We start from the raw sequence: 72,089 nt of genomic DNA on the forward strand, positions 1-72,089 counted from the left end.
CACAACTGATCGGATAATGGACACACATATCAAGAACACCCGAAAACAAAGGATCCAACTATATCAAGTTGTCAAAGCAGGCCAGCTCCTTCACCAGGGCAAGTGGCTCACCAGGGACCAAGTTGAGTAGAAGTTTCCTCATCTCATGGTGGAACTCAAGCAATGGGGACCATTTCTTCCTAAGGGGGAGGAATGATCCAGGTGGATATTGGTGGCCACCTGCCTATTCCACTTGGACCCCACCATTGTTTCTTTCAGTTTTTCAGTTTCCTTAATTGTAGCACAGTTTACTATTTTTGGTAGTTTTTCAGGTCCTGAACTTCCAAAGCCGTTTTGAGGCCCTAAACGACGTTTTTTGGGAAAACCACCCGTGGAAAGTATGGGTTTTTATCCTGGTATTCACTGTCAGTGATTGTAATCCTCCGATAGATCTCTCTAATGAGGTACCGTGTGCATCAAATGGAGATCGTATGCCAAAGTCACGACCCCAGGAATTCGATGTACCAACTTACCCCAACAGGGCCCATAGTTTTGGAGTTTCATCTCCTAGGGTTAGGTTTTTGGATGTTTAGGGTTTTCCATTGTTTCTCAATAATAAATAGGCCTTCACCCGGATGCGGGTGACACCTGGTCTCATCCGACTACACGTAATGGGGGGCAGCTGTGATCTTAGGATCGTCTGGCAGGACGGTCATTTAACTCGCCCCTGCCAAGTATTAACGCTGCTTAAGATGGAGCGGATGGCTCTGCAGAAGAAGGATGGCCTCGCGCGAGGCGAATTGATGTTCATGTACGCCGTTCTATGGAGTTTTGGCTCCATTGCCTCCGAAATGCTCAGCTCAGGGTCCTATAAAATGTTGCGCAGGTATCACAGTGGGGATATGAGGTATTGTGAAGTTAATTCGTTTGAGTGTGAGTTTGAGCAGATAGCGGGTGGTAGGGGCAGAAGCCACAGCTTAACTCCCGTTCCATCCGCGTGTTCTGAGAACTCTGTTACGACTGTGTGTTCTGGGCATTCGCTGGAAAAATGCTTGGTTATGCACCATAATTGGGTAATTGTAATTAGGGAGGAACTGATAGCAAGTTTCATTTCTGATTTGTCACTGTCCATTGTTTGCAAAGTGTGCTCTCCAGGGTTAATGGCGCCACGACAGAGGGGAGTCACAAGACGTGGAGGGGTATGGGGAATCCGCGGCAGGCAAGAGGCCCAGGCAATTCAGCCCGTTGCCATGTTGGAGCCTCCGTCGTCTCCCTCTGAAGAGTCTGACCAGATGGACAGTCAAGTCCACACTTCACGCTGCACTTTTCGCTGCCGGAGGAACCAGACCCGTCTCTCACTGCTCATAACAGTCATTGCTACAGAGGAAGAGGATGATTCGTCCAGCCAGGAAGAGCCTGATAGGGAGCTGGAGCCATTGAATCATGCTCGGGTACCAGCAGTAGGAGAAGATATTGACAAGGAAATTGCTGTTGATGTTACTCTGATGAAGCCTCTTCCGGGCTTGAGCTCGCCTCAGCAACCAATTCATGGTTTGCCTCAGCATCTGGCTCATGGCTCGCCTCAGAATACTGCCAACATAGACACTCAGCCTACCAACAGTCTGGAGATGAATGAGGAGGCTTACAAGCCAGGCACTGAACAAGGTAAGCCGCCAGAGGCTTAGTTCATGTTTTTCTTTGATGCTTAATGAAAGTGTTTTGCAATTTTGAAGGAACACCTTCGGGTTCAGAAGGGTCCAGCCACCGGTTTCATAGTAGGGAGTCCTCAAGAACTCTCAGCTCTTCCAGAACTCTGAAGAATTTGGACTCCCTACCACAGTTTGGTACTTTGTTTTCAGCAGCAAGCTACACTCTACAGGCAATCTCATATCAATCAAATGCTGCTCTTTTGCATAGTCCTCTTTTTGTAAGCCAGAAGGCCATTAGCTACAGCCACTGTTATGCTCTCTGTCATTTTCTCCATATATGTAATCCAGGTTGCCTTGAGCACCTGCAGTCTTCTCTGACAGAGGATGCTCCTTTGCATCTTCAGAGGCCTAGGCCTCTTTGTAAATAATTTTCTTTTTCTTATTTAATAGATTAGCCTTTATCCAGAAAAAAAAAAAATAATAAATAGGCCTTCAAGCTTCATTTTAACATAGTTCAGAGGCATGTAGCCGCCACATCTCTTCTCAGAGATAAGCTACCATCACCCGAGCTAGTCTTATTTCCATTCTATTTGTAATCATACTTCAGTGTTTGATGTTAATGAAATGAAGTGTTATTTCTTTTGCATCTCTGTATTTATGGCTATATCTGTAATTTTTTGCATTCCAGTTTAAAACTGGATTAGATCTCCAAATGGTAGACAAGATTGATAGGAATATTGATGATATCTCAACTTATAACTTAGGTTGCAGGAAGGTAGCAAACATTTCATCTTATGAACTTAGTAATGAAGAGTGGGATGTGTTATGTAAGGGTCTTAACTTTTCCATTTCCCCCAATCGCATTCCCAATGAAGACATCATCTGTTGCCTTGAGGATGGGATAAAAAGTCTTAAAGATGAAGATAAGGAGCAAATTAGGCAAGACTGTGTTATCATTCTAAGAAAGGACCTCCTAAGAGCAATTTAAACCAGGGGCAGAAAATTGCACTAAAAATCTTAAGAAGCAACGATAACATTGTCATCTTAGCAGACAAAGGAGGGGCGATAGTAGTGATGGACAAGGAAGAGTATATCAACAAAATGAGGGACCACTTGTATAATAGTGGCAGCTACAAGAGGCTTAAGGAAAACCCTATTTCGAAGCTTATTAAGGTGGTTAAAAAGGCCATTAAAGATTCTAACCTTGAAGATGCACCTTTCTCCAGACAGTGAAATCACTCGGATTTATGGAGCCCCCAAAATACATGAAGAAGGTGCCCCCCTCAGACCCATTGTCAACACTATAGGGGCTCTCACATATGAATTGGCCAAATATTTTGCAAGCATCTTAGCTCTGTTGGTTGGAAAAGCTTATACATTTAAGACTCTAATCATTATGTGGAGCTCATAAAGAAATAAAGACTATATATGGGGAATAAAATTGTAATTTTTGATGTTGTCCAACTCTTCATGAAAATTCCTTTAGAAGAATCCATCCTTGTTATAAAAGAGGTCAGTGACCCTCATACTGTGAAATTGGTAGAGATATGTCTTCGTTCCACCTTCTTTTCCTTCCAAGGTGATTTCTTTGAGAAAACTTCATGAGTGGCCATGGGGTCTATGTTATCCCCTATAGTAGCCAATCTCTTTATGGAAAAATTTGAAAAGAAAGCCCTTGAGACCTTCCCTCTGATACCAAAATATTGGATTAGGTTTGTTGATGACAGCCGTGTAAATTGGCCGCATGGAGATGATGAAATAAAGAACTTTATAGACCACCTCAACAACTTATCTAAATACATCCAGTTCACTATGGAGGTTGAAGAAAACAAGTGCATCCCCTTCATCGACATTCTCATCCTTAGGAATGAGGATGGATCATCAGGGCACAATATGTTTAGGAAGAAAGCACAAATGGACAACCACCTTCATGATGATGCACGCTATCGTCCAACACAAAAGATGGGGGTGCTCAAAACCCTCTTCACTAGAGGATTAAGGATTTCAGACTCAAAACATGCAGATGAGGAGATAAAATATTTGAATAAAGTCTTCACTAGCAATGGATATAAAAATAAGGAAATCATCAAAAGAGTTAAAGATGGAAATGAAGCTAAACCCTCTTTAACAAAACTCTCAACCTCTCAGAAATAGCTATCTACCATACATTCAAGGAGTCACCAATAAGCTGGCCAGGGTTCTCAGAAAGAAAAATATTGATACATCTTTCAAACCACTAACTACCATTAGACAGAGAAAGAGATCAGTAAAAGACAATCTTGATCACCTCCAGCACAAGGGAGTTTACAAGGTCGTGTGTTCATGTGGAGAATGTTATATTGGTGAGACAGAGAGACCCTTGAAGATCAGACTCAAGGAACATGGCACAGACATTAGAAATGGTAGATCCAAATCTTCGGCCCTTGCGGAACACTTGGAAAAAAACATGCCACCATGTTTGCCTTGGGTACACAAAAATTATCGCCAAAGAAAAGCATCAATATAAGCGAAAGATCCGTGAGGCCCTTGAAATTATAAATCATCCTCGCAATCTTAATAGAGATGGAGGCATGGATATCAGTAGAAGTTGGATTCTCTTACTTACTCACTCAAGTACCCATATCTCGCATCCTTAACTTGCACCTTTCTCCATCCTTCACTTTTAACCTCATTTTACCTTTCTTATGTTTCCTCTCCTCCTCATTCATTTCCATCTTATTCCTCTCTTCACTGCCCTCTTCCATATCCCAACCCTAACTATCATATCATAGCAACAATACTTAATTTATTACAATAAATATATAAGGTTAATTAAATAATGAATATTATATTTATTATTATTAATAATTAAATTTATTATTAGTTTTAATTTAGTAATTAACACTAATAATAATAATTATGATTACTATTATTACTTTTTATGATAATAAATAATAAACAATAACAATAAACCTATTATATAGTAAAATTTATAAAACCTTTATATAATAACAAATAAATAATAATAAGTTTAATAATAATAATAATTGTTGTTATTATCATTAATTAACTTTATTATTAGTAGTATTATTTAATCAATTAACAATAATAATAATAATTAATAATTAATAATAATTATAAATCTTCAATTATTCACCTTATTATTATATAATATATTTTACACTATTAAGATCTAGGATAATTTTTTTTAGGATTAATAATTTAATTTCCTAATATTAGAAATCATTAACAAGTCGGCTCCTTCATTTTCTCCCATTCTATATAAATCTCCTACCCTTTGCTCTCTTCTCTATAGGTATTATCCTAATGATGAGTCTTGTTATAGTCTTGAAATGCTAATTCTTAAATGGCTAGTGTGGAATCAGTGCTGATCACTAAAGTTCAAGCTCTCCCTTTATTTTGCAAGGAGATGATGGGGTAAGAAATTCGAGAGAATCCCTCAATGAAACGACGGTAGTACCCCACCATACCCATGAAAGATCGTATATCTGCTACATTTCTAGGTACAAACCACTCCATAATAGTTCTGATCTTTTCAGGATCAACAACTATACCTTCAGTTGAAATGACATGTCCCAGGTATTGGATTTGATTTTTATAAAAATCACATTTTCTAAATTTAGCATACAATTGATGCTCCTATAAGACTTGCAACACTATACACAGGTGTTCCTTATGTTCCTCTAAAGTTCTGGAATAAATTAGAATGTCATCTATAAATATCAAGACAAATTTATCCAGAAAAGGATGGAAAATACCATGCATTAAACTCATGAATGTTGCTGGCGCATTGGTCAATCCAAAAGGTAAGACCACAAACTCATAATGACCATAATGAGTTCTAAATGTTGTCTTACAAATGTCCTCCCCTTTTCCCGAATTTGATGATACCCCGACTATAAATCAATCTTAGAGGAAACTGTCACGCCTTTGACCTGATCAAATATATCGTCAATTCATGGCAGAGGGTACTCACTCTTGACCATTAGCTTATTAAGATGCCTATAATCAATGTAAAGTATCAGGGTGTCATTGTTTTTCCTTACAAATAGTACTGAAGCTCCCCATGGTAACACGCTCGGATGGATGTATCCTTTATCGAGCAATTCCTTTAACTACATCTTGAGCTTTGTTAACTAAGTACACTCACGCGGTATGGGGCCTTGGACACTGGTGCTACTCCAGGAATTAACTCAATTTTAAAGTGAATGTCCCGTTTTGGGGGCAGTCCTAGTATATCCTCAGGGAACACATCAACGAAATCTTGGATTATTGGTATGTTCTCTAAGGTGGAAGTCTTATCCTTAGTATTGGAATTCAAAACTTGAACAACATATATCATACAAGCTTTCCTAATAAATTTACCTAATTGAGAAGCAATAATGGGGCGTAACCTCACTGGCTTTTTAACCCCTCAAATTTCTTGCCTGGAACCATTTCCAGCAAGGTAACTAATGGACTTTTCCTTACAATTCACCAGAGGCCAACACCCTTCTAACCAGTCCATCCCAATCAACATATCATAAGATCCTAATGGAAATATATTCAAATTGGCCTTAATCTATTGACTCCCTATTTCAATAGAGAAATTTGGTACCCTAGAATTCACTCTTCTCTTGGCTCCAGTAGCTAATTGTACCAACCAAGGGTTCTTAAATTTATGAACTTGCAAATGAAATTTTTCCACTACTTTGGGGATGACATAACTTAAACTTGCTCCCGGATCTACTAAAATAGACATAGTCTGGTTAAATAGCTTACCTTCCAGCTCTATCATGGTAGGTTGATAATCTGCTTGATGATCCTCTAACGCAACGTTGATCCTTGGCATACTTCTCACCACTTCACCGACTGTACAAGCTTCCTTTACATTAGCAACTTATTCAGGACTAGCACGATGGGGGTGGTTTTTGTAGTAGTGAGGTTCCCCGCAGCCCCAACACTACAAGGGTGGTTTTGGAGCTTGACCAGGTTCTGGTTTGGTTGATGCCTTGGTTTTCCTTAATTCCCCTTGGTTTTTGGCCCTCTATTGATTTTTTTCTGAGAGTCTACTATTGTTGTCCTTTATATGCAACCTTAACATTACCGGATTCCGTACTTTGGGTACTTTGAAAAACTTTCTTCCCCTTTTTACTGGGCCAAGTCTTACTACCTTCACCGTTTTGTTTCACCTGCTGGTCGTAAATTCGAGCCTTTAGGATTTCCTCGTCCATAATCTGGGATTTTCTGAATTTTAATTTCTCCTTCATAAATGCAGGTAGGATGTTAATAAAATGTTGAACCTTAGCCTTCTCCTCATGTATATATGGAACATATCGCAACAAAGATGTAAATTTGGTCATGAACTCGTCCATAGTCAGTTGTCCCAACTTTATATCGTGAAACTCCTTGGCCTTCTCATCATAAAACCATTCAATCAGATATTTATTTTTAAAATTCTTCTAAAACTCCTCCCAAGTGAGCTCCTATTCCTCGATCTCCTGCACGAGTTTCACTTCTTCCCACCATAAGGTGGCATTTTCTTGAGGTTGGTAGATAACCAATTTGGCTTTTAGGTTATTGGCATATTCGTAAATTTGAAAGTATTTGTTCATGTTAATGATCCAGGCTTCCATAACTTCTTCAACTTCCCCATCAAATGTTGGGGGATTGATTTTTTTAAATTCCCCCTGCAGTTCAAGTTTCTGATTCTTCATTCTCCTTTGATCAGAAACATTGTCAGATTCTTCTTCATTATTATCTCTATCTCCCTCAATTCTCTGAGTTTGACTTTCTTCTGAGGTATTATCATTTTTGTGGCGATGTTATTCATCCCTAGTTCCATTTTCAGGGCTAGGCCGAGAAGTCCTATGGTTCTACCTATCAAACAAACACTTTAGGATTCGTTCTTGATCACACTTTAATCTTTGATTGTCATTTCTTAGTCGAATCATTTCAGGATTCAGTTGTTGGATAGTTTCTAGCAACATAGCTATTTGATTCTGATGTTCTTCACCCAGCTGTACCCACATCTCTGGATTCACGTCAGTAATTGGTATGGAACTAGATTCCATCGTTGGCCTTAGTGGGGGTAAACTTCCAGCTCCCCTCCTCATTATGTTTTCCCTTCTATGCACATCAACACACGCATTATCACTACAATTTCCCAATCAGGTCACAGTGTTGGAAATTACGCTTTGATACCACTTGTAACATCCATAACCTAGAAAATTAAGTTTACCTACTAAATATCTTTAACTAAGTTCCTGTATAACATGTGCGATGAAAATAAAATTTAACTTCTCCTTGGAAATCAATGAAGGTACATTAAAAATGCACATATAGTACAGTCACAATTTGCCTTTTTTTAATAAAATTTTTAATGTTAAATGCATACATTAGGTAGGTTAATTCTATGCCTCCTAGGCACGCAATGTTATCAACCTTGTTTGGGTGGTGATATGAACCTATAACATGTGTTCCATTATGGTAAAACTTATTTGGTTATGCAACATGTTGTAGGGATTAAACCCTGCCCCCCTACGAAGACTCTAGAGGTTGACATGTGCTCTTCCCACAACACCTTGATTGATGTGACGCAATACATCTGGCATGATCATCACTGTCCATACCCAGGGTTGTCATCGAACGGTTTAGATGTGGGAATAACGGTTAAGGGTAACCACTCCCACTTGGGATCCTCTAGCAGCATTACTACTCTGTCCATCTACTGAAGTGGCTCTGCAAATCACTACGCCAAGGTTTCTTGCCCAATCTATGGGATTTCTCAGGCAAGTTAAAGGCATGCTGCTAAATTTTATCTTTCTGAGCACATCTATTAGAATTCCAAGTTCTCACAAGGGTTTTTGGGTATTACTGCTGAAATGTCTAGGTCACCTAGAGGGTTTTTAGACTTATATTCGCGGTTACTTGCACTGGCATGCCACAATCTCACCCTTACATGTAATTGTTTTTCCATGCAAATTTTTCTACTCAAGTAAATTACTCAGAATTATATGTCATACGCTCGGATCTAATTTTGTTTGTTATCAGGCATTTCAATCTTGTGCATCACGTACCTTCAAAGTTATTCCGTAGGTATTTCTTCCCTTCCAACGCTAGGGTTTTAAAAAAAATCTTTGGTACTGGTAATTTACCCCTCAGTTCATTAAACACTACATGCTCTCAATTTTTCTGTTTTATGTACAGGTGATAGGGTTTACTCTTGGCCAGAGTTCCCCTTACAGTTGCCTTGTTTTTTTATTAGGCATCAGGCTTAACTTATTTGGGAATTTGTTGTTGTTTCAGGTTCTAGGTTTCTTTACCCTTACTGAGAAGTGTTCAAATTATTACGGCTAGGCGTCAGAGTCGAGAATTTAATCATCGTTTTAGATAGTCATCTTAGGGATAGAATGTACATAATCTATAGGATTTCTGCACTTTCCTAGAAGGGTTATGCATATTTTTCTTTAAGGGCAGTTTTGTAGACTGACCCCTACGTTATCTAGAGGAAACTATGTGATGGAAATGAGAAGATACCTTTTGATAAAACTATAGATGTTATTTGGGAACTTTCATTGGGGTTTTGTGTGTAATCCTATCGATGAATATTAATAACATCCACAATGTTTAACAAATCTCTTTCTTTTTATTTCCGGTTACAAATTCGAGTTGATTGATGTTTACAATTGACTTTAAATGTTGTATTTCTTAGTTAAATGTCCATAAATTATTATGTTGTTGGCATTCCATTATTGTTCTTGGAATACTCCTGCATTTTTTGTATTTACTTGTGTGTCTCCAGTTATACATCGCTTTCTCCACTGTAAATTATTTGTTTTGAGTTCTGAACATGGTTATTTATTTAGTAGTTCCTTTTATAGTAATAGTCGATTACTTCAGAGGGATGAAGAAAGGCCATTGAAATTCGTCCTTCAATCCTCGACCTTTTTAGTTTGACACAAAAAAAGAGGATTGTCTTTGGAGGAACCCCTGGTTCCTTGCTAGGGACTAACTTACTTCCTCCCTTAATCGGCTCACCCTATTATGTTGTTCGAACCATCAAAGCTTTTCTTTCCTAACATAGTTACCGATCAAACGAGAAAGTGAACTAGTACCCGTTTTTTTTGAGGTAGCAAAAAATCACCCGATTTTGAAAAGTGGTGATGCCAGAATACACTTTTTTTTAGCATATTTTTGGCACTTTAAATTTTCTTATGTATCAAGTATGAACATTTTTTTTCGATGTTAGTGATTTTCATGCTGATTTTGAAAAGTGTTGATGCAACATCAACACATTTTTTTAAATGTTAGTGATTTTCATGCTGATTTTGAAAAGTGTTGATGCAGCATCAACACATTTTTTTAAATGTTAGTGATTTTCATGCTGATTTTGAAAAGTGTTGATGCAGCATCAACACATTTTTTTAGAGGGTTTTTTTTGACACTTAATTTTTATTTTTATTTTTTTATTTTTTATTTATTTTTTTATTTTTTATTTTTTATGTATCAAGTGTGAACATTTTTATTTTTTGTTAGTGATTTTCATCTTGATTTTGAAAAGTGCTGATGAGCATCAACCCTTTTTGTTGAGAGGGCTTAGTTTTTACACTTTAAATTTTCTAATGAATTAAGTGTGGATAATTTTTTTTAAATGTTGGTGATTTTCATGTTAGTAATAAAACATAAAATAATAATAATAATAATAAAAACATGACAAAAAAAATCTATAAAAATGTAAAAAAAACATAAAACATAAAGGATGACAAAAACAAAAACAATAAAAACATGTTAGTTCAAAAAAAAAAAAACATGTTAGTAATAAAACATAAAAATATAAATATAAAAAATTGACAAAAAATTCAAATACAAAAAATATATAAAAATGACCCAAAAAAAAATTTGAAAAAAAATGGAAAAAAATATTAACAAAAAAAGAATAAAAAATGTTTTTTTTTTCAAAAATATATATATATCAAAAAAAAAAAACAAATAAACAAACAAATTGATGCACACAAAAAAATCTAAAAACATTTTTTAAGTTCAAAAAAATAAAATAAAATAAAAAACCTCATTACAAAAAAAAAATTTAAGAAAAAAAATAATTAAAAAAAAAATATTAAAAATATATAAATTAAATAATTTAAATAAACAAAATAAAAATTTAAGAAATATTTTTTTAATTAAAATTATTTAAAAAAAAACCAATTAAAAGATAAAAACAACTTAAAAAAACAATTTAAAAAAATAATTAAAAAAAAACAATATAAAATAAATAAATAAATTTAAAAACACAATTTAAAACATAAAAACAACTAAAAAAACAATTAAACAAAAAAAAACAATATAAAAAAATAAATTAAACAAACACATCAAGTAAAATTCCCCCTCCCGACCCCTCCTGTAACGCCCTACGATTGATAGGCAACCGGGCATGTGCTCCACCTACTCCGTAAAATTGACTAAGTTATAAAACATGTGACGGGCAACCAAGGGCGTAACATATCTATGAGGACGAGTTGGTGCTCCGTCGTTTATATGGCGAGTTGGAGGGCTTGCCGAGTTGGCCGACCGTGGGCAAACGCAAACTATGGATGCGTTGGTTGGGTGGTTTCGTGCCATGGGCGGGCCGACCACACATGAAGTGATGGAGTGTTGCAAACGCGCTGGTTGGGTGAAGTATGGAGATTCGGCTGAGGGCACGACCTCCGCGATAGTTGGCATATAAACTATGCGACAAGGATGTCATTTTGGACATCGAACTTGGCATCAGTCGAACAAGGAAGAAGTGCAGAGATAGGGGTATAGCCGCAGTAAGGTGCAGCACTAATGTGCTCGCCCGCCAGGCAGGATACACGGGACTTGCGCAGATTTGAAGTTCGGTCGAGGTGTGGGCGGAAGGCGTGTAGAGCGCCCGCCCGCCAAGTCTTAAACGAAGGTTGAGGTTGTAAGTTGGGCGCGGGTCGTGCACGGGTGCGCCCACCCGGCTTGACAATAAGACCCAGTTGCATTGTATGTTGGGTGAGTTGTGGTGAGACCACCGTGCGCTCTTGCACGAGTGGGCGCCCAAGTCGGGTGTAACGCTGGTTGAGTTATACTCCCGGTCATTGTACAAAATTCTTCATATATAATAAAAGAATTCTCTTGCATATGGATGTGTTTATGCTGTTGTTCTATAATGTTGCTATATTAATGGTTTCCGCACATTAATATGTTATTCATGTTTTATGATGAATGTTAAGGCATAGTTCGTAAAGTAAGCTAACAATGGAAGATGTTAACTAGTTAGGCGGTGTCGCACCCGGCCAATTTAAGGAAAAAAGAATTGGGGGCGTGACACCTCCTCACCCCCCTCCCGTCCCCTCTCCCCCATTCCCTCACCCCCTCGCCTCCCCACCCTTGTTCCTCCCCTCTGGCTTCCCTCACCGACGTCCCCTCCCTCTCCTCCCTCACCCAACCCCCACTCCACCTCCCTCCCTCACCACACCCTCCTCCCTCACTCTCGGCTCTCCCCTTCCGCCTCCCCTCTCCTCCCCCACTCGGCCCCCACACCACCCATCTCCCCTTCCCCCACCCGGCCCCCACATCACCCCTCTCCCCCTCCCTCCCCTTTCTCCCCTCCCCCACACCACCCCCCTCCCTCCCCTTTCTCCCCTCCCCCACACCACCCCCCTCCCTCACCGCACCCCCCTTCCCTCACTCCCGGCCCTCCCCCTCCCCTCTGCCCGTCCCTCCCCTCCCCCACCCGACCCCCACACCACCCCTGTAAAGCCCCCGAGTCATCAACGCAAAGTTGGCCGGTCAGGCGCATTAAGCGAACGCGTTTAATCGACGAGTTGGTGAGCGTGCGACGAGCGAGATGAGTTGGTCGCACATAACTGACAAGTTGAGGGGCGCATCCGAACGACGAGTTGGGCCAACCAAATGACCCAAGGAGCGTCGCACGTAGTCATGTGCGAAAATGACTAAGTGTTGGGTGGGCGGTCTCACACATGGGTTCCCCACACCATGGCCGACATTAGAAGTATGGCGAGTTAGCAAAATGGAGGGTCGGATGGGCGGTGGTCGAAGCCCCCACCATGGGCGGAGGGCCATATATATTAGCGAATGTTTGGTGGAGAAACACATAAACGAAAAAGTTCAAGGGAACGGGCTAGCAAAGAGTGCGAGCAATAGACTTGACAAAATTGGGTGAAGGGCGAATTGCAGGCAGTGGTTGGGCCGAAGCACGGAGTCGAGGTGAGGACGTAGTCGTGTAGAATCGCAGACCGGATGGGCAGTGTGATTGTAGGTCGGGCAACAGTGTAACCGAAGGTCGGAAGTGCGACGAGTTGGCCGTAGTGGGCGGGCATGCATAGAGGTGCAACGCGCTGGCCGCAATGGGCGGGCGCACATGGAGGTGACGAGTTGGTTGACACAGCGGTTCGGCGAGCGGGCAGGAGCGCCTGAGGTGACGAGTTAGGCGACCCGCAAGCTGGGCGACACGGTAGTTCAGGTTAGTGGGTAGGAGCGCACCAGGTGGAACGAGTGGGCAACCCACGAGTCGGTGAAACGGAGGTTGAAGCGCGGTGTGTTGGGTGGCATGGTGTATGCAACTTGTGGGGTTTGCATGAGATAGCCGAACGACGGGCACGTCCGAACGAAGTTTGTGAATGGTGAACGGTGGAGGTGGCTCGTGGGCACCTCTGCCTGGTGAAAGGCAAGGCTGCACGGTGGTGCAGGCCGAGGTTGTAAGTTTGCTGGTTTTGAGAGTTGGAACCTGGGGTTCCTCTACGGTTGTAAATTTATGAGAATTCTGATATTGTCATTATTATTGGGCAGACTCATATTACAAGGAGTTGCCCCTCTCGTTTATTATCCACTATGCACTTGTGTTAAAATGATAATGATGATGAATGTTTCCACTGTGCTAAACGAAGATAATACTTGGAAAATTGAAAAATAAACTAAGTATGAATGTTAGGCATAGTCGACACTTGTGAGTATTGTTAAAAATAAAATGGGTGGTGATGCCGCACCCCTCTTCGTGTGGTTGGAAGAGTACCGCTAGTCGAGGGGCATGAAAACCCCCCTCCCTCACTCTCGGCACTCCCCCTCCTCCCCTTACCCCCCTCCCCTCCCTGCCCGGTTCGCCAGCTAGCGGGCAAGAGGCTGCAGGCCGATTTCGGGAATCGGCCTGTGGCCTCTTGGCCGCTGGCTAGGGGCCCGGGCGGGGGAGAGGGAGGGGAGGGCGGTGAGGAAGGCCGGTGCAGTGAGGGAGGGGAATGGGGTGAGGGCCGGGTGGGGGACGGTAGGGAAGAGGAGGGGAGAACAGAGGGGGGCAGGGTTATTTATTTTTTTAATTGTTTTTTTTTTTACTTTTTTTTTTTTAAATTGTTTTTTTATATGGTTTTATTTTTTATTTCTTTTTAATTGTTTATTTTTAATTTTTAATTAATTAATTAATTTATTTATTTTAATTTAAATATTTATTATTATTATTTTTTAAAATTTAAATTTTAATGATGATGATGATGATGATGATGGTTAACGTCCACTGAGACCAAATAATGGTCTATCGGACCTAAAGAAACAAGTTATCTATTTTGATTTAAGATTTTACTCCTATGCTCAAAAAGCTTGGAGAGAAGCCTCTCGAGCTCACTATAATTTTGACATTGTAAAAGGCTAGGAAGGTCAGTATTGTAACAAAGATTGTGAAACTGAGATCTAATGTGGTTATACGCGGGGCACTCTAAGAGGAAGCGGTTTTCATCCTCGATGTTCCTATTCTGACATATATGGCAGATCCTTTCCATCCATGGCGTTTTAGGAACTGCCCAACGACCTGTTTCACTATGGAGCTCATGAGAATTCGTTCTAAGCTTTGCTATATTAGTTTTCTTCTTTGAGCTAGTTAAAACAGAGAGATACTTTTGATCTTCTAGGGTGGGGTTGATGAATTTCTTATAATAACTTAATTTTCTTTTAGCCGCTAAGTCTTTCTCACACCACATTTTTTCTTTGAACTTAGAAGTAACAATATCTTTAATGTTATTTATGTTTTGCAATGCATCATTTTCGTTGATCTCCCAGTAGTTTAACCAAGCCCTTGTGTCTTTATGCCACCCTCGATTGAGCCTTAGGTGGTTTTGGCTAGAATTTAAAGCTAGCTTAGGAAGTCTATGATCGTCTATGTTACTGATTTTGTGCTTGTACAACAGAAACCTAAGCATAGCTAGGCTCTCAATAGGGGAAAGACCTGCTTCTATAAGGAGAATAGGATAGGGTGTATTACTTTTAATTTTCAGGTTATAAGTTATAAAACGTTTTTGGATTTGCTCAATCTTTCTCCATGATTCTCTGGAGATGCTGCAACCCCAAACCTCACAGCCATATAAGATAACAGGAGTGACTAAAGTTTCAAAGAGGAACTTCTTTTTATCCCACATTACAAGGTTTGCTATTTTACAATTATTTTCAAGACCAAAGTAAGCTTTCCACGCCCCATTAATCCTTTTCTCAATATATATATATATATATATATATATATATATAATTTAAATATTTTTAATTTATTTATTTTTATTGTTTTGTTTTTATTTTTATTTTTAATTTTATTTTATTTTATAATTATTTAACATTTTTTTAAATGATGTTTTTATTTATTTTTATTTTTTTTAACTTAAAAAATGGACTCTCTCTCTCTCTCTCTCTATATATATATATATTTCATTATTTCGAATTTTTTTAGTTTTTTTTGTTCATATATTTTATGAAATTTAATTTGTTTTTCATAATGAATTGTCCCCTTGTCACCCTTGGCTAGTTTGGCCATGGGGTCGCTGGGGGATTTTTTTTTTTTTAAATGTTGTATTTTATTTTTTAAATTTTTAATTTTTTATTTGGTTTTTATTTTATTTTACTCCTTTTTTTTTAATTTTTTTTTTTTATTTTATATGGTATGGTTAATTTTTTTTACATTTTATAGTTTTGTTTTATGTCATTACTATATATTTTTTATATTTGATTCTTTTTGTCATGTTTTTTTTTTTTACTTATTATTATTATTATTATTATTTGATTTTTGTTTTCTTTTGATTTTTTGTGTTTTTTTTATTGTTGTTGTTGTTGTTTTCAATATTTGAATTTCTATATATTTTTTATCTTTAATTTTTTTTTTGTCATGTTTTTTTATGTTTTATTACTTTAATTTATTTATTTTTTTCAATATTTGAATTTTTGTTTTCTTATGTATTTTTGTATATTTTTTAATTGTTTTTTTTAAATAGTTTCATTTTTTATTTCTTTTTAATTGTTTAATTTTTATTTTTAAATTTATTTATTTTTTTTAAATTTTAATTTAAGTTTTGGTTTGTTTGTTTGTTTGTTTTTAATATATATATTTTTTTTAATTTTATTTTTAATATATATATATATATATATATATATATATATATATATAATTTATTTTTTATTGTTTTGTTTTTGTTGAATTGAGGCTTCTGTGATATATATCAAGTTTATGAGAGATTTTCAGCGTAAATCACATGATATTTCATTTGTCGACGCATTTCGAACCAACTAGTGTGGTTCATCGTTAGAACAAGTTGAAGAATCAGATCAAGTTTGCATGTTAAATAGTCAAAGTAGAACATCCAACGGCTATAATTTTTGACCAGGCAATGGCTATATTGACTAACGGCTAAATTTAACTGGGAAACAACTAGCTAGACAGGACCTCGTACATAACTATATTTAATTAAAAAATTAAAAAAGTTAATTTAGATTAATAGTTAATTATACTATTATTAAATTAAAAGTTAAAGGGACATATGAATTTACATAAAAGTTTTAACTATTTTATAATTATTTTAATATATATATATATATATATATATATATATATATATAATTTAAATTATTATTAAATTTAATAGTTAGTTATACATAAAAAGGTATTAACTATTTTATATTTATTTTTATTTTTATTTTAACTATATATATAATTTAAGTATTATATAGAAAGAATAAAACTATAATATCTAAAAAATTTAGATATTATAGTTTTATTCTTTTTATATAATACTTAAATTAATTATATATATATATATAATTAAAAGAAATATAAAATAGTTAATACTTTTTATGTATAACTAACTATTAATTTAATAATCATATATATATATATATAATAAAAATTAAAATAATTATAAAATAGTTAAAACTTTTATGTAAATTCATATGTCCCTTTAACTTTTAATTTAATAATAGTATAACTAACTATTAATTTAAATTAACTTATTTTAATTTTTTAATTAAATATAGTTATGCCCCAGGTCCTGTCCAACTAGCCGTTTCCCAGTCAAATTTAGCTGTTAGTCAATATAGCTGTTGCCTGGTAAAAAATTATAGCCGTTGGATGTTCTGCTCTGACTATTTAACATGCAAATTGGATCTGATTCTTCAACTTGTCCTGACGATGAACCACACTGGTTGGTTCAAAACGCGTCGACAAATGAAATATCATGTGATTTATGTCGAAAAATCTCTTATAAACTTGTTTTGTTTTTATTTTTATTTTTTGATAATTATTTAACATTTTTTAAAATGATGTTTTTTATTTTTTATTTTTTTTAACTTAAAAAATGGACTTTTTAATATATATATATATATATATATATATATATATATATATATATATTCATTATTTATTTATTTTTTATTTTTAAATGAAATTCAATTCGTTTTTTTATAATGAATTGTCCCCTTGCCATCCTTGGCTAGTTGGGCCTCGAGGTCGCCGGGGATTTTTTTTTTCAAGTTTTTTTATTTTTAATTTTTTTTAATGTTGTATTTTATTTTTGTAATTTTATTTTTTTTAATTTTTTATTTTATTTTTTTTTTTGTTTTTATTTTATTTTACTTTTTTTTTTAATTTTACATGGTATGGTTGATATTTTATCGTTAATGTCATGCTTGAAAATCATTGGAAGTTTAAAGTTTTCAGAGTCACGATATTTTGTTTTTAAAGTCATTATTAAAAAGTGTTGAAAATGTACCCTTATATATATATATATATATATATATATATATATATATATATATATATATATTCCGGCATCAACACTTTTCGATTTCAGGGTGTTTTTTGCACCAAACAAAATGGCTTTTATTGTTTTTTCATGTTTTTTTGGGATTTTTGGTCTCGAGTACCCGTTTTGAGGTAATAGTTCCCGTTTTATCGATAACTATGTTTCCTCCTAAATGTTACTGCCCCTCTTAATTCTACAGTCAATTATCATAACTTACTTAAAAGTGCAAGCAAACAATGTAATAATTCGCACTGCGATATAGTTTCACCTCATGTACCAGTGTTAATTTAAAAAGAGGGAAAATAATAGTCATGCATTTATTTGATTCATACATAGGAACCCTTCTTAGTTCTTTCCATAACATTACGTTCCACATGCATTTTCAGAACATTGAAAGAAATATAAATTACACCAACCTTTCCTTTAGCAATACATCATTATTTAAATTAAACTTTCATGTTGTATATGTCTATTTAGGCTTTCAAGAATTAGTATTTAACTAAAATAACCCCTTCATGTTCAACACGAATAACAATTCTTTTTACTAGTAAAACAAACATAATTTTAAAATCTCAGATTAGTTTTTTTTCTTAAATTAAGAAATCACTTATCTGTCTCAGTCGACACTGCCAAAGAAATACCCAAGATAAGACTCCTTTATCCACCCAACCTTTGAGAAAGGAAATTATGTCATTTTCTCTCCCCCCAGCACTTTTATACCAAAACAGTCTTAATCAAGAACCCCAATAGGGTTAATCCTCAGGCAACAAAACCCTCCCCTGAGTTCAACCTGGAATGTACAGTAGTCTTGAGGCTTCCACTAGCTCTTTGTCTAGCTCAAGAAGACCTCTGGGCAGTGTCCTGCCTTCCCTCATAGTGCTCTATGGGGTTTCTACAATACCTTCCCTCACAAAGCTCAGTGGGGTTTCTACAATACCATCTCTCTTCTTTGTGATGCCTCCAACTTCCTCTCTTGGTTGCTTTCCTTGGATTTTTTTTGAGATCATCTTTTATCTCAAAGGAAGAGAAAGTAACGGATTCTTAACTGTCTGGTAAAAAAGTTTTGTCTTTAGGTTTCCCTTTAGTGAATTCCACTATCTCCCTTAATTATCATTTGTTTCTTTTTAAATAAATATGGCAATAAATTTTTAACCAACCAAGGTTCTTAGTTAGGATTTTCCATGCGACCTTTATATACATTCTTAAGTCTTAAAAACATCAAGGTAAATAGAAACAATTCTCCCGATGATGTAACCAAGAGCGTTACATTACTATAATATCCATGTTAATTAATATATTTTAATATCAACTTCATATATATCCATTTAAAAAAATACAGAAAAACAAATAAACATATATTACTAGAACTAATATATTTCACTATTCATCTTATCTAAAGCAATTTTATTTCAATTATTTTTTACTTTTAAATTTAACTTAATTTAAAAGAGTTGATATGTGACATTTACAAAACATTAATTAAAAAAACAATATAAAATAGAAATAAAATATTTCAAAATGTATGTTGAGTAAAATATTTTAATATAATATAGAGAGATAGAAGTGGATGCATTATGAAAGTGATGTATAATGTCTCTTGAGTGGGCCTAATGGTTCAAATAAGGGAGTCTCATACACCATAGGTGCGTCCCTTATCCCACAAATAAAGGAGTCGCATACACCAAAGGTGGGTCCCTTGTCCCACAAACAAGGGGGTCTCATACACCAATTATTTGGTGTGTGGCTTGGCCGTGACCTAAAAATTAGATAATAATAATATTATTATTTAATATGAAGTTGACATGTAAAATTAAAAAAAAAATAACAAGAAAAAAAAATTCAATAGAGATATCACAATCATGTATGGTCACGTTCATGTATGGGGTAGCTCTACAACCTAGTAATAATAATATTTAATATGAAGTTGACATGTAAAAGTAAAAAAAAATAACAAGAAAAAAAATTCAATAGAGATATCACAATCATGTATGGGGTAGCTCTACAACCCGGAATGGGGTAGATGTCAAGCTCAAATGTTTAGCATTTAACAAATTTAATTTAATGTCAATGTCAGCTAGTATAGGGGTACATTGTTTAGCATTTAACAAAACTAATTTAATGTCAATGTCAGTCAGTATAGGGGTATATGTGTACGAGTAAATTCAAATGTTTACCATTTAACAAATTTAATTTAATGTCAATGTCAACTAGTATAGGGGTACATTGTTTAGCATTTAACAAATTTAATTTAATGTCAATGTCAATCAGTATAGGGGTATATGTGTACGAGTAAATTTTTAAAATTTAACATTTATACATCAGCTAAACTGAAAAAAATAAAACATTAAAAGTAATTAAAAAAAAAGCTAAAAGTAATAAATAAAAATTTAAAAGCAATATAAAACCCAATGTCTGTCATCATTTAAATGTTTGCTCAATCAATAATAAAAAGTTAAAGTTAAAGTCAATTTGTTATATTTTGTTTTTGTTATCAACATGTTAATAAGCTTTGTTACGATGGGCCAATAACATGGCTTCTCAATACCACATGCCTAAAAACCATAGCTTCTTTCATAATCAAAATATTTTACAACCATATGACACGATTCTTAACCATGGATATTCACCCCCACTTTACCATGGATATTATTAACATGTAAACAGGCATGGGCCAAAACCATGGCTTATCAATACCACATGCCCAAAAAACATAACTTATTTCACAATCAAAATATTTTATAAATATTTTTATTTTAGTTTAATTTTATAGCATTCTTTTAAATTAAATCTAAAAGGAAAAAGATTATCATTACTTCTGAGATATATCTAAACCCTCTATCATCAATACTACTAAAATGGTTCCCATAGAAATTAAATCAATGTTTCAATAAAATTAAAAATGAGAATACTTTTATATATAAAGATGTGAAATATATATAATATAAATAATATTACTAAGAACCAACATAGATTCATCTTAACTAAGGATCCAAGCGATGAGAGCAAACAAATTGACTAACAATAATAGAGGAAAGATAGTGCATGATTGTTTTAAGTTTTTCATTATTGTATTTTCTTTAACATGGTTGATCCAAAATATAGGTTTAATATTTTACAACCAATTGAGTTTTTTTAATTTAGATACTTTCTTAAACACAATATCATGGAATCAAATTTAAGAGAGGGAGGGGGAGGGAGACAGTGACAAAGCGGGAGGGCGAAGAGAGAGAGAGGGAGTGATGGGGGGGGGAGAGAGAGGGAGAGAGAGGAAGGAAGACAGAGAGAGGGGGGAGGGAGAGAGAGAGAGATGGAGTTGGAGGGAGAGAGAGAGGGAGGAAAGAACAAAGACATAGAGAGATAGAGGTGGAGAAAGAGAGGAGTGACAAGAGAGAAAAGGGGAGAGAGTGGGGGATGGAGATAGTGACAGATTTAGAGGAAAGAGAAAGAGAGAGAGAGTGATGGGGGGGGGGGATAGAGGGAGGTAGGAGAGAATGACAAAGAGAGGAAGGAAGAGATATAGGACTCAATAGAGAGAGAGGGGGAGAGAGATGAAGTTGGAGGGGGAGAGAGGCGGAGGGAAGAAGAAAGACACGGAGGGAGAAAGGTGGAGAGAGAGGGAGGGAAGAAGAAAGACATGGAGGGAGAAAGGTGGAGAGAGAGGGAGGGACGAAGAAAGACATGGAGGGAGAAAGGTGGAGAGAGAGAGAGGGAGTGATAAGGGAGAGATGGAGAGAGAGTGAGAGAGAGAGGAGAGTGGGAGGGAAGATGGAGAGGAGAGTGAGAGGGAGAGAAGGGAAAGAGAGGGGGAAGTTGGGAGGCGGGGGTTGGGAGAGAGAGTGATAGATATGGAGAGAGTGTGTATGTTTAGGCGGTATGGAGAGAGTGTGTATGTTTGGGGGGTGAGATAGAGAGAGGGAATAAGAAAGAAATGCATAGATACAAATATAGATATTTTATTTTATTATATAACCATCCTAGATCCATCTTAACCCTGAATCTATCAAGCATCGAGAGGGATCAAATCTCTTATGATGCAAACCTCTTTTAAAATGAAAAGAGATTTGATTCCTCTAGATGCGTGATAGATCTGGGGTTAAGATGGATCTATGATAGTTACTTAAAATGAAAGAGATATATAATTGTTCCAATGTTTAACATGGAATTAAACACACACACATAAAATTCGTGTAAATCTATCTTAACCTTGTATTTATTATATTAATTAAACATTGAGAGGAATTATATATTTAGAGATTCAGAACTTTATTCAATTTGCACTTTAAAATATGTTTGCACTTCATGAAATTTAATTCTTTTCTGTGATTAATAAATCTAGGGTTTAGATAGATTTTTTATTAAATAATATAATGAAATATATTAAATTAATTATATATATATATATATATACACGCGTAGTCTAACGAGGCGGAGGAGTTGTCCGGAAAGTTATGGAAATTTCGGTCATATTTAAAGAAAATCCGGCAAGGATTTTTGTAAATCCAAATTATAGTTGTTAAACTTCAAAATTTTAGGTGCCCTAGACATTTTTGATGGTGTCGAATCCATTTCCACCATCAAAAACATGATTCAAACACTGCCTCTACAAGATTTTTTGAAATTTTTTTGCCCGAATTCTGGCCACTTTTGGCCGTCCGGGCAATTCCTCCGCCTCGTTAGACGACTCCATACATATATATATTGATTCAATTTTTTTATTATTATGAATTATAATTTCACTAAGCCTTCAGGTTTGTTCAATTGGCCAATACATCACCAATGGGAGGCCATGGGGTCAATTCTCCTTGATTCCCTCAGTGTTAGGCTCTGCTAATAAGCCAGTGGGATGTGATTCAACATTTTTCTATTAATTAAATAAAATGATACATTGTGAGGAGTTCACAACATAGAAAGACGGGGCCATACTCCGACCAGATTTGTTGGCTATTAGATACATATAGAAGAGAACTGAAAGAAGTTGGTCAAAACTATCTCGCTTCATGTCACGAGCCCACCATGGACAAAATTGGTCAAAAATCAAAAGATACCCAACTTGCCTCATTATTGATGTCCTTCAATCAGGGCATTGACATCATTACCTCGATTAGTTGAGAGATGGAATGCATCATGGATATGGGATTCCATGTGTGCCATTCGGCCTTTTAAACTGTCCATGTGCTCTTGTAGCCTCTATTGATTCCATTGAGAGATGCTTGATGGTCCAGGATATGCCCATGATTGTGCAATATGTTAGCAAAAGAGCTAACCAAATCATCATGGTCTGTTCGCGAAGCTTGAACAAGTTGCTTCGCTGAGTGCTATAGAAGACGAGTTTGTGCCTCTTGAGAGTCGAATGGGGGCGACAAGTCCACTCACCCCAGAGAGTCACGACGAGGAACTTTGAGCTCACCCTCCTTGTAACGTCCCAAGGGTCTCCACCCGATGTGCGATGCATTTGGGCGACGGGCGACCATGGGTGAGCGCATGTTTTAGACAAAGTGTGAATGTTCGGTAGAAGTGCACGAGCTATGGTTATGAGAAATGCGAGTTCCTTGATTGTGCGATGGAGTAATGCGCATAAGAGAAAGGAGCTGGGCATGTTTATATGCGTGATGGCATGAGAGAAGATTGTGGAGGCCGACCTACACTTATGAAGGAGCCGACATGTATAATGGAGAATTTGCGATGGCGTTGGGTGAGTCGGTTGGGCAGCCAGACTTCACCCACGCTTGTGTATATATTATGGAGCGGTTGCTCTCATTTGCAACCAACTCAATGCTCATACATCTTCGCTCACAAGGAGAGGTGCAGATCTGCAGTGCGCAAGTCTAAGGGGGAAAAGGCGCAGGTTTAAGGATGCGCCCGTTCTTGGGCGGTCGTGCACGGTGAAGCGCAGTTGTGGGTGAAGGTGCGGGCAGGAGCGCCCGGTGGTTGGGTGAGGGCGTGCACGGGTGTGTGGCGCCCGCATTGTGCGACGACTTGGCGTGGGTGTCTTGGCGACTCGGGTGAGCGCCCGCCCATCGTGCAAGTGTGCACGGAGACTTGTTGGTGTGTTGGGTTGTGAACGGAAGCGTGTCTCGGGTTGAGGCGCCCGTGTGTGGCGACTTGGAGGCGCACCCAAGTTGGGCAAACGACACGATCGTGAGACGAAGGTTGGAACCGGAGGTCGTAGAGTTGGGCAGGTGGTACTACGTGCTGTTCATACGATTTGGGCATTTGTCAAGAGTTGGCAAGCGGGACTGCGTGTGGGCAGGGATACACGGTTTGAGCGTTTGCGACCAAACGAAGAGCGAACCGACGAAGACGTGTGATGAGGTGAACGACGGGTTGGAGAGTCGTGTGGCGACCGTGCGGAGGTGCCGATGAGCTGGGCAACCGAGTTTGCCGAAGTTGGAAATTTGGCTAAGTATAAATTTGGGGTTTCCCAAGGACTTAGCCTATACTTTGTAAAAGTGGAAAATTATACATATATTGATATTCGGGCAGACTCATATTGCAGGGAGTTTCCCCTCCCTTTATACTGTTGTGCATTTCTCTTGTTTAATGTTGTTGATAATGAATGTGTATGGGTGTTCATTGGTATAAAGGCACATTAATAATACTTGGTAACAAAAGTAAAACTAAGTATGGAATATTAAGGCGTAGTCCACGAACATAAGTATTGGTGAAAAGGAAGTGTTCGGTGGTGCTGCACCTCGCTATAAGCGGTTGAAAGACTACCGCAGGTGTAGGGGCGTGACAGTTGGTATCAGAGCTGATATCCTGGTTGAAGCTGCTACACAACTTCACCGAAGTGAAGTTGGTATCAGAGCTCGGTTGGAGCTGGTAAGAAAGGTTGCTCGTGACAAAGTGACAGCGGAAGCAGGTACTTGCAGGTGAAGGAAGTTGGTTTCACATACAAGTGGAACAAGGGCTGGTTCATGGTTGCAGGGAACTTAGTGAAGCTGGTGAATGATGAAACAGGTTTAGCATAGGTGAAGCATCGTGCTTGGACCAAGCTGAAAGACAAGGCATGGCAAGTTTGGAAGAATGCGAAGGGAAGCTCTTGCTTACCTTATACAGGTTGAAGCGGTTGAAAGAAGAGAATCCCCAGATTCGAAAGGAACTTGAAGTCTTGGAAAAGAATGTTGAAGACGAACTTCTTCAACTTGGTTGGACAATGGAGCAAGATGAAGCTGCAGATTGTGCTATCAAGGAAGAGGAAGCCGTGATGATTGAGAATGTTGCAGATGTGACAACGATGGAGGATGAACTTGAGATTGATCAAGTTGGACCAGGATCGTGCAGTTTGCAGACATGGATGAATGAGGATACTCATTTGGAGGAACCTCATGATGATGATGAAGAGCAAGGATTGTTGATTGTTGCAGGACTTGTTGGGGTTGTTTGTGGCCTTATGATGAAAGGTGCAAAGGCCCGTGACAAGGGAGGAACACGATGATCGTTGTGGAGGATTGGGTCATGTTTTAGCCACTTTGGCTAAGTGCCCGGCATGACTCATGGACAAATTGAAGGGCACACACTTGAGTTGCTTGGGTGGACTTCTCATGGCCGAGACCAAGAGATAGTCTTGGTGGAACCTTCAGTGGAGGAGCTATGATGGAGAGACTCATGTGATGATGATATGGTTGGGTGACCGAGTTCACTAGACCGAAAATTGTAGACTTGGGTGAGGATGACCGATTGTTGTGATGGGTCTACTTGGTTGGACTACATTGGCAACTTAGTCATAGACATCAGGTTGGAGACATGGAGCATGGCAGTCTTATGTAGGGACATTATGTGGAGCACTTGTAGAGGTGTCACTTATGGGCATCCAATGAGGAGTGCCAAAGCAGGGATGTTGTGCAGGTAGATTTGCTGGTGTGACATGGAGATGTTCTACTTATGAGATGATGGAAAGGTTGTGCACTCTTGTACAACAAGACCATGGACTTGGATGGAGTCGTGAGCAGACTATGGAACATTCCTACTACATGGAGAGTTGAGGCATCTTGCAGAGACCTTTGGGCCGAGACTTGTATGCTTGCTGAGATGTTTGTTGGAGATGAATCATGGAGCTCATGATGACATGAGGTTGTGACTTTTAGGGACTTCATGCATGGTGGAATTAGAGGATCTGATGCATTGAGGAGCTGAGGTCAGAGACTTTGATGCAGGATGGGGTGCATACTTTCAAGTACATGTATGGGAATGGCTTGAAAGAGTGACTTGATGTGGAGGATCGATATGAGACACTTTGGAGTGATGGAGTTACAACAATGATGATGCCTTGGTGGCAACACTTGGGCATGGGTTGAGCCGAGACTCAACTACTTTTGACACATGGGAGCTGATTGATCTATGATCATGGGCAGCACATGGATAGATGAGACAAGTAGATACTTGTTTCTATGGCAGACTTGAGGGATGACACATTGCAGATATGATGGAGGTTGCTTCATGGACCTGGATGTGGCACACTAAGAGTTGGAGATTGATGAGATGGTCTCTTCATATGGAGGAGATACACATATGGATGATGTTGGGATAGATGTGGCTGATTTCATGCAGCACATTGACACTAAACATCATGGACAACATGTTGCAGATGAGATGAGGGCTACTTCATGGACCTGAGCATGGATTATACTTATATGGGGATGGATTCTTGATCGAGTTGAGGATGTGACGGGATGTTTTGAGAAACAACTGATGGTGGCATGAGGATGTTCACTCTCATGATTTGAGCGTGGTAGTTGGACTGATCACCCGACTAGTTCAAACATGGGGTCCGGAAGTGTACAGAGATGTGTTAGCATTATGTTGGAGTATCATGGCAGCAGTTCACATGATGACACATGACGGGGTCGACACGAGATGTTGCAATGGGCATGTAGCTTGGATGGAGGGACCAACCTTCTATGATGGGGAGCAGCATCTGGAGATTGTGACAGGATGATCGATGATCATGGATTGAGATGATCTTTGATGTATGACATACTGATGAGGTGTATACCTTGGTATGGTGATCTTGGTGACAGATGGTTGCCGAGGCGAGACATGGTGGAGACGGTGGTTCTACATATGATGCAGAGGTATTTGCACTATGTGGAGGAGTTGACATCATGGATATTGATGATCTTGGTGGATGGCTACCAGGATGATATGTTGTCGAGGACGACAACGATTTCAGGTGGAGGAGGATGTAACGTCCCGAGGTCTCCACCCGATGTGCGACGCGTTCGGGCGACGGGCGACCGTGGGTGAGCGCGTGTTTTAGACGAAGTGCGAACGTTCGGTCGAAGTGCACGAGCTGCGGTTATGTGAAATGCGAGTTCCTTGATTGTGCGATGGAGTAATGCGCATAAGAGAAAGGAGTTGGGCATGTTTATATGCGTGATGGCATGAGAGAAGATTGTGGAGGCCGACCTACACTTATGAAGGAGCCGACATGTATAATGGAGTATTTGCGATGGCGTTGGGGCGTTGGGTGAGTCGGCTGGGCAGCCAGACTTCACCCACGCTTGTGTATATATTATGGAGCGGTTGCTCTCATTTGCAACCAACTCAATGCTCATACATCTTCGCTCACAAGGAGAGGCGCAGATCTGCAGTGCGCAAGTCTAAGGGGGAAAAAGCGCAAGTTTAAGGATGCGCCCGTTCTTGGGCGGTCGTGCACGGTGAAGCGCGGTTGTGGGTGAAGGTGCGGGCAGGAGCACCCGGTGGTTAGGTGAGGGCGTGCACGGGTGTGTGGCGCCCGCATTGTGCGACGACTTGGCGTGGGTGTCTTGGCGACTCGGGTGAGCGCCCACCCATCGTGCAAGTGTGCACAGAGACTTGTTGGTGTGTTGGGTTGTGAAAGGAAGCGTGTCTCGGGTTGAGGCGCCCGTGTGTGGCGATTTGGAGGCGCGCCCAAGTTGGGCAAACAACATGATCGTGAGACGAAGGTTGGAACCGGAGGTCGTAGAGTTGGGCAGGCGGTACTACGTGCTGTTCATACGATTTGGGCGTTTGTCAAGAGTTGGCAAGCGGGACTGCGTGTGGGCAGGGATACACGGTTTGGGCGTTTGCGACCAAACAAAGAGCGAACCGGCGAAGACGTGTGACAAGGTGAACGACGGGTTGGAGAGTCATGCGGCGACCGTGTGGAGGTGCTGACGAGCTGGGCAACCGAGTTTGCCGAAGTTGGAAATTTGGCTAAGTATAAATTTGGGGTTTCCCAAGGACTTAGCCTATACTTTGTAAAAGTGGAAAATTATACATATATTGATATTCGGGCAGACTCATATTGCAGGGAGTTGCCCCTCCCTTTATACTGTTGTGCATTTCTCTTGTTTAATGCTGTTGATAATGAATGTGTATGGGTGTTCATTGGTATAAAGGCACATTAATAATACTTGGTAACAAAAATAAAACTAAGTATGGAATGTTAAGGCGTAGTCCACGAACATAAGTATTGGTGAAAAGAAAGTGTTCAATGGTGCCGCACCTTGCTATAAGCGGTTGAAAGACTACCGCAGGTGTAGGGGCGTGACACTCCTCCTCCTGACCCCCCGCATGCCTGTCTCCTCTCCCCTGATGGCCATCCCCGCAACAAGGTCTATCGCATTGTCTCTGCATCCTCGGCTCACCAAAAGTCCAACAAGTGGTATGCCCTAGATATGCTACCCGCAACCCACACACATAAAATATTTGTTGACCCCACCTAAGACAACGATAGTTATGCAAATTGCCCACTCCAAACTGAGAAAGGATTCTAGCATGCCCCCGACCTTGGTCACCTTTCCCAGACACCACCACAGATAGAATTAAGAAGAGGAACACTACAAAGATGAAGCCATAACACCTCGCATGATGCTTCTTCCTAGACATCTAGAGCATCTCTAGATTAAAACACAAGAGAACAACCAATCCAAACCCCACCCCTCTCGAGCAAAGAATGTGAGCTAGACCGAGGACGCTCTCTAGGCATAAGGTAGATTTCTCTATGAAATTTACATTCAAGCCACTTCACTGACTGAAATAGAGAAAAAGAAAGTAGAGTACTTGTTCTTTAGGCACTAGGATCCCAACGGACTCCTAGAATTAATTGTTAATAATGTAATTTAATTATTTTACTTATTCTTTAGAATTAAGTGATATAATTTATTTTTTATAGCTGTTCGAAAATAACCAAACATGTTTGGATGTCTTCAAACTGTAACTCTAAACCATTTGTCTATACGAATGTCAACGGTGAAATTATGAGTTAGCGTCGAGCACATGAAAAACTACCAGATCAGGGAGTGATGATGACTCAACATTTTTATTTTTTTTAAGTATACTTTTCTTATTATAGAAAAATTGAATTCATTCAACTTTTTAAGTCAGTGCTGAATTATGAAAAATTGAAATCATTTAACTTTTCGCTCAATGCTGAATTATTAAAAATAACTTCTCGTTATTGGCCACACAAATCCATACATAATCGGGATTTGTGGGAAGCAAACCCCAACACGCAGCCGTTGAACGACAGCCTTATAAAAACCCTAAATTTCGTGACTTCGAACATTTTTTTGGGCAACTTTGAACATTTTTCTCGACATTCGGTGAATCTTGCTCCCTGTGACATGGTTATACGGCCTGAAACACTGTGGTGAACCCATTGCAGGTTGGATTTATATAATTCTCGAATTCTTTTTCTTTTAATAAAGGCCAACTACTCTGGATTTCGAGATTCGTTTTTTTCACAGCCACTCAATAGTTCCCCTACCTTATTCAAACTCCTCCGCTACCGGCAACGATGAGACTTGTTTTGGTCCTTTACTGACCCCTCAACCTTATTGCTGGCGCCAGCTCCAGGCTAAGAATGGATTCCTGGGGGCATCTCCATGGCAAGCCCACTCTCAGGAGAGTTGCAGTGAAAAGTGATAACAGAATCAGGGAGCAGGAGCAGGAACCGGAAAACTGGGAGGAATTGGAACCCGTAACCCCTGCAGGTCGCCTCTTTAACAAACCCTCTCTAAATTGTTACATTCTTGTCATTTTTGGATTCAAGACGCAGATGGATGTGGAGACCTTAAAGGCGGGTCTGGAGGCCACTTTGATCAAACACAAGCGCTTCTCCAGTATTGTGGTCAGTACTAGCAGCTACCTGTCATTCATTTTACCAGTTATTTATGGCTTATTTTCACCCCCGCCTGTTCTTTCTAGTCTAACAGGGAGCTGCTTACTCATGTAATATATTTTTGCAGAAGGAAGACAAGCGTGGGGTTTTGAAATGGATGCCGGTTGATGTGAATATAGATGATCATGTCTTAATCCCTTTTATTGACCCTGCCGACAATTGCAATCGGAATTTCGTCAAGCAATATACAGCCAAACTGGCCACGGCACCTCCTCTGCATCCGTCCAGGCCACTGTGGCAGATTCATCTTCTGCGCGTTAGGTCGGAGGAGGCAGCCTCCAGCTTGGTGATACGAGTACATCATTCTTTAGGGGATGGCGTGTCTTTAATGTCGCTCGTATTGGCCTGTACCAGAAAAGCCTCTGACTCTCAATCCCTTCCCACAATTCCACGCCACACTTCAACAAGGCCGAGTAATGGCCGAGGAAGACTGCGTGTTCTGTTTTTTATCATGGCTCTCTACAATCTTTTCCTTGTAATCTGGTACACTATTGTGGACATAACGCTTTTTTTAGCCACAATTGTCTGGATTAAGGACAGCAAGACGCCAATTAAGGGCTATCCAGGCGTAGAATCAAGCCCTAAGCAGATCGAATACGCGACCTTCAGTCTGGAAGATTTCAAGATTGTCAGGACGGCTGTAAACGGGGTAAGTATGGCACCTTGTTCTCTTTTCCAGCCTTGATTTTTGACTTTCGGCCATCTGGAGCCTTGTAAACATTAAAGGTAGGCGATCTTTATAAATTTTGGACTGTTTAGCCGAAAACCTGAATTCTGACTATTGAAGAAACGCAGACGATAAACGATGTGATGCTGGGAATGACTTCAGCAGGGATCCTGCGGTATTTGGAACGCGAATACGGTATTTATGTAGCACCAGTCTTTTTTTGTACATACTGTATTTATGTAGCACCAGTCTTTTTTTGTACATATCTGGAAAGTTCCGGACAGAATAATGGCCATAATCGAAAATATCAGTACAGAATTATAAATAAACTTATTGAATGTGAATCCTGATTCCGAATATTATGCTGAATCTCTGTAATTCCTTGTAAAATTGAAGAGGCCAAGGCTGAGGGAATCTCAAAATCGGAAAAGAGAAATATTGGTGATAAACAAAGCCTTCCGTCGAATTTGCGCGTGCGAACGGCAGTTTTAGTGAATACGAGGCCTGCTCCAGGACTTCATGTACCGCATTTATCTTTCCCTCCTAAGTTCTGTTATTGCTATTACAGTTCTTCTTGCTTTGCAAGATTATCGATTCTTTGAATTTTCACAAATTATTTGGAATTTACTTCTTTCTGTGCAAGATTATCGATTCTTTGAATTTTCACAAATTTTTTGGAATTTATGGATTGTGGAGGCAGGTTGCAGCTGACATCAAATCTTCTTGTTGCGATTTCCTGTAATTGTAGGATCTGGCTGGCATGATGAAATCTGGCAAAGAAGCAAGGTGGGGAAATAATTTAGGGTACTTGATTCTTCCGCTTCTCATGGTGAAGCAGCAGAACCCTCTGGATTATGTTAGCACGGCAACTGCCATGACAAGGAAAAAGAAATTATCTCTGGAGGCACCTTTTACTTATGCCAGTGGAAAACTACTAATGAAACTTGCAGGTGCCAAGGTATGAAAAATTATACATGCCTGCATAAAATTACTGTATAATACTTTATACTACTATTATTTGAACTTAGGGTTATTGATGATAATGGCGGACAGGCGGCCACCGCCGTGACATACAGTATGATCTCACACACAAGTGTTTCGTTCTCCAACATAGTTGGCCCGGTGGAGGAGGTGGAATTATTCGGTCACCCAATCGTTCATATGATTCCAACTGCTTCTGGACATCCTCATGTATGACATCGAACCAGTATTTTTAAAAATTTCATTTTATTTTCTTGTCGGTATAGAGAATGCAAATGAATAAGAACCAGAAAAAGCATCAGACTGGTCTGATAGATATGATGTGGCGGGTTTTGCAGTCAATAACCATACACTTTCAGAGTTACATGGAAAGAGTGGTACTGGTGCTAGCTGCGGCCTCGGAAGTGATCAGGGATCCAAAACAGCTGTGCATGGACTGCGTGGATGCTTTTGACAGAATGAAGCAGGCGGCCATTGCAAGCCATCAAAGTTAAACGGAGTTTCATTTTTAGTTGGAGTATCTGGAAGAAAAATAAGCCCAGAAAATGGGGAGTCCAAACTACAGAGGCGCGACATCTTAAGTTTATGTATAAAGAGAACATAACAATAATCGCGATTCACGAGTGGTGGAACTCCCCTGGTAGGAGTGGCTTGTGGTAGGTAGTGCTTTTCAGCGGTGTTTGGCTTTTCCTATGTATGCGGGATATACATAATACGTTTGGCTTTTCCTTTCGTATGTATGTCAGATACACATAATATGGGAGTAGTCTTTAACGCGACTTTTTGAAAGCATTTCCGGCGATTTTTTCCGGTGAAAATCCGACAGTAATTTATTGGAATCCAAGTTTGATAGCTAATTTCTGCACAATGAAAGCGTCCCACGGGTTTTTCAGGGTGCTGAATCCAAATATGCAGTTAAAAAACCATTTTAACTGTAACAAATCATGATTTCATCTCAATTTCACCGGAATCTCAAAAAGTCGCATTATAGACAACTCCCATAATATCCCTGCTTTAGAAATTTATTTTAAAGAGAAAACACCTATTATTAATCATTAAACCTATGATATACTCAATTACCTTTTGGATTCCATTATAATATTGTAATGATATTTACCATTATATTAATAATATAATTACTTTATTTACTTTATTGCTAACTCTCCACTCTTATAATAATTTACATTTATAATAATTTACCTTTTTAATTTCTAAAGTTACATTGAAGATTTTTATTTTTATTTTATATAATATTAAAATATATAATTTATTTTTGATTATTTTATTATTAAAATAAAATTAAAAATGTTAAAACATAATTATATTTTTATTTTCAAATAATAAAAACAATATAAATTTGAAAACCTTAGACCTGTATATTATAGTTCATATTTTTAATGGTTTATTTCTAGAGACTCTTTAAAATAATAAAAATTAGATAATAATAATAATATTTTTAATATGAAGTTGAAATGTAAAATTAAAAAAAAATTAACAAGAAAAAAATTCAATAGAGATATCACAATCATGTATGGTCACGTTCATGTATGGGGTAGCTCTACAACCTAGTAATAATAATATTTAATATGAAGTTGACATGTAAAAGTAAAAAAAAATAACAAGAAAAAAAAATTCAATAGAGATATCACAAAGAGGGAGGTAGGAGAGAATGACAAAGAGAGGAAGGAAGAGATATAGGACTCAATAGAGAGAGAGGGGGAGAGAGATGATGTTGGAGGGGGAGAGAGGCGGAGGGAAGAAGAAAGACACGGAGGGAGAAAGGTGGAGAGAGAGGGAGGGAAGAAGAAAGACATGGAGGGAGAAAGGTGGAGAGAGAGAGAGGGAGTGATAAGGGAGAGATGGAGAGAGAGTGAGAGAGAGAGGAGAGTGGGAGGGAAGATGGAGAGGAGAGTGAGAGGGAGAGAAGGGAAAGAGAGGGGGAAGGTGGGAGGCGGGGGTTGGGAGAGAGAGTGATAGATATGGAGAGAGTGTGTATGTTTAGGGGGTGAGATAGAGAGAGGGAATAAGAAAGAAATACATAGATACAAATATAGATATTTTATTTTATTATATAACCATCCTAGATCCATCTTAACCCTGAATCTATCAAGCATCGAGAGGGATCAAATCTCTTATGATGCAAACCTCTTTTAAAATGAAAAGAGATTTGATTCCTCTAGACGCGTGATAGATCTGGGGTTAAGATGGATCTATGATAGTTACTTAAAATGAAAGAGATATATAATTGTTCCAATGTTTAACATGGAATTAAACACACACACATCAAATTCGTGTAAATCTATCTTAACCTTGTATTTATTGTATTAATTAAACATTGAGAGGAATTATATATTTAGAGATTCAGAACTTTATTCAATTTGCACTTTAAAATATGTTTGCACTTCATGAAATTTAATTCTTTTCTGTGATTAATAAATCTAGGGTTTAGATAGATTTTTTATTAAATTTTATAATGAAATACATTAAATTATATATATATATATATATATATATATATATATATATATGCGTAGTCTAACGAGGCGGAGGAGTTGTCCGGAAAGTTATGGAAATTTCGGTCATATTTAAAGAAAATCCGGCAAGGATTTTTGTAAATCCAAATTATAGTTATTAAACTTCAAAATTTTAGGTGCCCTGGACGTTTTTGATGGTGCCGAATCCATTTCCACCATCAAAAACATGATTCAAACACTGCCTCTACAAGATTTTTTGAAATTTTTTTGCCCGAATTCTGGCCACTTTTGGCCGTCCGAGCAATTCCTCCGCCTCGTTAGACGACTCCATACATATATATATTGATTCAATTTTTTTATTATTATGAATTATAATTTCACTAAGCCTTAAGGTTTGTTCAATTGGCCAATACATCACCAATGGGAGGTCATGGGGTCAATTCTCCTTGATTCCCTCAGTGTTAGGCTCTGCTAATAAGCCAGTGGGATGTGATTCAACATTTTTCTATTAATTAAATAAAATGATACATTGTGAGGAGTTCACAAAATAGAAAGACGGGGCCATACTCCGACCAGATTTGTTGGCTATTAGATACATATAGAAGAGAACTGAAAGAAGTTGGTCAAAACTATCTCGCTTCATGTCACGAGCCCACCATGGAAAAAATTGGTCAAAAATCAAAAGATACCCAACTTGCCTCATTATTGATGTCCTTCATTCAGGGCATTGACATCATTACCTCGATTAGTTGAGAGATGGAATGCATCATGGATATGGGATTCCATGTGTGCCATTCGGCCTTTTAAACTGTCCATGTGCTCTTGTAGCCTCTATTGATTCCGTTGAGAGATGCTTGATGGTCCAAGATATGCCCCTGATTGTGCAATATGTCAGCAAAAGAGCTAACCAAATCATCATGGTCTGTTCGCGAAGCTTGAACAAGTTGCTTCGCTGAGTGCTATAGAAGACGAGTTTGTGCCTCTTGAGAGTCGAATGGGGGCGACAAGTCCACTCACCCCAGAGAGTCACGACGAGGAACTTTGAGCTCACCCTCCTTGTAACGTCCCGAGGGTCTCCACCCGATGTGCGATGCGTTCGGGCGACGGGCGACCATGGGTGAGCGCGTGTTTTAGATGAAGTGTGAACGTTTGGTCGAAGTGCACGAGCTACGGTTATGAGAAATGCGAGTTCCTGGATTGTGCAATGGAGTAATGCGCATAAGAGAAAGGAGCTGGGCATGTTTATATGCGTGATGGCATGAGAGAAGATTGTGGAGGCCGACCTACACTTATGAAGGAGCCGACATGTATAATGGAGTATTTGTGATGGCGTTGGGGCGTTGGGTGAGTCGGCTGGGCAGCCAGACTTCACCCACGCGTGTGTATATATTATGGAGCGGTTGCTCTCATTTGCAACCAACTAAACGCTCATACATCTTCGCTCACAAGGAGAGGTGCAGATCTGCAGTGCACAAGTCTAAGGGGGAAAAGGCGCAGGTTTAAGGATGCGCCTGTTCTTGGGCGGTCGTGCACGGTGAAGTGCAGTTGTGGGTGAAGGTGCGCGCAGGAGTGCCTGGTGGTTGGGTGCGGGCGTGCATGGGTGTGTGGCGCCCGCATTGTGCGACGACTTGGCGTGGGTGTCTTGGCGACTCGGGTGAGCGCCCGCCCATCGTGCAAGTGTGCACGGAGACTTGTTGGTGTGTTGGGTTGTGAACGGAAGCGTGTCTCGGGTTGAGGCACCCGTGTGTGGCGACTTGGAGACGCGTCCAAGTTGGGCAAACGACACGATCGTGAGACGAAGGTTGGAACCGGAGGTCGTAGAGTTGGGCAGGCGGTACTACGTGTTGTTCATACGATTTGGGTGTTTGTCAAGAGTTGGCAAGCGGGACTGCGTGTGGGCAGGGATACACGGTTTGAGCGTTTGCGACCAAACGAAGAGCGAACCGGCGAAGATGTGCGATGAGGTGAACGACGGGTTGGAGAGTCGTGCGGTGACCGTGCGGAGGTGCCGACGAGCTGGGCGATCGAGTTTGCCGAAGTTGGAAATTTGGCTAAGTATAAATTTGGGGTTTCCCAAGGACTTAGCCTATACTTTGTAAAAGTGGAAAATTATACATATATTGCTATTCGGGCAGACTCATATTGCAGGGAGTTTCCCCTCCCTTTATACTATTGTGCATTTCTCTTGTTTAATGCTGTTGATAATGAATGTGTATGGGTGTTCATTGGTATAAAGGCACATTAATAATACTTGGTAACAAAAGTAAAACTAAGTATGGAATGTTAAGGCGTAGTCCACGAACATAAGTATTGGTGAAAAGAAAGTGTTCGGTGGTGCCGCACCTCGCTATAAGCGGTTGAAATACTACCGCAGGTGTAGGGGCATGGCAGTTGGTATCAGAGCTGATATCCTGGTTGACGCTGCTACACAACTTCACCGAAGTGAAGTTGGTATCAGAGCTCGGTTGGAGCTAGTAAGAAAGGTTGCTCGTGACAAAGTGACAGTGGAAGCAGGTACTTGCAGGTGAAGGAAGTTGGTTTCACATACAAGTGGAACAAGGGCTGGTTCATGGTTGCAGAGAACTTGGTGAAGCTGGTGAATGATGAAACAGGTTTAGCAGAGGTGAAGCATCGTGCTTGGACCAAGCTGAACGACAAGGCATGGCAAGTTTGGAAGAATGCGAAGGGAAGCTCTTGCTTACCTTATACAGGTTGAAGCGGTTGAAAGAAGAGAATCCCCAGATTCGAAAGGAACTTGAAGTCTTGGAAAAGAATGTTGAAGATGAACTCCTTCAACTTGGTTGGACAATGAAGCAAGATGAAGCTGCAGATTGTGCTATCAAGGAAGAGGAAGTCGTGATGACTGAGAATGTTGCAGATGTGACAACGATGGAGGATGAACTTGAGATTGATCAAGTTGGACCAGGATCGTGCAGTTTGCAGACATGGATGAATGAGGATACTCATTTGGAGGAACCTCGTGATGATGATGAAGAGTGAGGATTGTTGATTGTTGCAGGACTTGTTGGGGTTGTTTGTGGCCTTATGATGAAAGGTGCAAAGGCCCGTGACAAGGGAGGAACACGATGATCGTTGTGGAGGATTGGGTCATGTTTTAGCCACTTTGGCTAAGTGCCCGTCATGACTCATGGACAGATTGAAGGGCACACACTTGAGTTGCTTGGGTGGACTTCTCATGGCAGAGACCAAGAGATAGTCTTGGTGGAACCTTCAGTGGAGGAGCTATGATGGAGAGACTCATGTGATGATGATATGGTTGGGTGACCGAGTTCACTAGACTGAAAATTATAGACTTGGGTGAGGATGACCAATTGTTGTGATGGGTCTACTTGGTTGGACTACATTGGCAACTTAGTCATAGACATCAGGTTGGAGACATGGAGCATGGCAGTCTTATGCAGGGACATTATGTGGAGCACTTGTAGAGGTGTCACTCATGGGCATCCAATGAGGAGTGCCAAAGCAGGGATGTTGTGTAGGTAGATTTGCTGGTGTGAGGATGTTATACCCTAGGGCTCCCGTCGATTCAAGTCACCCATTGTAGACCACATCTGAATCCCACACTAAAGGTATTGTTCTAGCCAATTACAACCCATGAATCTTGGTTATCGTTTTGCGAATAGGTTGGGCCTCTCCCCCGCCAATAGGCTAGCTTATGGCATCGTGGAGATCTTCAGAGACTGAATCAATTTCCTCTGTAACACCTATTTTCATTTCCCTATAAACCTCAACTTTCATCCAAAACCCCTGTTGTGCCAATATACCCACCATTACCTCGAGTTCGTTCATTGTTTCTTCCCAATACCCACATGCTACCACGTTGTGCCATAATCATCACCACATATGGGAATAACATCCCTCACCTCCTTATACAATGCTCAGATCACACCCTAACACGAAAAAAAATGAATTTTTATTTTTATTTTTAATAATATAATTTAATTATTTTTCTTATTCTTTAATGGTATATTTTTTTAGAAATTCACTTTTGATTTTGATTTTAATTGTTAATAATGTAATTTAATTATTTTACTTATTCTTTAGAATTAAGTGATATAATTTTTTTTTTTATAGCTGTTGGAAAATAACCAAACATGTTTGGATGTCTTCAAACTGTAACTCTAAACCATTTGTCTATACGAATCTCAACGGTGCAATTATGAGTTAGCGTCGAGCACATGAAAAACTACCAGATCAGGGAGTGATGGTGACTCAACAATTTTTTTTTTTTTTTTTAAAGTATACTCTTCTTATTATCGAAAAATTGAATTCATTCGACTTTTTAAGGCAGTGCTGAATTATGAAAAATTGAAATCATTTAACTTTTCGCTCAGTGCTGAATTATTAAAAATAACTTTTCGTTATTGGCCACACAAATCCAACATAACCCTAACCCTCCCGTGAATGGATCTCGGGATTTGTGGGAAGCAAACCCCAACACGCAGCCGTTGAACGACAGCCTTATAAAAAAACCTAAACTTCGTGACTTCGAACATTTTTTTTGGGCAACTTTGAACATTTTTCTCGACATTCGGTGAATCTTGCTCCCTGTGACATGGTTATACGGCCTGAAACACTGTGGTGAACCCAGTGCAGGTTGGATTTATATAATTCTCGAATTCTTTTTCTTTTAATAAAGGCCAACTACTATGGATTTCGAGATTCGTTTTTTTCACAGCCACTAAATAGTTCCCCTACCTTATTCAAACTCCTCCGCTACCGGCAACGATGAGACTTGTTTTGGTCCTTTACTGACCCCTCAACCTTATTGCTGGCGCCAGCTCCAGGCTAAGAATGGATTCCGGGGGGCATCTCCATGGCAAGCCCACTCTCAGGAGAGTTGCAGTGAAAAGTGGTAACAGAATCAGGGAGCAGGAGCAGGAGCCGGAAAACTGGGAGGAATTGGAACCCGTAACCCCTGCAGGTCGCCTCTTTAACCAACCCTCTCTAAATTGTTACATTCTTGTCATTTTTGGATTCAAGACGCAGATGGATGTGGAGACCTTAAAGGCGGGTCTGGAGGCCACTTTGATCAAACACAAGCGCTTCTCCAGTATTGTGGTCAGTACTAGCAGCTACCTGTCATTCATTTTACCAGTTATTTATGGCTTATTTTCACCCCCGCCTGTTCTTTCTAGTCTAACAGGGAGCTGCTTAACTCATGTAATTTATTTTTGCAGAAGGAAGACAAGCGTGGGGTTTTGAAATGGATGCCGGTTGATGTGAATATAGATGATCATGTCTTACTCCCTTTTATTGACCCTGCCGACAATTGCAATCGGAATTTCGTCCAGCAATATACAGCCAAACTGGCCACGGCACCTCCTCTGCATCCTTCCAGGCCACTGTGGCAGATTCATCTTCTGCGCGTTAGGTCGGAGGAGGCAGCCTCCAGCTTGGTGATGCGAGTACATCATTCTTTAGGGGATGGCGTGTCTTTAATGTCGCTCTTATTGGCCTGTACCAGAAAAGCCTCTGACTCTCAATCCCTTCCCACAATTCCACACAACACTTCAGCAAGGCCGAGTAATGGCCGAGGAAGACTGCGTGTTCTGTTTTTGATCATGGCTCTCTACAATCTTTTCCTTGTAATCTGGTACACTATTGTGGACATCACGCTTTTTTTAGCCACAATTGTCTGGATTAAGGACAGCAAGACGCCAATTAAGGGCTATCCAGGCGTAGAATCGAGCCCTAAGCAGATCGAATACGCGACCCTCAGTCTGGAAGATTTCAAGATTGTCAGGACGGCTGTAAACGGGGTAAGTATGGCACTTTGTTCTCTTTTCGAGCCTTGACTTTTGACTTTCGGCCATCTGGAGCCTTGTAAACCTTAAATGTAGGCGATCTTTATAAATTTTGGACTGTTTGGCCGAAAACCTGAATTCTGACTATTGAAGAAACGCAGACGATAAACGATGTGATGCTGGGAATGACTTCAGCAGGGATCCTACGGTATTTAGAACGAGAATACGGTATTTATGTAGCACCAGTCTTTTTTTGTACATATCTGGAAAGTTCCGGACAGAATAATGGCCATAATCGGAAAATATCAGTACAGAATTATAAATAAACTTATTGAATGTGAATCCTGATTCCGAATATTATGCTGAATCTTTGTAATTCCTTGTAAAATTGAAGAGGCCAAGGCTGAGGGAATCTCAAAATCGGAAAAGAGAAATATTGGTGATAAACAAAGCCTTCCGTCGAATTTGCGCGTGCGAGCGGCAGTTTTAGTGAATACAAGGCCTGCTCCAGGACTTCATGTACCGCATTTATCTTTCCCTCCTAAGTTCTGTTATTGCTATTACAGTTCTTCTTGCTTTGCAAGATTATCGATTCTTTGAATTTTCACAAACTATTTGGAATTTACTTCTTGCTGTGCAAGATTATCGATTCTTTGAATTTTCACAATTTTTTTGGAATTTATGGATTGTGGAGGCAGGTTGCAGCTGACATCAAATCTTCTTGTTGCGATTTCCTGTAATTGTAGGATCTGGCTGACATGATGAAATCTGGCAAAGAAGCAAGGTGGGGAAATAATTTAGGGTACTTGATTCTTCCGCTTCTCATGGTGAAGCAGCAGAACCCTCTGGATTATGTTAGCACGGCAACTGCCATGACAAGGAAAAAGAAATTATCTCTGGAGGGACCTTTTACTTATGCCAGTGGAAAACTACTAATGAAACTTGCAGGTGCCAAGGTATGAAAAAATATACATGCCTGCATAAAATTACTGTATATTACTGTATACTATTATTATTTGAACTTAGGGTTATTGATGATAATGGCGGACAGGCGGCCACTGCCGTGACATACAGTATGATCTCACACACAAGTATTTCGTTCTCCAACATAGTTGGCCCGGTGGAGGAGGTGGAATTATTCGGTCACCCAATAGTTCATATGATTCCAACTGTTTCTGGACATCCTCATGTATGACATCGAACCAGTATTTTTAAGAATTTCATTTTATTTTATTGTCGGTATAGAGAATGCAAATGAATAAGAACCAGAAAAAGCATCTGACTGGTCTGATAGATATGACGTGGCGGGTTTTGCAGTCAATAACCATACACTTTCAGAGTTACATGGAAAGAGTGGTACTGGTGCTAGCTGCGGCCTCGGAAGTGATCAGGGATCCAAAACAGCTGTGCATGGACTGTGTGGATGCTTTTGACAGAATGAAGCAGGCGGCCATTGCAAGCCATCAAAGTTAAACGGAGTTTCATTTTTAGTTGGAGTATCTAGAAGAAAAATAAGCCCAGAAAATGGGGAGTCCAAACTACAGAGGCTCGACATCTTAAGTTTATGCATAAAGAGAACATAACAATAATCGCGATTCACGAGTGGTGGAACTCCCCTGGTTGTAGTGGCTTGTGGTAGGTAGTGCTTCTCAGCGGTGTTTGGCTTTTCCTTTTGTATGTATGCGGGATATACATAATACTTTTGTATGTATGTATGTCAGATACACATAATATTGCTGCTTTAGAAATTTATTTAGAAATTTATTTTAGTGCGTGGGTCACACCATTTCATATACTAAATATATTTATGGAAGCATGAATTGGTGGATCTTTCTAGGTTTAATTTGTATTTTAAATTAATATTTCAGATATTTTTTTTATAATAATTTGATTGTTAAGTTTACAGAGACATACATATTTTATTTAAAAAAAAAATTGAATTTGTAATTTTTTTAAGAGAAAACACATATTCTTAATCATTATACGTATCAGATACTCAATTACCTTTTTGATTCCATATACTCAATTACCTTTTTGATTCCATTATAATATTGTAATGATATTTACTATTATATTAATAATATAATTACTTTATTGCTAACTCTCCACTTTATAATAATTTACACTTTTTAATTTCTAAAGTTACATTAAAGATTTTTATTTTTATTTTATACAATATTAAAATATATATTTTATTTCTGATTATTTTATTATTAAAATAAAATTAAAAATGTTAAAACATAATTATATTTTTATTTTCAAATAATAAAAACAATATAAATTTGAAAACCTTAGACCTGTATATTATAGTTCATATTTTTAATGGTTTATTTCTAGAGACTTTTTAAAATATAAAAATGTCTATCTCACCGGGATAAAGTAAAATAAAGTGAAAGCTCTCACGCCGAGATTCTTGAATATAAGGCTTAAAAACATTCTCCTTATACATAATTTTTAATAAATAAATAAATAAAATAAAATTTTGTAAATTTTATAGTAAAATAAATTATGTAATGATTTGGATATTATTTATGTAAATTTATTTTAATTTTTTTTGTTTGTTTATGTGAGTTTGAAATAATTTTATTATTAATTTGTGGTTTGAAAAGTTCTAATTTAAAGGTATTTAAGTTGTCAAAATCAATTGGGATAACTTTGATTTGGGTCATATCAACATGTTATTTGGGCCATATCAACCTTTGGAATGGTTGGATTTTTTTTATGGAATTTTGAGCATATAACCTTTATTTTTGCCTATAAAATTTCAAACCAATGACCTTTATTTTTATCCATAAAATTTTTAACCAATAACTAAACACTTTATCATTATATATTAACCTTATAAACTATTTAAATTTAAATTTTGATTTTAATATTTAATTATAAAAAACTTAATTTTTTATTTTTATAAACTAAAAATATATATAAATAAAACAAATATGTTAATTGAAAATTTATCTTAATAATAAGTTTTAAAAAATAGGTTTCTCCTTGAATTTCAATATCCCTCCCTAATATTGGTCATCATAAGATAATATTGCTCACAAGATTACGATCATCAATTTTAAATTAAAAAAAAAAAGTATATATATATATATAATAAATTTTAAATTAAAAAAACATTATTTTTTTTATATTATTACTGATATATAACCAATATTATTTAATATTATTTAAAATGGGTTTTGATTTTATAAAATTATTTAATATAATAATTTTAAGTATATAAGATTATATATAAAAGTATAGTTTAATTTCAAGTAAAAATGTGATTTTTTTGTTATTTAAAATACATTATAAAAGAATTCAACATCTCCAAACACCCCCTGGGAGTTGAATTTTATAGATTAAATGTAATACCTCTCAGTGAATTGTAAATATTTTAATTTACTTTTGCTAAAATTACTTGGAAGGCCTAATATAAATAAGTGATAAAAATAAATGTTTATTTTTTCTAAATTTCATTAATAAATATTGTATATGGTAAGCCATTAAAATTACGGTTGGAAAAATTTGTTAAATGAGAGTTTCACATGCCAGATAATTGAAAGAGAGTTATTCCTCTCCCTAAAGATAAATTATCCTAGTTAGGGAAAAGGGAGCCAAGAGGGTGAGAGGGAAAAACAAAGTAACCTTCTTATCTTGGAGCCTTGTTGGAGAAGTTACAAGAGAGGAGAATAAAGTTTTTAAGCTTGATACCCTTAGATAGGATGTTGTTGAGGGAGACAACACTGTCAAAGTAAGGGATTCTTGAGCTATTTGGAGAGTGGAATTCTGAACTAAAGTCTGTGTGCTCAGTTTCAAACCCTAGATTGAACCTAGTCGAGTCTGTGTGCTCAGTTTCAAACCCTAGATTGAACCTGGTCGAATCAAAAAATGTTATGGGTTAGATCTGGCATGGTCTGCGTGTTGAAAACTGTTCTGGATGTGAAGTTGGTTTGGGGGGTTCTTGTAAAGGATTTTGGTTCTCATTGGTTGGGTAGAGCATTCTTCCCCTGTAATTTTTGTGGCAGACTCGAACACTGGAAAACAGATAAGTAAAATATGTTTGGAACAATTTTCCTGTATATGTTTATTCCCTATTATATTGTGTAAGTGTTTGAATCTAATGATGATAATATGATATGATAAGGAAATGATCTTACTATGAATGGATTTATGTTAGTTCCAAGCTTTCTTGGACAGTGCCAAGTCTATCCATTGCCTAGAACAATCATGAATCCTTATATATTTATACTGGGAGGTGTACGACAAGTCTCGGTGATCCAGGTGACTCCATAAACACTCAATGATCAAAGATGGCTGAGGAATGGCTTAAAAATAAAATTTCTTGGATTTCAATGAAACCAAGATCAAATTGAAGAGCCCTTTGCAAGCTTTCAAACGGTGCAAATGACACCTCAATTCGAGTTCGTATGTGAAAGTTATGGCCATTCAAAGTTTTGGTCAACTAGGCCCCTTGGTTAAAGTTAGCAGAGCACCAACTAAATTTCGAGCCCGACTAAATTTGGCGAAGCCACTAAATTTGGCGAAATTTAATGAGGCAACAATTTAAAACTTTGAAGCAACTGATTTCGCCGACCAGAATTGACGAAATTGTCACCTACTTAAAATTGTCGGTGACCCCAAAAATTGTCCCCTACTTAAAATTGTCGGTGACTCCAAAAATTTCATTGATGGTTTTGATTGGATTGTTTATATATATATATATTGGAAGGTCCACCAGTCCAGTTGCCTGCCACCCATATATATATATATAAAACAACGACCACTTTGAAGTCAACGAGGGCAGTGGGAATCGAACCTCCCTGCCAATGGGCGGCCCCATATGCAACAACCAACCATTTAAAAAATAGATGATAAGTTATGGTGGGAGGCCCATAGTTTTGACCCTCAGACTTCCTCCAACCAAATACTTTATTTACCATTAACCAACCAGTCCATCCAACAACCACATTAGGATTTATGCCAATATTTTTATATAAAACCACACTTTAACCATTCGACCTAATGAATGAAGAGAGGACCGAATTGCATAACAATGAGCGGAACCGTGCCTAGGAGGGGCACTGATTTCAAGGGAATATTTTGCTAGGGAATATTCTTATACACAATCAATGAGGAATCTTTAGATTCCCTTGGGGCCAAAATTTCACAATGTCATATTCATGCCAAGTTTATACTCAAACGAACCAAAATTTCACCAGGAGTCGGATGGTGCGATCAATTTTTCAATTTGAGCATCGAAATTTCAGCTAACTTACAAAACAAAATGTTTATGGAAGCTTGAGGAATCTTTGAGATTCCCTAGGGGCTCGAAATTGACAATTTCAGAACCAGGCCGAATTTATACTCATTCTTCTTAGCTTTTCAAAAGGAATGTGATGGTGTGATCAATTTCTTCATCTGATCAGCCGAATTCCAGTCAATACACGAGAAGAAATCTTTGGGGAAACTTTGAGATTCGCAAGGGTCCAGATTTTGACCGAAGCGGAAAAGGGTCAAGTTTACAATCATTTTTCATGATTTTTCGCTAGGAATTCAATGGTGCAATCCATTTCTTCAGTAGAGGTGTGCATTTTTAGGCCATCCCTGGAAGTGGAGGTATAAGGTGTCTTTTGTACATGCATGTAATTTTATTTCACTAAAAATTAATGAAAGAGGTTGCCCCACATTGAGCAGGGCCTAGAGACGTAACCCACATTGAGTGAACTCCATTATCATGTTGCTTGAGTGTTTGCTTCTCATTGTTGTCTTTTATTTCCGCTTCTTTTATGTGTATGCATCTTATGGTTACATGTCATTTAAAATGAAATTATGTATGCATATTTGAAGTTAAAAGATCCAGATCGAGTTTGATATCAGAGTAGGTATTTTGTTGATGTGAATTGCAAGTGTATGATAACCAGAAAAAGAATCCAAAGATGTGAAGGAAAACTTAAGTCCTTTGATCTAGAAATGGGACATGCATCACGAAGATGGAAAATTGCAGATGAAGATGCTTGGTTAGAGGAAGAGCGAAACTATCAGAAGGCCTTCTATGCCATGGAAAAAAAGGTGGACAAATTGTTTGCAGAGTATGAGAAGACAATAGCGAAACCAGAGAAGGAGGAGGAGAAGATCCTCCTGAACCTCCCTCTCCATCTTCCAACGAAAGTTATTTTTCTTCCTCTTCTCGTCAATCTAAAGGTAGAAGAACTCATAAAATGCCATTTTTCAAGCTGGATGTCAAGTTTGATTTTCCTATGTTTAGTAGAGAATCTAATGCAGAAAAGCTAGATAACTAGATCAGACAGGTTGAAGTACACTGCCACATACAACGAATCAAATAGCATGAAGCCAAGATCCAACTATTATCCCTTCGATTTAGTGGCACTACTCTCGTCTAGTGGGAAGGCAAGCTACAGAAAGGTGGTAAGAGTAGTCGTGAACTTCTGTCATCTTGGTATGAGTTTGCTTCTACTTTAAGAGGAAAGTTTTACCCATTGGGTTACAGACAGAAGGCCATGATAGAATGGCAACATTTTAAACAAAGTAAAGGTCAAAATGTTTAAAATTTTACAGAGGAGTTTAGGAAACAATCATTAGCATTAAATGTTACATTAGACTCTCCTGAGACGTTGATGGAATATATAGGCTCTTTGCATAGTTTTTTGCGTCATTCATTGTTAATATCTGAACCTAAAACTCTTGATGAAGCAAGTGTCAAGGTTGCACATCTTGAAAGCAGGGGGAAGCATGAGCAAGATGACCACCCAAAGAGGGAAACAAAAACTAAGAGAAAAGAAGCAATTCCCTCTTGTACTAATTGTGAGAAAGAAGGGCATGTTGTGGAGCATTGCTGGAAATTGCATCCAGAATTGAGGCCAAAGAGGAACGATAGAAAAGAGAAGCAGAAGACAATTGCAATTGTGCAACAAGATCAAGAATTTGAGTCAAAGGGTGATGAGAAGATCATAGCTATAGGATTTGCAAGTGTTGGATCAATTGACATGGATCAGACTTAGGTGATGAAACAAAGATTAGATATCATTTTTGGGATTCAACTGCGTTAAGTAAGTCATTCACGTATGACCATTTCCATGAGAGGTAGTCATAAGTGACTAATTTCTCATGATTTGAATAGTTCACTCAACACTCATTGCATCGGGTGATGCTCACAGGGGTGAAGAAGTGGGATTGAAACTAGTGAAATAAATCACATAGCGTCAACCATCACTTCCGGGGCTTGCACCCGGTAACCAGGACTTCCCTGGAGGTCACCCATCCGAGATCGCCTCTGGCTCAAGCGCGCTTAACTGTGGAGTTTTCCCCACAATCAAGCCCACTTAGCTTGCTACCCCATTTGCAAAACCTTAGCAAGTATTGTGCCTCATGAACCATTCAAGTAAAGATCCCTTCACTCTTTTTGAATTTAAGTATAGGGGATTTACGCAGTGCATTATATTAGATATCATTTTTGGGATTCAACTGCGTTAAGTAAGTCATTCACGTATGACCATTTCCATGAGAGGTAGTCATAAGTGACTAATTTCTCATGATTTGAATAGTTCACTTAGCACTCATTGCATCGGGTGATGCTCACAGGGGTGAAGAAGTGGGATTGAAACTAGTGAAATAAATCACATAGCGTCAATCATCACTTCCGGGGCTTGCACCCGGTAACCAGGACTTCTCGGGAGGTCACCCATCCTAGATCACCTCTGGCTCAAGCGCGCTTAACTGTGGAGTTTTCCCCACAATCAAGCCCACTTAGCTTGCTACCCCATTTGCAAAACCTTAGCAAGTATTGTGCCTCATGAACCATTCAAGTAGAGATCCCTTCACTCTTTTTGAATTTAAGTATAAGGGATTTACGCAGTGCATTATATTAGATATCATTTTTGGGATTCAACTACGTTAAGTAAGTCATTCACGTATGACCATTTCCATGAGAGGTAGTCATAAGTGACTAATTTCTCATGATTTGAATAGTTCACTCAGCACTCATTGCATCGGGTGATGCTCACAGGGGTGAAGAAGTGGGATTGAAACTAGTGAAATAAATCACATAGCATCAATCATCAATTCCGGGGCTTGCACCCGGTAACCAGGACTTCCCGGGAGGTCACCCATCCGAGATCGCCTCTGGCTCAAGCGCGCTTAACTGTGGAGTTTTCCCCACAATCAAGCCCACTTAGCTTTCTAAGCCATTTGCAGAACCTTAGCAAGTATTGTGCCTCATGAACCATTCAAGTAGAGATCCCTTCACTCTTTTTGAATTTAAGTATAGGGTATTTACGCAGTGCATTATATTAGATATCATTTTTGGGATTCAACTGCGTTAAGTAAGTCATTCACGTATGACCATTTCCATGAGAGGTAGTCAGAAGTGACTAATTTCTCATGATTTGAATAGTTCACTCAGCACTCATTGCATCGGGTGATGCTCACAGGGGTGAAGAAGTGGGATTGAAACTAGTGAAATAAATCACATAGCGTCAATCATCACTTCCGGGGCTTGCACCCGGAAACGAAGATTGCAGCTCTTGGGATTGCAGAAGATGGACCTATCGACTTGGGTTTTGATTCGGGCAATGAGACAAATATTTCAGCAGATGTTCTGCTAAGAATAAGGAGAACACCAAATATAGCATGGATCCAAGAACTCGAAGAGATCAACCAAAGCATTTAGGCGGAGAATGCTGAACTAAGAAGACTCCTACAAGGAGCAGAGAATGAGAAAAAATGTTACAACATCAGTTATAAGCTAAGGAGGAGGTCTTGGAAAAGTTGCAACATAACAAGCCTGAGGTAAAAAGTGATTCTTCAATTTCATGTTATTTTTATGATGATGATTTCACTGCTTTTGAGAAACATACTACAGGAATTGGATCAAAATTGTTGAAGAAGATGGGGTATCAAGGGAAGGGCCTTGACATTAATGGCCAGGGCATTGTGAATCCCATCAAAGTGGAGGAATTGCCTTGTTATGTAGGACTTGGGTATGTAAAAAAGAGGTTGGATAATTCTCCAAGACAACTAGTGACCAACCAACGACAGATGATGGGAGCACCTCATCACATTCCAGTGATAGTGAGGATTCCATGGGAACTCATTAGAGGTGCACCAGGAATAAGTGTTCCAAGATGGTCCAGAAAGTTTGGAGGAGAAAGAATCATTGTAGTCACTGCAACAAGGATGGGAATCAAAGAGCCACATGTTAGATACTTCATGACCAGAAAGCACCTATGAAGGAACCAACTAGGAATATGTTCAACAAGCAAATCAGCCACAGGGAGATGACCCATTCACTTTGTTGAGTGAGAGATGGTTTTATTAGATATAGTAGCTTGTCATGGCCATATTATTGTAAATCATATGTTGCGAAATGATTGTAAAAGTGATGATGTGTTTTCCATCACTTATGAAAGAAACATGATGATGTTTTGACCTCTTTTTGTTGATAGCTAGGGTATTGGTTTCTATTATGATGTACACTTGACCAAAGAGTGTGTGTTATAAACTCTTGGCAAGTATGGGGATGCTTGGGTCATGATTGGTCATGTAATTGAACATGTAGTTTACAAATATTGTACTACAAGTTTGCAGAGGATGCAGGTGTCGGTTCATCACTTATGGCTCTAAAGAACAAAGGTGAAGGAGAAGGAAGTGTGGTATGTCAGGGAATTTGTTGTGCAAAAAAGGGAGCACAACATATTGCATATTATATTCATAATTTTGGAGGACCAAAATCTCCTTAGTGGGGAGGAATGATCCAGGTGGCTTTAGAAACACTTAGTGATCAAAGAGGGTTGAGGAAAGACTAAAAAATAAAAGTTTTTGAATTGTATTGAAACTAGGTTCAGATCAAATATCTCATCGCCAGTTTGCCAACGACGCAAATGACACCTTAATCCGAGTTCATATGTGAAAGTTATGGTTAGTCAAAGTTTTGGTCAACTAGGCCCCTTGGCTAAAGTTAGCAAAGTGCCAACTAGATTTGGAGTTTGACTAAATCTGGTGGAGTCGTTAAATTTGGGGAAAGTAAAGAGGCAACAATTTGGCACTTTGTGGCGATAGTTTCTGGCGACCGGAACTGGCGACCGGAACTGGCGAAATTGTCACCTACATAAAATTGTTGGTGACCCCCAAAAAAATTTGTCAATGGTTTTGAATTGATTGTTTATATATATATATATATATATATATATATATATATTTGGGTGGCAGGCCACCCGACTAGCAGATCCGCCAACCCTACCACCATATATATATATATATATATAAATGACCACTTCGAAGTCAATGGGGGCTGGCGGCAATAGAACTTGCCCGGCTTACCAACCCGCCCGCCAATGGGTGGCCCCATGTTCAACAACCAACCGTTTAAAAAAATAAATGACAAGGTGTGGTGGGAGACCTACAAGTTTGACCCCAAGACCTCTTTCAATCAAATACTTCATTTACCATCAACCAACCAGTCCATCCATCAACCACATTAGTATTTATGCTAATATTTATATATAAACCCACAATTTAACCATTTGACCTCATGAACGGGGAAAGGCACTAGCTGCAGAACCATGAGCGAAGTCGTGCCTAGGAGGGGCATGAATTTCGAGGGAATATTTTGATTGAGAATATTTCAAAGAATATTGTTATGCAGAATCAGTGAAGAATCTTTAGATTCCCTTGGGGCCAAAATTTCAGTGTCAGATTCATGCCAAGTTTATACTCAAACGAGCGAAAATTTCGCCAGCAAATAGATGGTGCAATCGGTTTTTTCATTTGAGTAACAAAATTTCATCCAACCTGCAGAACATAATCTTTATGGAATCTTGAGGAATCTTTGAGATTCCCTAGGGGCTGAAATTGATAGTTTTAGAACTAGGCGGACTTTATGCTCATTCTTCTCAATTTTTTGAAAGAAACGTGATGGTGTGATCATTTTCTTCATATGAACTACCAAATTCTAGTCAACCCACAAGAAAGAATCTTTCGAGAATCTTTGAGATTCCCAAGGGTCTAGATTTTTATTGAAGCAGAAAGGGGTCAAGTTTATAGTCATTTTTTATGATTTTTCGCGAAGAATTCAATGGGGTAGTCCATTTATTCAGCAGAGGTGTGCATTTTTCAGCGATGTTTGGCTTTTCCTTTTGTATGTATGTCAGATACACATGATACGATTGCTTTAGAAATTTATTTTAGTGTGGGTCACACCATTTTCATATATTAAATATATTTATGGAGGCATGAATTGGCAGATCTTTCCATGTTTAATTTCGTATTTTAAATTAATATTTCAGATATTTTTTTTGTTGTATAATAATTTCACTGTTAAATTTACGAAGACATACATATTTTATTTTAAAAGATTTTGAACTTGTAATCTTTTTAGAGAAAACACGTGTTCTTAACCATTAAACTTACTCAATTACCTCTTTGACTCCATTATAATATTGTGATGATATTTACTATTATATTATTTGTAATTACTTTATTGCTAACTCTTCACTCTTATAATAATTTACATTTTTTAATTTCTAAAATTACATGGAAGCTTTTTATTTTTATTTTATATAATATTTTATATAATATTAAAACATATATTTTATTTCTGATTATTTTATTATTAATTATATTTTTATTTTCAAATAATAAAAACAATATAAATTGGAAAACCTTACACCTGTATATTATAGTTCATATTTTTAATGGTTTATTTCTAGAGACTTTTTAAAATATAAAAATGTCTTTCTCGCCCGGATAAACATAGAATGTTAATTGATGTTTTTTTAATTAATGGTTTATTTCTAGAAACTTTTTAAAATATAAAAATGTCTTTCTCGCCTGGATAAAGTAAAATAAAGTGAAAGCTTTCACGCCGACATTCTTGAATATAAGGCTTAAAAACATTTTCCTCATGTATAATTTTTAATAAAAGAATAAATAAAATAAAAATTTGTAAATTTTATCGTAAAATAAATTATATAATGATTTAGATATTATTTATGTAAATTTATTTTTTTTGGTTTGTTTATGTGAGTTTGAAATAACTTTATTATTAATTTGTGGTTTGAATACTCTTAATTTAAAGGCATTTAAGTTGTTAACAATCAATTAGGATAATTTTGATTTGGGCCGTACCAACACTTAACATGGTTTGATTTTTCTCATGGAGTTTTGAACATGTAGCTTTTATTTTTGCCTATAAAATTTCAAACTAGCAACATTTATTTTTATCCATAAATTTTTAAACTAAACACTTTATCGTTATATATTAACCTTATAAACTATTTAAATTTAAATTTTGATTTTAATATTTAATTAAATTAATTATAAAATACTTAATTTTTTAAATTTATAAACTAAAAATATATATAAATAAAACAAATATCTTGATTAAATTTATCTTAATAATGAGTTTTAAAAAATAGGTTTCTCCTTGAAATTCAATATCCCTTCATAATATAAGTCATAATAAGATAATATTGGTCTCACAATATTACAATCATCAATTAAAAAAAAAAAAAAATTGTTTATATATATCTATCTATCTATATATATATATATATATTTTATAAATTTTAACTTAAAAAAACATTTTTTTGGCTTATATATATAGTATCACTGATCTATAACCAGTATTATTTAAAATGAATTTTGATTTTACAAAATTATTTTATATAATCACTGAAGTATATAAGACTATATATAAAAGTGTAGTTTAATTTATAAATGAAATAGTTTTTTTATATAATTTCAAGCAAAAATGTGACTTTTTTGTTATTTAAAATACATTTTTGAGTGTATAAAAGAATTCAACATCTTGAAAAACCCCTTGGGAGTTGAATTTTACAGATTAAATGTAATACCTCTTAGTTAATTGTAAATATTTAATTTACTTTTGCTAAAGTTATTTGGAAGGCCTAATATAAATAAGTGATAAAAATAAATATTTATTTTTCAAAATTTTATTGATAAATATTGTATATGGTAAGCCATTAAAATTACGGTCGGAAAAATTGTTAAATGAGAGTTTCACATGCCAGATAATTGAAAGAGAGTTATTCCTCTCCCTAAAGATAAATTATCTCAGTTAGGGAAAAGGGAGCCAAGAGGGTGAGAGGGAAAAATAAAGTAACCTTCTTATCTTGGAGCCTCGTTGGAGGAGGCACAAGAGAGGAGAATAAAGTTGTTAAGCTTGATACCCTTAGATAGGATGTTGTTGAGGGAGGCAAGACACTGTCAAAGTAAGGGATTCTTGAGCTATTTGGAGAGTGGAATTCTGAACTAAAGTCTGTGTGCTTAGTTTCAAACTCTAGATTGAACTTGGTTGGGTCAAAAAATGTTCTTGGTTGGATATGGCATGGTCTGCATGTTGAAAATTGTTATGGATGTGAAGTTGGTTTGGGGGTTCTCGTAAAGGATATTGGTTCTCATTGGTTGGGTAGAGCATTCTTCCCCTGTAATTTTTGTGGCAGACTCAAAAACTGGAAAACAGATAAGTAAAATATGTTTGGAACAAATTTCTTGTATATGTTTATTTCCTATTATATTGTGTAAGTGTTTGAATCTAATGATGATAATATGATATGATAATGAAAACATCTTACTATGAATGGATTTATGTTAGTTCCCTTCTTTGTTGGACAGTGTCAAGTCTATCCATTGCCTAGAACAATCATGAATCCTTAGATATTTATACTGGGAGGTGTACGACAAGTCTCGGTGATCTAGGTGGCTCCATAAACACTCAATGAACAAAGATGGCTCGAGAATGACTTTAAACTAAAAGTTCTTGGCTTTCAGTGAAACTAAGATCAAATTGAAGATTTCGTCGCAAACTTTCAAACGGTGCAAATGACACCTCATTCTGAGTTCATAAAGTTATGGCCAGTCAAAGTTTTGGTCAACTAGGCCCCTTGGTTAAAGTTAGCAGAGCACCAACTACATTTGAAGCTTGACTAAATTTGGCGGAATTTAGTGAGGCAAAAATTTAAAACTTTGAAGCCACTGATTTCACCGACCAAAATTGACGAAATTGTCGCCTACTTAAAATTGTCGGTGACCCCAAAACTTTCGTTGACGATTTTGAATGGATTGTTTTATATATATATATATATATATTTGGGTGGCAGGCCACTGGATTAGTGGACCTTCCAATATATATATATATATATATCTATATATATATATATATATATATATATATATATAACAACGACCACTTTGAAGTCAACGAGGCCAGTGGGAAACGAACCCCCCTGGCCTGCCAATGGGCGGCCCCATATGAAACAACCAACCATTTAAAAAAATAAAAGATAATGTGTGGTGGGAGGCCCATAGTTTTGACCCTAAGACCTCCTCCAACCGAATACTTTATTTACTGTTAACCAACCAATCCATCCAACAACCACATTGGGATTTATGCCAATATTTTTATATAAAACCACACTTTAACCATTTGACCTAATGAATGAAGGACCGAATTGCAGAATAATGAGTGGAACCGGATTTTGAGGGAATATTCTTATACAAAATCAATGAGGAATCTTTAGATTCCCTTAGGGCCAAAATTTCACAATGTCATATTCATGCCAAGTTTATACTCAAACGAACCAAAATTTCACCAGGAGTCAGATGGCATGATCGGTTTTTCAATTTGAGCATCGAAATCTTAGATAACCTACAAAACAAAATGTTTATGGAAGCTTGAGGAATCTTTGAGATTCCCTAGGGGCTCGAAATTGACAGTTTCAGAACCAGGCTGAATTTATACTCATTCTTCTTAGTTTTTCAAAAGGAACATGATGGTGTGATCAATTTCTTCATCTGATCAGCTGAATTCCAGTCAATACGCGAGAAGAAATCTTTGGGGAAACTTTGAGATTCCCAGGGGTCCAGATTTTGACTCAAGCGGAAAGGGGCCAAGTTTACAGTCATTTTTCATGATTTTTCGCTAATAATTCAATGGTGCAATCCATTTCTTTAGTAGAGGTGCGCATTTTTAGGCCATCCTCGAAAGTGGAGGTATAAGGTGTCTTTTGGACATGCATATAATTTCATTTCATTGAAAATTAATGAAATAGGTTGCCCCACATTGAGCAGGGCCTAGAGAAGTAACCCACATTGGGTGAACTCCATTATCATGTTGTTTGAGTCTTTGCTTCTCATTGTTGTCTTTTATTTTCGCTTCTTTTATGTGTATGCATCTTATGGTTACATGCCATTTAAAATGAAATTATTTATGCATCTTTGAAGTTAAAAGATCCAGATCGAGTTTGACAATAGAGCAGGTACTTTATTAATGTGAATTGCAAGTGTATGATAACCAGGAAAAACTCCAAAGATGTGAAGGAAAACTTAAGTCCTTTGATCTAGAAATGGGGCATGCATCACAAAGATGGAAAATGGAAGATGAAGATGCTCAGTTAGAGGAAGAGTGAAACTATTGCAAGGCTTTCTATGCCATGGCAAAAAAAATGGACAAATTGTTTGCAGAGTATGAGAAGACAATAACAAAACCAAAGAAGGAGGAGGAGAAGAGCCTCCTGAACCTCCCTCTCCATCTTCTAATGAAAGTTATTTTTCTTCCTCTTCTCGTCATTCTAGAGGTAGAAAAACTCATAAAATGCCATTTTTCAAGTTGGATGTCAAGTTTTATTTGCCTGTGTTTAGTAGAGAATCTAATGCAGAAAAGCTAGATAACTAGATGAGACAGGTTGAAGTACACTGCCACATACAACGAATCAAATAGAATGAAGCCAAGATCCAGGTATCATCCCTTCGATTTAGTGGCACTGCTCTCATCTGGTGGGAAGGCAAGCTACAGAAAGGTAGTAAGAGTAGTCGTAAACTTCTGTCATCTTGGTATGAGTTTGCTTATGCTTAAGAGGACAGTTTTACCCATTGGGTTACAAACAGAAGGCCATGATAGAATGGAAACATTTTAAACAAAGTAAAGGTCAAAATGTTTAAAATTTTACATAGGAGATTAGGAAACAGGCATTAACATTGAATGTTACATTAGACTCTCCTAAGACATTGATGGAATATATAGGCTCTTTGCATAGTTTTTTGTGTCATTCATTGTTATTATTTGAACCTAAAACTCTTGATGAAGCTAGTGTGAAGGTTGTACATCTTGAAAGCAGGGGGAAGCATGAGCAAGATGACCACCCAAAGAGGGAAACAAAAACTAAGAGAAAAGAAGCAAAGCCCTCTTATACTCATTGTGAGAAAGAAGGGAATGATGAGGAGCATTGCTAGAAATTGCATCCAGAATTGAGGCCAAAGAGGAACGATAGAAAAGAGAAGCAGAAGATAGTTTAAATTGTGCAACAAGATCAAGAATTTGAGTCAAAGGATGATGAGAAGATCACAAATACATGATTTGTAGGTGTTGGATCAATTGGCATGGATCAGACTCAGGTGATGAAATGAAGATTGTAGCTCTTGGGATTGCAAAAGATGGACCTATCGACTTGGGTTCTGATTCGAGCAATGAGACAAATATTTCAACAAATGTTGTGCCAAGAATAAGGAGAACACCAAATACAACATAGCTCCAAGAACTTGAAGAGATCAACCAAAGCAGTTAGGCGGAGAATTTTGAACTAAGAAGACTCCTACAAGAAGTAGAGAAGGAGAAAAGAAGGTTACAACATCAGCTACAAGCTAAGGAGGAGGCCTTGGAAAAGTTGTAACATAACAAGTGTGAGGTAAAAAGTGATTCTTCAATTTCATGTTATTTTTATGATGATGATTTCACTGGTTTTGAGAAACATACTACAAGAATTGGATCAAAATTGTTGAATAAGATGAGGTATCAAGGGAAGGGCCTCGACATTAATGGCCAGGGCATTGTGAATCCCATCAAAGTGGAGGAATTGCCTTGTTATGTAGGACTTGGGTATGTAAAAAAAGAGGTTGGAGAATTCTCCAAGACAACCAGTGACCAACCAATGACAGATTATGGGAGCACCTCATCACATTCCAGTGATAGTGAGGATTCCACGGGAACTCATTAGAGGTGCAACAGAAATAAGCGTTCCAAGATGTTACAAAACGTTTGAAGGAGAAAGAATCATTGTAGTTACTGCAACAAGGATGGGCATCAAAAAGCCACATGTCAGATACTTCATGACTAGAAAGCACATATGAAGGAACCAACTGGTGAAGATGTTCAACAAGCGAATAAGCCATAGGGAGATGACCCATTCACTTTGTTGAGTGAGAGATGGTTTTATTAGATATAGTATCTTGTTGTGGGCATATTATTGTAAATCATATGTTACGAAATGATTGTAAAAATGATGATGTGTTTTCCATCACTTATGAAAGAAATATGATGATGTTTTGACCTATTTTTGTTGATAGTTAGGGTATTGGTTTCTATTATGATGTACACTTGACCAAAGAGTGTGTGTTATAAACAATTGGCAAGTATTGGGATGCTTGGGTCATGATTGGTCATGTGATTGAACATGTAGTTTACAAATATTGTACTACAAGTTTGCAGAGGATACACGTGTTGGTTCATCACTTATGGCTTTGAAGAACAAAGGTAAAGGTGAAGGAAGTGTGGTATGTCATGGAATTTGTTGTGCAGACAAGAGAGCACAACATATTGCATATTATATTCATAATTTTAGAGGACAAAAACCTCCTTAGTGGGGAGGAATGATCTAGGTGGCTTTAGAAATACTCAGTGATCAAAAAGGGTTGAGGAAAGACTAAAAAATAAAAGTTTTTGAGTTGTATTGAAACTAGGTTCAGATCAAATATCTCGTCGCCAACTTGCCAATGACGCAAACGACACCTCAATCCGAGTTCATATCTGAAAGTTATGGTCAGTCAAAGTTTTGGTCAGCTTGGTCCCTTGGTTAAAGTTAGCAAAGCGCCAACTAAATTTGGAGTTTGACTAAATCTGGTGGAGCCATTAAATTTGGTGAAAGTAAAGAGGCAAAAATTTGACACTTTGCGGCGATAGTTTCTGGCGACCGGAACTAGTGAAATTGTTGCCTACATAAAATTGTTGGTGACCCCCGAAAAAAATTGTCAATGGTTTTGAATTGATTGTTTATTTAATATATATATATATATATATATATATTTGCGTGGCGGGCCACCCGACTAGAAGATCCGCCAACCCTACCACCATCTATATATATATATGACCACTTCAAAGTCGAAATTTCCCGGCTTGCCAACCCGTCTGCCAATGGGTGGCCCCATATTCAACAACCAACCATTTAAAAAAATAAATGACAAGGTGTGGTGGGAGACCTGCAGGTTTGACCCCAAGACCTCTTTCAACCGAATACTTTATTTAGCATCAACCAACCAGTCCATCCATCAACCACGTTGGGATTTATGCTAATATTTATATAGAAAGCCACAATTTAACCATTCGACCTCATGAACGGGGAGAGGAACTAGCTGCAGAACTAGGAGCGAAGCTGTGCCTAGGAGGGGCATGAATTTTGAGGGAATATTTTGACTGAGAATATTTCAAAGAATATTCTTATGCAGAATCATTGAAGAATCTTTAGATTCCCTTGGGGCCAAAATTTCAGTGTCAGATTCATGCCATGTTTATACTCAAACGAGCCATAATTTCGCCAGCAGTCAGATGGTGCGATCAGTTTTCTGATCTGAGTAGCGAATTTCATCCAACCTGCAGAGCATAGTCTTTATGGAATCTTGAGGAACCTTTGAGATTCCCTAGGGGCCCGAAATTTATAGTTTTAGAACTAGGCCGATTTTATGCTTATTCTTCTCAATTTTTCGAAAGGAGCGTGATGGTGTGATCATTTTCTTCATATGAACAGCCAAATTCTAGTCAATCCGCGAGAAAGAATCTTTCAGGAATCTTTGAGATTCCCAAGGGTCCAGATTTTTACTTACGCAGAAAGGGGTCGAGTTTATAGTCATTTTTTATGATTTTTCACCAGGAATTCAACGGGGTAGTCCATTTATTCAGCAGAGGTGTGCATTGTTAAGCCATCCCCAGAAGTGGAGGATAAGGTGTCTTTTGTACATACATGTAATTTGTTTTTGTTGAAGATTAATGAAAGAGGCCTCCCCACATTGAGCAGGGTCCGAAGCATAACCCACATTGGGTGAACTCCATTATCAATTTGTTTGAGTCTTTGCTTCTCATGGTTGTCGTTTATTTCCACTTCTTTTATGTGTATGCATCTTATGGTTACATGCCCTTTAAAATGCAATTATGTATATATATTTGAAGTGAAAAGATCTGGATCACCTGGAAACAGGTTCCACTGACCTTAAAGTTAGTAAATAAAAGTTGTATTTGTACATATGAGTCATGGTAGGATTTGTGACTACATATAAATTCCTGTGATACCATTTTTGTATAAAATTGATCAAAGAATCTATTAAGATATCAAAGAGTATAAGGACTAAGTTATAGAGAAACAACGGGTTGAAGATCTTTCTTTTTTCTCCTATCTTCGATAACAATTGAAAGAAAGAAGAATACAATATACAAACTGAAACCCTTCATAGTGTAAATGAAAGGAAGAGGTGCAACAAATTTCTTTCCAAACAAAAGAAACAATAAACAAATAAGAAGAACTAATACATGTCTTAACTATTATTTACCATAAGTAATTGTTTTCTGCAATTACAAAATAAATAAAGGCTCCATTTAAAATCATAAGCATAATTTATACTTGAGGAAAAATAAAGGTCACTTTATATTCATATTCCTTTCAAAAATTTACATTGAATATTTTCTAGTGGCGAAAGGGTTGCAAGTAAAAATATTTTGTTGTAAAAACCTCTGGTTAAAATTTCATGTAATAAATTTAATATAGGAAAAATAATAGCAAGGTCATGGGACATGTATTCCAAGATGAATGTTGGGAAAAACATCCTAGTGGGTGTCACTTTGGTTTATTATGGCTAAGGAAATCGGAAAACAAAAAGAGGTATTAATTGGCATTTATTTATGAAATAAAGGAAAATAGGAGAAAATGGAGATGAAAGGTCACAAAATTGCATGCGAGGAAAATTGAAGGAAAAATAGAAAAAATTGAAGGAAAATAGAGGCCTCAATGATAAAAAAATCTGATGAGTATCAATTCACAACTTTTTGTCAGTTTGGATTTGGAATTAGTTTCAGGGAAAGAAGAGCACCAAACTTGAGAAAGTAAGCAAGCAATCAAGGAAATAAAATGAAGGACAAGGAAAGCAAAGGACAAACAAGGAAGGTTGGATCAAGCAACTTCAACAGGAGGATTTTTCAGGTAACAGGTTGCATGTGTGATTTCCTAGCTAATTTGTGAATGCATGGTACATGCATTTGTGTATTCGGTTATTTTGTTGTCAATGACATGGATTTTTTCAGGTGTGAAAATGGTTTCAGCCTTACCTTACCATTTCCAGATAGTCATGGTGTGATGGGATTATTTTTTGGTTCATCTTTGGATTTTCAGAAGGTTTTAGAATCGAGTGAGGTGATCTCAGGAAAATTCCCAAGGGTTGGGGGTGGAAATGGTTTAATCTCTGGGAAGCCCTCGATAGGTGGGTGGAGACAAGAAAATCCCTTAATGTATCAGTGAAGAAACTCTGAGGCATCCAAGCTTGTTTTGGGATTCGTGATCTCTTGACTAGTTTTGGCCAGATTGCGGTAGCTCGAGGGTGGAGGTGGTTTAATCTCTAGGAAGCTCTAGTTGGTTTTTTCTTGAGATCCCACATTCACGATTGGAATATGGAATGGGGGTGATTGGATGAAAGAAATATTTGGTTCAACCCAATCTATGGTAAGATGGTACGTGGAAGACCCTGACATGGTTGTCTTTTGCATAAGTTAATAAGAGTTATTTTCTTATTATGATTCATGAGTACTTGTACTTTTTATTATGTGGCTTTAATGGTTGTTCTATTATGGTTAATATTATGGTTATAAGCATTGTTCTATAACATATTCTAGTTATGTCTCTTGTTATGTTTTGATTATTTGATTAATGGTTGATGAATGGATGGGCTAACAAATGTTATTGTAGCGATTATGAGAGGGAATTAAACCTTCTTGGTGAATCTCATATAAGTTTCAGACTCTTATGTTCAAATATGAATTCATGACCTATAGATTACATTTTCACCATATGTTTAACGAAATGACTGTCTTGATTAGACCTGGTTAGGTCAAGGCCTTGCTCAAGTTTTGTATGGTAAACATTTTCTTGATTTCATAAATGATTCTGGAAAATCTCATAAAGTTCTAGGCATTGGTCTGGAGGATGGCCTGGAATTGTGGCTTAGATATTGAGACCATGAGCACTAAGACAAGCAATTTAGGTCACAATCACATGAAGGCTTGTGAGTGCAGTTGGAGGCCATCAACCACATGCAAGTAGTTTCAAGGGTCTGGTTGGGAGTTTAGGTCACTTAAATGAAGTTGTAGCTCAGGGATTGACCACCTAGGGTGTTTCCTCAACTCCTGGGTGATCTGTAGTCCTTTTAGGATGTCAGTTTGTGGTTAGTAAGTCTTAGTTGTCAGCCCCACTTCCTTAACTGGAGCTAGGAGGTTGGGACATGTCATAGTGGCACTTCGCTTCATATTACCCGGAGGGCTTGTAAAAGCGGGTAAATGTGAGGTGGGGTGGTTATAGATTGGTATCAGAGCATGGTTCAATACTTGGACTGGATGGATGAAATGTTTTTTGTCATGCATGCATATCAATGTTTATATGGTTGATATATATGCATTGTGATGGTTATGGTTGTCGTGCTTGAGGTCATTGTATGCAGTTAGCATTATCATGCATGATGTCAACACACACACACACACACACACATATATATCGTGCTAATCTAGATTGATTTTGTAGATGAGATAGTGTCCCCTGAATTTCACTAAGGTATGTTGATTATGTTTATATTTGGTTATCTGGCATGGTATGTTTGTAGGAGAAGAGGATTAGAGATGACTAGTAGAATGGTGGATTACAGTTCACGAGACTCTCTTTATAGATCAAATGAGAAACAAAAATATGTGTACTCTCTTGACCTAGCAGATACTTTGAGAAGTCTAAAGGCAAAAATTAGAAGTTGCAAAGCGGATAATGACAGAATCATTCAGTCACAGGAAGAACAAGCAATAATAAATGTAGTTATCGTTTAGAGTTTTCCATATTTTCAGAGATAAGGAAAGCCACAAATCAGTTATGGACAGGACAACAAGACTAATGGGGCATATGGTAGCAAGTCTCATGGTGGGCATAGGTCAGATAGGGATGACATAGTCTAAGATGGTTGATTCTTGGATACACCTGATAGGAGAGGAAATGGTTATGAATTATATTCTAGCTCTAGTTGAGACAGGTATCAATATCATCATCACTATCATCCTTATAGGAGGAATGAGAGGGGAAACTTTCTAGATGAGTTCAAGAAATCCAAGCCACCTACATTCAATGGAGAGTTGAATAAGACGGAAAATAAAAAGGCGTGGTTGCTTGGAATGAAGAAGTTCTTTGAGCTGCATGACTATACAAAGAACATGAAGTCCAAAATAGATATTTTCAGTCTCAAAGGGAAAGCAGACATCTAGCGGGAATATGTGAAGTGTGTCAGATACGTCAATACAGAGGAGTTGAGTTGGCATGAATTCAAGAGACTCTTCAGGAAGTAGTTAGCAAAGAGGTACCATGAAGAAAAGGCCAAGGCTTTCTATGAGCTGAAGATGGGATCTATGAAAAATGAGGAGTGCACAACTAAGTTCCTAGAGTTGTTGAGGTATGTGACTTATATTAAGGATGAGAAGACAAAATTTTAGAGATTTATCAGTGGACTGCCATTAGCATTCAAGTATTAGATTGAGTATCATGAGCTTCTGCCTTTGGAAGAAGTCATTGGAAAGTTGAAGCACTGTTATGAAAAATCGAAGCATAAGACTGAGTATAAGTAGGCTTGGAAAGGGAATGATAAGACTAAAGGAAAGTGGCCATCAAAGTGGGGAAGACCTTAGGATGCAAGTGAGAAGGAAAATGTTTCTTCTTACAAGAAGTTTAATGTGGTAGAGAAGGGACATGGACCTCAGCCGAGAGAGCATCAGAATAAGGGTAGTGGCAAAGAATTGTTGCAATGTTGGATTTGTGGATTTTCTATTATATCAAGGTGGAAGACCTCAGATATACAGTGCTCAGGAGGCGCAGACAGTTTCGGGTGTGGGCCAGATCATTCCTCGGATTTATGTAGCTTTTGATAACATTCAGGCAGATCATCATGAATCTATTATTGAGATGGAAGGTAAGCTTTGTGATTGATTTGTTTCCATTTTTATTGACCCTATATATAATTATAGTTATGTTAATCCTGAATTGGATGGATAAGTCTGGTTTGAGAAAATAAATGCATGCAGAGTCTTTGTTGGTGTAGTTGGCTACAGGTACTGAGAAAATATTTCATCATTGTGTAAGAGCTTGTGCATTTGAGTTGAATGGTATGTCTATATCAACACATCTAAATGCACTTCCATTAGGATCATACAATATGCTTCTGGGCATGGATTGGTTGTACCTTCAAAGGACTAGGGTGGATTTTTATGAGAAGGCTATTGACTGCTTAGATGATGATGGAGAGAAGAGAATCTTACAGGGTAAGAAGAATCCTACATCAGTGAGAATGGTTACAACTATGCAAGAAAAGAAAAGTTGCAAGAAAGGGTGTGTATTGTTTGGAGTGCATGTTTCCAGTGATAAAGGTAAGGATTTTTAGGATACATTAAGCCAAGCATGTTGCCTTGGGGTGCACCATTGTTGCTTTTGAAGAATAAGAATGATACTCACAGGTTGTGTATTGATTATAGGTAGTTGAACAAGGTGATTATCAAGAACATGTATCCATTTCCAAGGATCAATGATTTGTTTGATCAATCATTGTTTGATCAATTGAAGGGAGTAGTAGTTGATGAGACTCATCATTGGGTAACTATATGGACCTTAATACACCTCCAAGATTATTTAAATCAACTCTTCTCATAATTCCTTACATATTTTGATTATATTTTTCTTAATGAGATGAGTAAAAGTAAGATGTTATGTCTAGTGGACTAATGTGAACTAATTGTAGGTTTTTGAGAGAAAATCATGGAAATTTTGGCTAATTAAGGGAAGAAACTCGAATGAGACAAGGAGGAGAGATTGTAGGAGATATATCCTCCTCATTTAATCCTCACTCATTCGAATATTCCTCCATCAAATCACACTAGCTTGGAGTTGCAAGTAGCCGAGTCATGAAGATCAAAAGGCAGCCGAGCCAGTGACAGTTAAAGAGCCAGTTCATCTTGAGTTTGGGAGCCGAGCCTCCCTAGATTTAAGGAAGTCATTGGAGACTTCATTTGTATAAATAAAGAGGCCTAGAGCCTCATTAGGATTTAGATTTTTTATGTAAGAGCACTAAGCATTTTCGAGTTCAAGACTTTTGGAAGACATTGTTATGTAATTTTCTGATATGATAATGAGAATGAGCATTTCCTTGATTCATCACCGACTTGACTCAAAGGGTTGAAGCTCTTGGGTTAGGGCCCAACCCTAGCAGAAAAGGCTCCTCTTCTTGTATTATATGTTTAGTTGATTTCATAGATTAATGGTTGAATTGGTTTTAGCATTATTTCATTGCAAGTAGTTGTGGATTTGATTAGTTTGCTTCCATTTGTGCATTGCTCTAGTAGTAGCTTAGGAAGATAAAGGAACACCAAAGAGATGATAGTAGGTAGATTTGGCCTCACTCCTCCCTTCAGGGACCATGGTTTGAGGAAAGAACTCCTATGCAGCCCCAAAAAGACAAAATTATGATTTCTTATGGAATTTAGGGTTTTCTGCTACTTAGGCCAGCATCTTTTTAGTTTTCAAGAATAGGATTCAAATGCATTTCTGATATCTTCAGCCTTGCATTAGATCTCATAGTGTTTCACATTATTCTGCAAGTTTTTCCATGCATGAAATAGGCAACTAGATAATGGAATTTTGTTTTCTTAGTTGATTGAAAATCTTTCTTGTTTGACATGATTCATGGATAAATACCAGTGATTGATGCAGTGCAGGAGTTTCAACAGTGCAGGGAGATCTCATGACCAGCAACCCCAACCTAACCTCATCCATCCATGATCATCAAAAGCCACTAAGTCCCTCACCCAATTCATCATTCCATAAGAACAACTTTCCAGGGTTGTTGAGCAAATCCAACCATCTTACAAACTCTGTTTTGAAGCTCTGAAGGAGTCCTAGCCACTCCCTTGCCTTATTTATCCCACCATTCACCTTCCCTAAGCCCTACACCACCTTCCAAATCACTCCTATTTCTCTTGGCCGGATCCTGTAGGAATACATGGGATCTTGTTGGAGAATTAGGACATCCTGTAGGAGGCATTAGGACATCCTGTAGGACGACCTGTAGTGGCCTGTTTTGAGGCCGAATTGTGGAAAAAGCATCTAGGAAGAAAGGAGAAGACCCCTACTTGCCTCCTAAGCCATATGACCTTCCACCACCATCTCCAACCCACCTGCCACATCACCAAGAGGATTTAGCATTCACATTTTCACACAAAAAGACAAAAAGGAAAAAAGTTATTGTGTTCATTTACATGCACAACAGTAGAGTGTTTGGTTATTTCAGATTGCATGCCTAGGATAGTAGGATTATACATATGTTAACTTAGCATTCTTTTCAAGCAAAGTCTCTTAGTAGTTAGTTAGATGAATGGTGTGTTTAAGCATTTGATTTCAATCTTTCCTTACTACAGTAGACAAGGTTCCAGTTAGTGCAAATTTCCCCTTTCCTCATTGGTAATCAAGCTTCTTCTGAATCAATAGAAGGCTAGTTTGAGAAACGATAGTGGTCTATCGCCAGCTTAGCATTGACAAAGAAGGGACCCATCGCATCTGCTTGTGTATACAACACTGTCACCTCCAAGTTTGTACGAACCCCGGATTAATAAAGTAAAGTTGGTATGTTATGAAACGAGCTCACAAAAAAGGTAGAAAAGATAGATCAACGCCTTAGAAATAAGCTTCTTTGAGGGGGCAACCTCCTTTACATTACACAATGAACAATTATTAGATGATACAAATGACAAGAACTCCTTTTTATATATAGGAGTCTAAGGGGTCATAATATAATCAGAGCCGACATAAAAATAATAATGTAAGGGCACAATAATAACAATAGTGGGCTTCTATGGGGCACAATAATAGCAATATGGGGACTACATGGGTACAACAATATAATAAGGGGGTTGCACTAATAACAATAACAGGTTACACTGGTAGTATAGGGGCCTAACATGCCCCTCTCCTTCAAAAAGTGTTGTCCTCAATGCTTGAGTAGTTATTGATGCTTCTGTATAAAATTATTGTCCTCCCATGTGGAATCTTCAACGGGTAAGTTCTTCCACTTAATGAGATACTCTGAAATTGATCGATTTCGTAGCTATCGGGTTCTTACTTCTGTGACTGCTCCAGGCTCCAATATGATTTTTCCTTCCTCGCCAAGTTCTGGCAATATTGTTTGAATTGGGATCTTCTGCAACTTTTGAATGAGTGGCCACACTTCTTCGTCCTTATTCCATTCATACCTTGTTTCGTTTATCCAATTTGGTTGGATAATAGAAATGGCACACAACAATGCTTCTACATCCTCATCCTTTCTTGAGAGTGCATCTGCCACAACATTTTACTTCCCTTTTTTGTAGATGATTTCAATGTCGTAACCCAACATCTTTGTGACCCATTTTTTTTGCTCTTCAGAGGATAATCTTTGTTCTAAAAAGTATTTAATACTATCGTGATCTATTTTTACCTTGAAGTGTCTTCCCATTAGGTAATGTCGCAATTTCTTAAGTGCGTGTAGTATTTCCAACATTTCCTTCTCATAAATAGCTTTCTTGAGGGACATTTGTTTGTATGTATGTAACCATAAAAATACCCAAACGCCTACATCAAAACTTCTTTTATTGCGATGTTGATCTACCTGTTGTTTCATTTGATTCTGCACCAAAGTGGCGTTATCCTTTAAAAGTTGGAGAACTTGTTGTTGATGCTCGATGTGATATTTCATTGCTTGAATCTTTTTCTTCTTCATATGTCCTTCTATATTGAGAGTTTGAGGAGTGGTAATTTCTTCCAGTGCATTACAAGATATGGTCAGATTCATTTCTTGATGCTCTATGTGATCTTTCACTTCTTGAACATTTTTCTTGTTGATATGTCCTTCTATCTTGATAGTTTAAGGAGTGGTAATTTCAGCTATTGCATTACAAGATATGGTCGGATTCATTTCTTCTTTCTTGATGTGGTATTTCACTTCTTGAACCTTTTTCTTCTTGATATGTCCTTCTATATTAAGAGTTTTAGGAGTAGTAAGTTTTTCCAATGCTTTACAAGATGTGGTCGGATTCATTTCTTCTTTCTCTGGGGTTGGTTCCTAGTGTATATACTCTTCTTTTGACGTTTCTTGATCCTTTTCTTCCTCCTCTCCATAATCAATGTAAAATAATTTCTTCTCAGCACACTTATGACCTTTAATGTATTTTTTATCACAATTGTAACAAAGCCCTTTTTCTATTTTTTCTTCCAATTGTTGTGGTGTAACCCTTGTAGGTTGTGGAAGGCTAGGAGAAACAACACTTCCATATTTATAGTTGTGAGGGGTAGACTTCCTTGTTGCCATAATTTTTCTTTCCACTTTGTAACAAAGCCCTTTTTCTCTTTTTTCTTCCAATTGTTGTGGTGTTTCTCTAAAGAAGGTGTTGCTCTTTGTATCCTCATAATGTGCTATCATTTCCTCTATGAAAATTGACCACGTAACAAGTTGTTTATGAGAACAAAGCCCTTTATACCATAAAAATTGATCTAGTTCTAAATATGAAGATGCAGTACATACATTTTGTAACAGTGGTACACCATGTAGATAAAATTTTGTTCCATATATAGTATCCAATTTACTGGATCCTTTCCATCAAACTTCCTCATATCGCCTTTTCTTGATTTCAGGAGATCAATATTGAAATGTCTGTAACTCTGTACTTTCAGATCTCAAAGTTTTGAAATTGTCTGTTATAGTAGCCCTCTGAGTCCTCTTTCTAACCCCGCAAGTCTGATAAAAATTTGATTCTCCAAGAAAGAGTTATGCCCAATCTCCTAAGATGACCTGATTATATAATGTTTAAGTAGAGAAAACTTGTACGACATGCCACATGTCACTATTTCGACCTTAGGATCTAAAAACTATGCACAGAAAAATACAGTCCATCCTATTTCTGTAACTTTTTACGAAATTTTAGTTTGTTGTTCAGAGAGAAAGTTATGACGATTTTCCCAAGGTCATATGTTTAGGATGTAATTCGGGAGTCTGCAAAGACCCTAATTCCCTCAGATCATATATCTGAAAATATAGTGAGACAAGATCTAAATTTCGGACCCGAGATTCAGAACGATTTCTTATAAAATGGGTTTCTTCTTTAGCTTCTGAAACTTTGTAGTGAAAAGGTTATAGCGAAAATACCACGATGACCTATTTTAGATGAAATTCTGGAGCTTGCAAAAACTCCAACTTCCTCAGATCATATATCCTAAAATATAGCGAGACAAGATCTGAAATTTGGACCCAAGGTTCAGCGAGATTTCATCTCAAATGGGTTTTTTTTAGCTTCTGAAACGTCGCAGAAAAATAGTTATAGCGAAAATGCCACGATGACCTATTTGGAGCAGCAAAACCCTAGAATCTGAAGCTCTGATACCAAATGTTATGAAACCAGCTCACAAAAAGATAGAAAAGATAGATCAACGCCTTAGAAATAAGCCTCTTCGAGGGGGCAACCTCCTTTACATTACACAAATGAACAATTCTTAGATGATACAAATGACAAGACCTCCTTTCTATATATAGGAGTCTAAGGGGTTATAATATAATCAGAGCCGACATAACAATAATAATGTAAGGGAACAATAATAACAATAGTGGGCTTCTATGGGGCACAATAATAACAATATGGGTACTACATGGGTACAAAAAGATAATAAGGGGGTTGTACTAATAACAATAAGGGGTTACACTGGTAGTATAGGAGCCGAACATGGTAGCCCCAACAGTTGCAACATTCTTGCTGCAATACTGGTGATCCTCACTTTTTGGCGCCGTTTCCAGGGAGGTGTCTAAGTAAGATGTGATTTCTGCTTTATTTCTTCTATTTCTTATCTCTGACATTCTGCTATTAGTTTCATTTCTACACAAGTAATTGTAATTTGGTTTTCTTTCTTTTCTATTCTGCAAGTAAGATTTCATTTAGCAGTTAGTTTCCATTCAGTTGTTATTTCAATTCTGCAATTAGTCTCAAATCTTGAAAAAAACCACAAAACAAAACAAAAACACTTATTTCATGCCTCATAGGAATAGGGATAACTTAGGAAAATTTTTACCAAATACCCCCACCACTTCAAACAACCAACCTTCCCTCTTCTTTGGTGACTGTGAATTGGAGAACCCCTTAGGTGAACAACTAGAGATTTTTGAAGAGCCTATAGGGGGAGAAGAAGAAGGAGAACCCATTTCAACTGATCTAATCAATAAAAATAGAAATGATAGAGGAGATAGAGAAAGAGTTGAGGGTGCATTTCCCATCAGAGAAACTAATGGGGATACCAAGATGAAAAACATAATCCCCTCTGCTCTCCCTCATTTCCATGGCTTGACCTCAGAAGATCCAGATGCTTTCTTGTTTGAGTTCGTTGTCATATGCAAAACTTATGATTACACCACTGATGAACAGAAGTTGAAATTATTCCCATATACTGTCAAGGATGCATCTCTGCGTTGGTTCATGGGTTTACCTGGGGACAACATCACAACCTGGGCTTAGATGCAACAAGCCTTTAACAACAAGTACTGAGACTACTATAGGTCTAAAGACACTAAAGAGGAAATTTTTAGGATGACCTTGGGGCATGATGAATCCCTAGAGGATTATGAAGAAAGATTCCAGCTTAGCTACAAAAGGACTAGGTGCACACTTGATCCTAAGTCACTAAAGCTAGTCCCGCTCCAAGGGGTAAGGGAAGATATTCTGGATACCTTAAACTTGCTAGCAGGAGGGGACATTTACCAGATACCCTATGAATATATCAAGACTATCTTTAGGAATCATTCTAGGGAATCTAGGAAAAAGGGTAGGGGTAGTCAACCAATGGCCAACCCATCCTCTTCTAACACAACCATAAAAGGTGAAATTGGAAATATGCTGAAAGATTTCAAGAGTGAAATGCTACAAACCCTTGCCCTGCAAATTGACACTATGCACATGAAGAGAAACCAGGAGGAAGCAGAGGGAGCATTAGCCATCTTCTGCCCTATATGCATAATGAGGCACCCTAGGAATGAATGTCCATTAAACCTGATTGAAATCTGCTCGGTCTGTGAATAAAACCATTCCACAGACAAGTGCCCTTCTCTACCTGGACTAAAATTCATGTATCAGGGAACTGAAGGTGTGACTGAACAACTTCGCTACATAAATCAAAGGAGACCCCATGGGCCTTGGCCATACTAGCAGGGCATGCAAGGGTCATCCCAGGGTCATCCCATGCATATTACAACCCCAACCAGAACACATCCATTCCCTCTTGGGGTCCCCCTACTCATCCCTCTTGGTCTACACCTCCTCCTTGGTCTTTTGCACCTTAGTACCATTCCCAGCCACTCAGCCAGTCATTTCAGCCATATACTCTGCCACAACCTCAGTGAAATGCACCACCCTAGGGGTGGAGGCCCCCATACAACAATGCTCCAGCTTTATTGCCTTCATCTCCTACTCAACCACAAATTTTACACCTTGCTCCACCTAAACAACCTCAGATGCATGCCCAACCAAATCCGAACCCAAACAACAGAAAGGCACAACAAGTATACAATGGAGAGACATCTTATCCTGCTTATGTTGTGGAGATTCAGGAAATCAACCTAAGATCTGGGAGAGTACTCCTGGACAACCAACCTCCACCTCCACCTAGGGAGAGTGACGTGGAAAGAGAGGAAATCATGCCTAGAGTGAATCCACCACTCTTTCCTAAAATATTAACTCATCCAGTCCAACCTACCCTAGAAGGGAGTGAACTTTTGGGTGAATTGAAAAATATATGTGTCAAAATTCCACTTCTCCAAGCCATCAAGGATGTACCTATTTAAAAAAATTGATTAAAGAGAAGTTTTTCAAACATCCAGGGAGGTGAAAAAGAGACACCCCTACCATTAATGTCATTGGACAATTGTCTGACTTAATGTTGGGGCAGGTAATTTTCCCAAAGTATTTGGACCCTGGAAGCCCTGTAGTAGATGTGCACATTAATGGCACCATTGTCCCACACACTTTGATTGATATTGAGGCTGCCATTAATGTAATGACACCATGCTCAAACTCAATCTCTAGGGCTCATTAAGAAAGACCACAACAATCTTGCAACTTGCAGACTGTTCCACAGTAACCCCTGAGGGGATTGTTGAGGATGTGATGGTCTCCATTGACTCCTGGGAGTACCCTACAAACTTCCTAGTTCTCCAGCCTAAGGCCAAGCTTATTGGTTATCCTCTCATACTTGGGAGGCCTTGGTTAGCCACTGTCGATGCCTACATCAACTGTAGGGATAGAAATATGACTATAAAAATGGGCATCTGTCCAAGCAGTTGGTCTTGTACCCTGCTGCTGAGCCATCTCTAGAACATGACTTACCTTTATGGCTAGAAGAGGAGGAAGAAGATGAACTCTACTCAGCCCAACTCTATACCTTAGAAACTGCAATGGGAGGAGGACAACTGGATGAAGATGATTTGATTGAACACATACTCCAAAGTCCAACTGCCAGCACCTTGTCCTTAGAGGAAGTAGTAAAGGAAACCTAGAGCAACCATTAGATTGATCTATTATTAGCTGATTCAAACCACATTTATATCAAAGAGGGTTGCAAACCAGTCTGACAACCCCAAAGGAAAATGAATCCAGCTCTCAAGGATATAGACAAAGAAGAACTGCAAAAGTTGCTGGATGCAGGATTCATTTACCTTATCTTGAACAATGATGGGTTTCTCCTTTGGTGTTGGTTCCAAAGAAAAATGCGAAATGGAGGATTTGTGTCGATTACAGAGAGTTAAAAAAGCAGCAAAGAACGACCATTTCCCTCTACCTTTCATTGACCAAGTGCTAGATGGCTTGGCAAGGAAAACATTTTTCTCTTTCCTAGATGGGTTCAGCGGTACAATCAAATCCAGATTAGCCCAGAAGACCAGGATAAAACCACCTTCACTTGTCCTTGGGGTGCTTTCGCTTATAGGGTCCTTCCTTTTGGCCTATGCAATGCCCCTACCACTT

General features: G+C 37.9%; 2 protein-coding genes across 3 annotated transcripts; both read left to right on the plus strand.

Annotated features, from left to right (window-relative positions):
• The first annotated feature begins 29,154 nt into the window (after window positions 1-29,154).
• On the plus strand, window positions 29,155-32,533 carry LOC149206604 (wax ester synthase/diacylglycerol acyltransferase 11-like). Of its 2 annotated transcripts, XM_089395488.1 has the most exons (8): window positions 29,155-29,309; window positions 29,495-29,774; window positions 29,893-30,474; window positions 30,621-30,687; window positions 30,889-31,013; window positions 31,241-31,450; window positions 31,546-31,683; window positions 31,812-32,533. In XM_089395488.1, the coding sequence occupies exons 2-8, from the start codon at window positions 29,508-29,510 to the stop codon at window positions 31,965-31,967; spliced, it is 1,545 nt and encodes a 514-aa protein (XP_089251614.1). In that variant the 5' UTR covers window positions 29,155-29,309; window positions 29,495-29,507; the 3' UTR covers window positions 31,968-32,533. The 2 variants fall into 2 exon arrangements, with proteins under 2 accessions (XP_089251614.1, XP_089251615.1); XM_089395489.1 differs by having other exon boundaries at window positions 29,168-29,774; window positions 31,607-31,683; window positions 31,812-32,009.
• A 5,848-nt stretch (window positions 32,534-38,381) lies between these two features.
• Window positions 38,382-41,484, plus strand: LOC149206605 (wax ester synthase/diacylglycerol acyltransferase 11-like). The gene is made up of 8 exons (XM_089395490.1): window positions 38,382-38,564; window positions 38,750-39,029; window positions 39,149-39,730; window positions 39,877-39,943; window positions 40,110-40,234; window positions 40,462-40,671; window positions 40,767-40,904; window positions 41,033-41,484. The coding sequence occupies exons 2-8, from the start codon at window positions 38,763-38,765 to the stop codon at window positions 41,186-41,188; spliced, it is 1,545 nt and encodes a 514-aa protein (XP_089251616.1). The 5' UTR covers window positions 38,382-38,564; window positions 38,750-38,762; the 3' UTR covers window positions 41,189-41,484.
• Window positions 41,485-72,089: the final 30,605 nt, after the last annotated feature.

This window comes from Pinus tabuliformis, chromosome 1_2, assembly GCF_031772625.1.
Source record: "Pinus tabuliformis cultivar Carrire ecotype Pingquan chromosome 1_2, CPIR1, whole genome shotgun sequence".
Taxonomy (NCBI): domain Eukaryota; kingdom Viridiplantae; phylum Streptophyta; class Pinopsida; order Pinales; family Pinaceae; genus Pinus; species Pinus tabuliformis.

Excerpts from the sequence above, each read along its gene's own strand:
- LOC149206604 (XM_089395488.1), top strand. The coding sequence starts at position 29,508 with ATGGATTCCTGGGGGCATCTCCATGGCAAGCCCACTCTCAGGAGAGTT. Across the intron at positions 30,475-30,620 it reads TCAGGACGGCTGTAAACGGG|ACGATAAACGATGTGATGCT; the intron begins GTAAGTATGGCA and ends GAAGAAACGCAG. Across the intron at positions 31,014-31,240 it reads GGCCTGCTCCAGGACTTCAT|GATCTGGCTGGCATGATGAA; the intron begins GTACCGCATTTA and ends CTGTAATTGTAG.
- LOC149206605 (XM_089395490.1), top strand. The coding sequence starts at position 38,763 with ATGGATTCCGGGGGGCATCTCCATGGCAAGCCCACTCTCAGGAGAGTT. Across the intron at positions 39,944-40,109 it reads GTATTTAGAACGAGAATACG|AGGCCAAGGCTGAGGGAATC; the intron begins GTATTTATGTAG and ends GTAAAATTGAAG. Across the intron at positions 40,235-40,461 it reads GGCCTGCTCCAGGACTTCAT|GATCTGGCTGACATGATGAA; the intron begins GTACCGCATTTA and ends CTGTAATTGTAG.